The sequence below is a fragment of the Macrotis lagotis genome, chromosome 1 (genome assembly GCF_037893015.1).
Source record: "Macrotis lagotis isolate mMagLag1 chromosome 1, bilby.v1.9.chrom.fasta, whole genome shotgun sequence".
In the NCBI taxonomy this organism is placed as follows: Eukaryota; Metazoa; Chordata; class Mammalia; order Peramelemorphia; family Peramelidae; genus Macrotis; species Macrotis lagotis.
Window position 1 is genome coordinate 489,227,690 of NC_133658.1, and position 72,089 is coordinate 489,299,778.

The window sequence follows — 72,089 nt, forward strand, 5'->3', positions numbered from 1 at the left end:
ATAATATATATTAATTCATCTATATGTAGTATATATATATATATATATATATATATATATAATGGGTATTATATTTCTTGCTTTCTCTTTGGGTAGGGGAGGGGCTGGAGGGAGGAAGAAAACTTGGAATAGAAAATAAAAATAAAAATTTTGGATACATTTTTAAAAAGAAAAGAACATAGGTCTCTTGATTAATCTAGAGGACTTTCAAATAACCACTTTCATTATTTCTCCTTGTGTTTTTATGAATGGTGGAATAAGTTCTTGAATTTTATTTCCCTTGGGCATATTCACATTAAGAGGGCTTTGTAGTAGAATATTCAACTTCAGTGAGACTTAAAACAGGTAGTTGCTACACACCTGTTCATTGCTCAAGTGTACTTCTATCTAGCAAAAAATTTCTTTTCAGCAAATGTAAGTTTGGCACAGGTTTTTTGCAATGTTGATTCACTGATCTCCTCCCTCTTTACTCCAGTTGCAAATCTCTAAGGTCATTTCAAAGGTGACTGTCCCCAGGAGGCTAACTTTAAATTAGAGAAACTAGTCGTTTTCTGACAACTGGAACCAAAAATAAAATGGCAAGTTCTAAATGGCCTCAGAACAGATATGCAAAGAGACTCTTTCACTTTAACTTACCTATGAAGTGATATTCCAGACATGTGATTGTTAATTAATGCCTAAAATTGCACCCCAACATCTATAATATTATGCAGTCAAATTTCACTATATATATATATATATATATATATATATATATATACACATACATATTGATCAAGTCATCTTCTAGCCCTTCTTAGAAGGTCTAGTGCTTTCCACAGAAAATAAACAAGCCAATCAACAGTTTTTAAAGCCATGAACTTGGTATTACAGACACATTTTCTTTCACAAGAAAGCCATTTAACTAGTGTCAGTAAATGTGAAGACAAGGAAGGAGGCAGAGAGAGCCAAGGATACATCAGGATTAGTGTCACTGCTAAGACAAAACATGACCAGATCTCTTCACAAGCAGGAGGAAGTATTACCAGAATATATCTGGTCTTAGGCACTGAAGTCCAGGAGAAAGAAGGGTATTAGTGAGCTAGAGGAGTCATGTCCAGTTGCCTTGGGACCCAAATTAGGCCAATTTTCCCCATCATTCCTCCAGTTCTTCAGGGAAGGAACAAGGAAGTTGATTGCCATCACAGAATGGCATTTAAAAAGGCCAGATGTTTTTTGAAGGGAGAGGAAGGGTCTATCACTCTGATTGGTTTTCTACCTCTGATATCACAAACAGGTATCAAATTAGAAAGTTCGAAGATTCTGCCTTGCAAGTTTCCAGGCACAGAAAATTCTAGATCTGGGGAAAGAGAAAAAAGAAAAAATTCTAGTTACCAAGGCATGCCTAACTTTTCTGCTAGAAGCCTATCTCCACCCTAAGATATCCTCCTTACCTGAAACTTTTTCTGGAACTTCTATGTCTGGCTTCTTCTAAGAGCTAAATTTGAATCTTTACTTTCTAGTGAATTCCAACTCAGCCATGCCTGAGTTCAGCAGCATACTGACCATTGTGTCACAAAGTCTCTTATACATTACTAAACTCACCTGACAAAGCTTTTCCCCATCTGAACACTACTGCCAGTTAAATCTTCCTAAACTACCTACCATTTTAATCATTTCCATCCCTATTTAGAAAGGTAAAATTATTCCCCTATCTCTATAATTAAATCTGTCTTCAGTGTTCAAGGAGTTCATGATAATTGGCTGGTTGAGGAAAGACAGGTAGAATCATAAAATGTTTTAGGTGGAATGGATCTTAGAAGTCCCTTAGAGTTTTTCCCCTTCCTAAAATGAATTATCAAAATATATAAATTCTCTAACCTTGATGATGAAAATTATAATGGAATACAAAGTAGGGTAAGGTAATATGATTTTTAAAAATAATATGTGACTTGGAATGATATACCTTGGTTTTTTCTGACCTGTGTGAGAGAACTCTCAGTGTAAAAGCTCCCTCTAGATACAGATCCATACCTTGTCTGTATCTTAGGGTGTTGCCTAGGGGCACTGAATAGATAAGTAGCTCATTTAGCTTCTTTTCCTATGCCAACAAGGAACTCATAAAGCTATTATATGTCAGAAGCAAGACATTAATCCATGTCTTTCTCACACTTCAATCCACCATCTAGAACTATCAATCTCAATCTATGGTTGAAATTTAGGGCAAATAATCCTGAATGTAAGGAATCAGATTAGAATATATTTGGGAAATGTTTAACAAAATAAATAAAAATGTAATGCAACATAGACAATACTAATTTATGGTTCTGTAAGCCAATATATGGTCTGCAGGGATTCATTTCATATGAGTTTGATACCATTGCAACTATATTATGGAGCATTTCTAGTGTAATATAATGTGTTTTTTAAGGGTTTTGCAAGGCAATGGGGTTAAGTGGCTTGCCCAAGGCCACACAGCTAGGTAATCATTAAGTGTCTGAGGCAGGATTTGAACTCAGGTACTCCTGACTCCAAGGCCAATGCTCTATCCACTGTGCCACCTAGGCCCCAATATAATGTGTTTTTAACTTTCCTTCCTGTTTACTCTTCCCAAATCAGTATTCACAGGCTTGCAGGTTTCATCCCCAAGGGGCAAGACTACTATCTAGGGTTCATAGGGTATCCTATATTTCTTCACTATAGCTCAATAGCATTCACTGGTGTGCATAATTTAAAATTCAGCCAATAGATACCATTAGCTTAAGCAAGGGCATTTGCTTTCTTCTTGTTGTTGAGTTGTGTCCAACTCTTTGTGATATCATGAACTATAGCTCTCAAAGTTTGTCCAAGTTCATTTTTATTGTTTCCAAAGTACTATCTATCCAACTCATTTTCTGTTGTTTCCTTTTTTCCTTTTTCTTTCAATTTCCCCAACATCAGTTTTTTCCAGTGAATCCTATCTTTTCATTATATGGCCAAAATATTGAAGCTTCAACTTCAGGATTTGATCTTCTATAAATGGTTGGATTTTGTTCATGTTGACCTTGATATCCAAAAGTGCTCAAAAGTCTTCTCTAGCATTGTCTTGAGAACAGTGGCATGCGCCCCACTTAAATATGGGACACATTCTCCAATAATTATATGTAGTATTAATGGGAAGGGTTTTTGTTTGTTATTTACCTTCATTTTTGAAGCAGAACAGTGACTTGATTTCAAAAGGATGATGTCTTGACTTGCAAAGTGAATTGTATTTAAATGAGGCCGGATTGTGCAAAATCATCTCATCATAGTACAGTTCAAGGACTGATAAGAAAAGTAGGTGCAAACTCAGTACCCTTATAGTGAGGCAAACACATATGGAATGCATCTGGACAAAGAAACTCATGATTCCAGTACTAAAGGATCCCTAAATTTTAATTTCAAAGAGTCTTCATTCTGCTTCTCCATTCCCACCCTCACTGCACAGGTACAATGTCACTGATGGGCAGATTGCTTAACTGACATTCCTGGATCTGCTTTGTACCTCAGTTCTCTCAGTGTTGCCAAAGAACTCACTCCTTGAAGCTGTGCCCTGCCTGGAATGCTGCTCCTTTCTGTCTGTGTCTCTGTAAAATATGTGTCTGCTCCCTGAGTTATGCATCACATTTGTGTCTCAAAAACCTCAGACTCTCTACTTGTACTATACAATTTCCCAGGTCTTCTCAGATTTGGCTTTTTAATGGATGCCAATGGTGGGCACAATCTTCATCCATGATCAGTTAACCTTTTGGAAAAGGTTAACAGAATGGAAACATAGCTCCCTGTGTTTTCTGTTAGCATTAATAACTGTTACCTTTATATATTTTGTAATTATATCAACTAGCTGGGGGGTACAACCAAATTCTCCCTCTCTCTGTCTCTCTCTGTCTCTGTCTATCTCTCTCTGTATCTCTGTCTCTCTGTCTCTGACTCTCTTTCTATCTCTCTGTCTCTGTTTCTCTGTCTGTTTCTGTTTCTCTGTCTCTGTCTCTCTCTGGCTCTGTCTCTGTCTCTCTCTCTCTCTCTCTGTCTCTCTCTCTCTCTCTCTCTCTCTCTCTCTCTCTCTCTCTCTGTGTGTGTGTGTGTGTGTGTGTGTCTATTCTTCCCTTCTTTCCCCTCTCCCTATTTTTTTTTATTCTTGAGATTAACAGGATCTTTCTAATCCTTCAGATTCTCACTGTAGGTGTCATACTTAATTCCTCACTATTTCTAACTCCCCCTCTTAAATTTGTTACCAAGGCCTATTGATTTTACTTTTCCAGTAAGTCCTCAAATACATGCCCTTCTTTCCTCTTCTGCTGCCTCCATTTAAGTGCAGCTCTTGATCCCCTTCTACCTGGATTATTACAATTAATACAATCCTATCTAGATTATTACAGACATTGAACAATGGACAACTCATCATAGTTGCACTCTCTGCAGAAAGTTGAATGCTTAGCAGTTTAGCTAGAGAAAGGACATCAGTGTCTGCTATGTTATCCTGCTAGGTGATCTTCAAAATCTTCCTAAGACACTTTAAATGGAAGCAGTTCGGTTTTCTGACAAGTCACTGATAGACAGTCCAGGTTTCACAGGCATACAGCAATGATGTCAGCACAATGACTCTATAGAGTATAGACCTTCAGTTCGGTAGTCAGTCTAATACCTTTTCTCTTCCATACCTTCTTTCAGAGTTTTTCAAATACTGAACTAGCTCTGGCAATGCATGTGTCAACCACATTATCAATGTATACTTCCCTGGAAAGTACACTGACAGGGTAAGTGAATCTTTCCACAGTATTCAAAACTTCTTGATTTGCTATAACCAATGGTTTCATATGAATGGTGTGGTGCTAGCTGATGAACACCTGTGCTTTTTTAGTGTTAATTGTTAGATTAAAGTTAACACAAGCAGCAGATCCACTTTTTTGTTACATTTCAGTTTCAGAGGCAGCATTGAGTGCACAATCATCTGCAAACAGAAGATCATGCACAAACACTGCCTCCATTTTGGTCTTGACTTGTATACTTTTCAAGTTGAGGAATTTACCAACAATGTAATTGCTTACCTTAATGCTGTGTTCATCTTCAGTGAACACATTTGAAAACAGAACTAAAACATCATGCTAAAAAGCATGGATCAAGGACACAGCCTTGTTTCACTTCATTAGTGAATGGGAAATCATGAAAGCATCTTCCACTATCCAAAACCTGTGCAACCATGCCATAATTAAATTGATGTACTATACTGATATACTTTTATAGTGAACCAAAGTCTGACATAATTTTGCAAAATTCCTCATCATTGATGGTATCAAACACCTTGGTCAGATCTTAAAACATTGCATACATTCTTCTGTTTTGATCTTGGCATTTTTCCTGGAGTTGCTTGGCAACAAACACCAAATTGACTGTTTCTCAATCCTTTTTGAAACCACACTGGCTCCCAGGTAGGTGATTATCTTCCAGGTGAAGGACCAGTCTATTAAGGAGGACTCTGGAAAGGATAGTTCTTTTTTTTTTTAGTTTTTTTTTTGTAAGGCAATGCGGTTAAGTGGCTTGCCCAAGGCCACACAGCTAGGTAATTATTAGGTGTCTGAGGCTGGATTTGAACTCAGATATTCCGACTCCAGGGTGGGTGCTCTATTCACTGTGCCACCTAGCTGCCCCTTGGGCAAGAATCTTGCCAGCATTGACTGAGAGAACCACTACTGTGATTGTCACAGGATGATCTATCCTCTTTACCTTTATAGAGATGATCAATGGAGGCATCCTTGAATTTCTAGGGGATAACCTCCTCATGTCATATAAATTTTTCAGTCAGCTTTTATATGAACAATGGAACCCCCACTTTGTACATCTCAGTTGGAATAGAATCCCATACCAAGTGTTTCACCACATGAAAGGAGCCTAATGTTATTCAAAAACCTCTTCTTCAGTTAGAGCTTCCACTAGGACGAACTGGCTTCAGCTTAAGGTAAAGTCAATGAGTTTTGCATTGATGATGGTTTGTTAAGTACACTATAAAAGTGTTAAGCTCATCTCTCTAGTATCATGTTCCTTTTGCTAATCAATGTGGCTCTGTCAGCACTGAGTAGTTGAGATGCACTATATGTCTTTGACCCATAAAAAACTATAAGGGCACCATAAAAACATTTTGGATTTTTGATATTTGCATAAAACTAAATTTCATCTGGCTTATTACCAAGTCAAGAATCCTGAATCTCTCTAAGCTTTGCTTGTACTTTACTTTTGATGGAGTTAAATGATGCCTTCTTAGATACACACTATTGCTCCATCATTTTCATCAAACCAATCCTGATGTTTATGAGTGTTCTGATCCAGATGAGCAAATGAAGTGTTGTACACCAAATCTTTGAGAACTACCCTAAAAACTGATGAACTTTGCCCGCAACAAAACTTTGATATAATTTTCCATAAAGCCTCATAACTGATATTATCAAAGGCCTTGGTCAAATCTACAAATGTATATAGACCTTTGTTATACTCCTGGAATTTTTCCTGGAGTTGTTGTGTAGCAAACACCATATCAATTGTTGATCTACCCTTTCTGAAGTCACACTGGCTCTCAGGTAGATAACCATCTTCCAGGTTACCTTTTCTGCTTCACCATTGCTACTGTGTGTTGGCTCAACTTTCTCTACAGGTTAGCAACAAACTGTTTCCACTCGAAGAATTTATGAGAGAGCTTGCCAAGTTACAATTGATAGGACATGGTAATAGATTAGATATGGGTGATGAGAGAGAATGAGAAATTAAAGATGACATCTTGATTACTAACCTGAGTTATTAGAATAATTAGGTGCTGCCCTCCTAAACAGTAACAAGGAAGTTGTTCCATTGTTCATATAAAAGCTGACTGAAAAATTTATATGACATGAGGAGGTTATCCCCTAGAAATTCAAGGATGCCTCCATTGATCATCTCTATAAAGGTAAAGAGGATAGTTTGGAGGGGAAAATTAGTTCAGTTTTGGACATATTGAATTTAAAATGTCTGCAGGATATACACTTTGAGACATACAATAGCAATTGGAAACAGGATCCTGAAAGTCAAGAGAGAGGATAGGGATGGACTGGCTTTCTTTTAGGTGTCTTATTTTTTTTCCTATGCTGTGAAAGAGTGGGTAAAGAGGGAAGGCTAGACAACCAGTACCTCTGCCTTCTCAAGAATACAGGAAGTTCCCCCCCCCAAATTTCCCCCCTGCCCCGTTCCTGTCTTCCCTATCCATAGTATTAGCTTAACAAGAAAAAAGGAAAAGAACCTTGGCATACAGCATCCCTGCCAGACTGGGATTATTGAGTGTGTGTATGTGAATTATTTTATATTTTAGTATTTGTTTACAAATAGTTGAATATATATTATCATTAAGAATCTATGGGGCAGCTAGGTGGCACAGTGGATAGAGTACTGACCCTAGAGTCAGGAGTACCTGAGTTCAAATCCAGGCTCAGACACTTAATAATTACCTAGGTGTATGGCTTTGGGCAAGCCACTTAACCCCATTGCCTTGCAAAAAAGCAATCTATGAGGCAAGATGTGAGGAGCAATGGATAGAGTACTCACCCCGGAGTCAGGAGATCCTCAGTTCAAATACAGTTTTAGATACTTACTAGCTGTGTGACACTGGGAAATTCCCCCCACTCCCCCCCTGCCAAAAGGAATTTATTATGTTCTGGACTCTGGTGAATCAATGCTACACAGAATGAATACACAGAATGAAATACACAGAATGAAACAATTCCTACTTATAAGAAGTCTACATTCTAATAGGGAAAAATAGAGAAAAGAATCAGCAGAGTGATTTTTATTTTCTCTATTGCTCATTTTTTGTCCTTGGAAATAAGATGTACCTTCTAAATAGAGAGCAGGACCATATAGGAAACAATCTCTTTGCTTTGATTTTATTATTGTCCAAATGGTTTCTTGCTATAGCAGTTTTAAAAACAATTCAAAGTCTTCACAAGTGAATTTTTAACTAATAAACACTCTTTAAAACCCTCAGGCATTTCACTTCAGGAGATTTTCATTTTCCAAAAAATGGGTTTATTTTCTAATTCTGGATATGTTGTATTCAAACATCAAGAAAGCTTTCCCAGCTTTCTTTTATGCTTTCGTTGAACAAAGCATCTCCCCAAATGACATACTGCGGTCTTGGCAAAGTCTCCACTGATTCAGGCCAAACAATTAACCCAGTTTTTAGACAATCAGTTTCAAACCTCTGGACAAAACCTAACCTCTTCTTTTATTTAGGCAAACAATCAAGTCATGCTTCATCTTTATTGTTCCGCATAGGAGAAACTGAAGCATTTCACTCACTGCCATTTTTTAGAACAAAACTGAGCTATATTCCCCTTTATTTTTTCATTAATTTAAAAATCATTCTTATATTCAATTATACTTATTCTAACAAAAGGAATGAACTATATAAATTTTTAAAATTTATAGTACAATAATTAAAGTATCTGTGTTGCACAATGGATAGAGTATCAGGCTTGAAAGTCAGGAAGATCTGAGTACAAACTCAACCCCAGACACTTACTAGCTTTGTGAGCCTGAACAAGTCACTTAACTCTGGTTGCCTCCATTTCCTCAGCTGGAATAAAGAGCTAGAGAAGGAAATGGCAAACCACTTCAATATCTTTACCAAGAAAAACCACAAAAATGGGGTGATAAAGAGTCAGACACAGCTAAAATAACTGAATGATAAACTAGTCAGTGATCAACTGGAAACCTAGGAAAGAAAGACTAACTGATATTCATGCTCAGACATGAAAAGCAAGCCTTCTTAATTCAGGTGTCTGATCAAGGCAACCTCTCCCTTCCACCCTACCATAAGTAATTAATTGTCTTAAGGCATATTTATACTGGTTACATAGACTTTGGGTATAATTCATGTTTTCATCAAGAATTCTTTTTTAATTTGTGATGGAAAATGCCATCCACATCCAGAGAAAAAACTATGGAGTCTCAATGCAGAGCAAAGCATAATATTTTTACTTTTTCCAATCTTGTTTTTAGGTTTTTTTTCCTTTCTCAAGTTTTTTTCCCTTTAGTTCTGATTCTTTTTTTATAATATGACTAACATGAAATATGTTAAACATGATTGTACATGTATAATTTATATCATGGGTAGGGGGAAGGGAAGGGAAGAAAGTAGAAAAATGTGGAACTCAAAACTTATAAAAAGATGAATGTTTAAGTTATTTTTTCATATAACTGGAAAAAATAACAACAAATAACATGCAAAAAGAGAATTCTCTTTTAAAGTTGGTTTTAAGATTTAAACATTTAAAGATTAGCTAATGCCAATATAAAAATAAATTATTCAGTATAATAGTAAAGAAGGGAGTCTATCAAGTTCATTTAATCAAACAAATATGATATTAATACCTAAACCAGGAAAAGTAAAAACAGAAAAATTTCATTAGTGAATTTGAACATAAAATACTATTTAAAAACTAGCTAAAATATTGCAAGTAAAATGTTACCAAGATTATACTTTATGATCAAATGGGAATTATAACAGGAATGTAGAGATGGTTTAATGAAAGGAAAGCTATTAACATACTAGATTATATCTATAAAAAAGTAAAAAATGATTATTTCAATTCATGTGGAAAAAGCTTTTGATAAACTTCTATACTCTTTTCTATTAATGTCATATGAAAAAATGTTCTAAACCATTATTGATTGGAGAAATGCAGATTAAAACAACATTAGAAATAGCATTTTATATCTACTAGACTGGTTAAAATGTTAGAAGGGGAAAGTGACAAATGTTGAAGAGGAAGTGGAAAAACTGGGGCATTAATTCATTGTTGTTGGAATTGTAAAATGATCTATTTTAGAGAACAATCTGAAATCATGCTCCAAAGAGTTATTAAATTAACTATACCCTTTTCCCCAATAATACCTTATTTAGTCTATTTGCAAAGATGATTAAAGGAAAAAGGAAAAGAATATATATGTTTTAAAATGTTTAGAACAGCTCTCTTTGTGATATCAAAGAACAGAAAATTACAGAGATGACCATCAAACTGATGGTTGGGGAATGACTGAACAAGTTGTAGTATAAGATTGTAATGAAATACTGTTGTACTAAAGGAAAAGATGAGCTCAATGATTTTAGAAAAACATGGAAAGATGCACAAAATAAAAAAGTGAAATAAACAGAACCAAGAGAACATTGTATACACTAAATATATGTTTAAAATAATTTTTCATATACACATACATATGTGTGCATGTGTGAATATAAATACCTATTTGTGTCTAATGGTAGTGTTATAGCTCTAGAGAGGGGAAGAAAATTTTTTAAAAAGAAATCTACATGATAATTTTGTTGTATAATTGAAACACAAACTTACATACTAGATTTTCATTTTCAAGTATAATTAGCTTTTTATTGTACTATATTATGAAAATATTTGTTTTATTTCATAAATGAAAAATAATTTTTAAAAGACCTTAACTTTAATGACTTCTAAGAGCTATTCATTTTGAAGTCAAGAAGTAAACAGCACTGGACAGAGATAAGGTTTATGAGAGAGGAAATGCATACAAATAATGACAGAAAATATGACTAAGTTGACATTTATAGGAAAATTATTTCTAGAAAGAAAGAAAACAGTAAATATATCTTTCTCAAGGTTCTGTTTAGATTATTCTTTTTGGAGTATGTTGGAATTCTTGATTTGGTGACTCTGGAGGTAGGGAGTCAGAATAGGGATGGTGGGGAGGGCCAGACAAAGAGATGTAGAGAGACAGGAAACAACTGAGACAGCAACAGAAACTGAGTGTTCTGTTGAGTACATGTACTGTCTGCCAACCTTGCCTTGTTTCTTTCCTTCCAAGCTATTAGATAGAGAGATATTAACTGATTGTTGTTTAATATTATTCTGCCTGCCTGGATGCTGGATCTTAGAAATATTTTCCTCTGTCAATCATGATAGCCATCTTTGTGACATCATGGTTTTCTTCAAGAATGAAGGGCAAACTGCAAGCACATAACCATAATTTTTGTAATCCTCTTTATATTAACTGATAAATACAGGGACACCCCCTCTTTTTATCCTCTACTTACAGAACTTAGTTCAGCTAATTCTTCAATAGCTTGGTTCTAATGTGGAAAACTAAGGTAGAAATCTACAGAAATCTATTAGAACCTTTATAGTACAAATTCACCTGGTATAAATTGCTGACCCTCATCTAAATCCTTTTGAAGTAGACTTAGGTTCCCAGAATTGTCAATTTTTCCAAATGGCCCCTAGGTCTCAGGCTTATCTTAGAAAGGATGAATCTATCATCAGTCCAGAATCTTAGATTTGGAAGGGTCTTCAGGACTCTGTATAATCCAGTGTATACCCAAACAAGAATCTCCTCTACCATAAGCTACATAAAGCACCAGGCTTAGAGTCAGGAACACTTGATTTCTATCCTGTCTCAGACACCAACTAGCTATATGATGTTGAGCAAGTCACTCAACTTCTATCAACCTCAATTTTTTAGTCTGTAAAATGGAAATCATAATATACCTTGCCTCCCATGGTTGTTGAGAGAATAAAATGAGAGAACATTTACAAAAGTGCTTTGCAAACTTTAAAATACCACATAAATTCTACTTTTTGTTGCTGCTGCTGCTGTTGTTATTATTATTATTACAACATTCCCTGAGAAGGGGTCAACTATCTTTTCCTTGAACATCTTCATTGAGGAGAAATGGAGAAAAGGTATCCTACTTTAGCGTATAAGGAACTTCTTTCCTTTGTTAAATCTAAATTTGAAACTTGCTTCTTGGCAATTTCCATCTTTTGCTCTTAATTTTAATCCTTTCCTCTAGAGCCAAGAACAAATGTAAATCCTTTTACTTATGAACTTCCAAATTCTTGAAGCCAGCTATCATGTCTCTCCCAAATCTTCTCTACTTCAGTCTAAATATCCCTATTTATTTTACCATCTTGAATACCTTCCTCTATATATTCTCCAATTTATCAATGTCTTTCTTAAACTATGGCACTTAGAACTGAGTCTGCTTCAGATGTAAACTGACTCAGGTAGAGTACAGAAAGATTATCCATTTCCCAGTTCTGGGTACTATAGATTCATAATTAATTTTATTATTGTTGACTACCATATCATACTTTTGACTCATCTTGACCTTGCAGTACATTAAAAGCTCCAGCTATTTTTCAGATGAATTGCTTTCTTTTTATGCCTGTTTTGTATTACACCTTTGAAGTTGATGGATTTTTTGAACCAATATACTTTATTTTACCACTATTTCTAATTCAATATTTTATTTTTCCCAATTACATATAAAAACAATTTTTTTCAAATTTTGAGTTCCAAAATCTCTCCCTTCTTCCCTTCTCTTCTCATTGAGAACATAAGCAATTTGACATATATTATGTATATGTTATATATGTGTATCTGTGCAAAATACATTTCTAAGTAATTCATGTTGTGAAGGAAAATGGATAAAAAAAAGAAAAATAAGGAAAATAAAGAAATAGTTTTTTTGATCTACATTCAGGTTCCATCAGTTCTTTGGCTAGAGATGAACAGTACCTTTCAGCATAAGTCTTTCAGAATTGTCTTAGATCATGGCATTGCTGAGAATAGTCAAATTATTCACATTAGACCATCATAAAATATTGCTGTTACTGTGCACAGTGTTACCCTGGTTCTGTACATTTCACCTTTCATCCATTCATGTAAGCTTTTTCATATTTTTCTGAGAGCAACTTGCTTGTAGCACAATAGTATTCCATCACAATCATATACCATTCCCTTTATAGCACAATAGTATTCCATCCAATCAATAGTGATTAAGTCTATAACTATAGGGTTAAGTGATTTGTCCAACATCACACAGAAAGTTTGCATTCCATACTTGACATTTTTTGTGTGATATTGGACAAATCACTTAATACTGTTTATCCCACATCCAAAGTCATCACAAGTCATCCTGATTCATATCTGGCCACTGGATCCAGATGGCTCCAGAGGAGAAAGTAAGACTGGTGACTTAGCACACCAGCCTCTCATTCAATTCCAATTCAGGTTCTTATCATAGAATCACTTCCCTGATGTCATGATCTTCTTTGAGAATGAAGGATAAACATCATTATCATCTGACTGCCATAGTAATCATAACTTTATCTGAAATCTGCCTGTTAATATACCTTGACTATTCATCAATTGTGGAATGACTCTTATTTCTATAAATTTAATTCAGTTTTCTATGCATTTGAGAAGTGAAATCTTTATCAGAGAAACTTTCATAGTATTGTTTATCAACCATATTTTCCTCTGTCCTCCCCATTTATCCTGCTCTCTGCCTTTCTTTCACTCTTTCCATCTCAAAAGTTGTTTGTTTCTGACTTTTTCCTTCTCCAAGCTGCCCACCATTCTATCAGTAAAACCCCTCCCCCCTTTCACCCCTGCTTTCCTGTATAGTAAGATAGATTACTAAACCCAGTTGAGTAGGAATGGTATTCTGTCTCTGAGCTAATTCTGATGAGAGCAAGATTCACATACTTCCTTTTCCTGTTTTCCCCATCTTCCCCTGAACTGGAAAATCTTTTTAAGCTTTTTTTTATGCCCAATAATTTACCCCATTCCATGTCTCCTTTTTTCCTTATCCCAGTGCATTTTTCTTTCTCACTACTTAATTTTATATTTTTAGATAATCATCTCATCATAGTCATTTTAATCTGTACTGTCTATCTATACTCCTAATTACCCTAATAAAGAGAAGGTATCATTTTCTCATGCAGGAACATAAATAGTATAACATTATTGACTCCCTTATGATTTCTCTTTCCTGTTTACCTTTTTTTATGGTTCTCTTTGAGTCTTGCATTTAAAGTCAAATTTTCTATTCAACTCTGGTCTTTTTATCAAAAATGCTGAAAGTCCCCTATCTCACTGAATATTCATTTTTCCCCTGAAGGATTATACTCAGTTTTTTAGGTAGATTATTCTTGGTTGTTACCTTAGTTCTTTTCCCCCTCTGTTATATCACATTCCAAACCCTCTTATCCTTTAATTTTGAAACTGCTAAGTCTTTATTGTCCTGACTATGATTCCATGTTATTTGAATTGTTTCTTTTTGGCTATTTGTAATATTTTCTCCTTGAGCTCTGGAATTTATCTATAATATTCCTGGGGAGATTTCATTTTGGAATCTCTTTCAGGAGGTGATCAATTGATCGATGAATATTTTCGATTTTTTTTTACCTTCTGATTCTAGAATATCAGGGCAGTTTTCCTTGATAATTTCTCAAAAGGTAATGTCTAAGTACTTTTTTCTTATCATGGCTTTCAGGTAGTCCAATAATTCTTAAATTATCTTTTCTAGTTTTATTTTCCAGGTCAGTTTTTTTTTCCAATGAAGTATTTCATATCTTCTTTTATGTTTCTTTCTTGTTTTTGTTTTATTTTTTCTTTCTGGCTCATAAAGTCACTAACTTCCACTAGCCCAATTCTAATTTTTAAAGAATTGTTTTCTTCAGTGAGTTTTTGTGCCTCTTTTATTTGGACAATTCTAATTGAAAAAGTACATTTTAAAAGGAGTTCTTTTCTTCAGTAGATTTTTATGCTTTTTTTTCCATTTGGCCAATTCTGCTTTTTCAAGACATTTTTCTCTTCACTGAGTTTTTGTGCCTCTTTTACTATTGGATTATTTTATTATTTGGATTATTTTACTATAATTTTACTCTTACTTTGAACTATTCTATCTTTTTCAGATGTTGTTTACTACTTTTACCACCATTAAATGTCCTTTTTATTAGATTCAACCCAAAATCCTATTATGTTGGCTAACCTCCCAGATTTTTGCCATCTAAAAATATCATAAACATTCCATATATATCTTCATTCAAGTTATTGATAAAAAATGTCAGACAACAGAAATCCAAAAACAGAATCCAATGGTACTTTATTATAGACTTCCTTCTAACCATCTAACCTTATAGTTTTGTTATTAATTCTCTTAATGACACTTAATTCATCTGTTAAAATATAGGTACCTATGTTGACAGCATTCCAATAAATGAAAAACCCATTCAAAAAAAAAATAAGAAAAATGGGCATGGTCAGTTCCTGATAAAGCTATGTCAGCTTTTTGTGATTAATGCTTCCTTTTTGAAATATTCATTAACTATCACTTTAATATTATCTATCAGAATTTTACCTAGAACTAAATTTAAGATCATCAACTTAAAATATGTAGGCCCTGTTTTCTAGCTCTGTAGATCCTCTCCCATCATCTCTATAATTATTCAAAGATCACTGATAGCAAATCAGCAATCAAAAATGCCAATTTCTCTATACACCCTGCAATATTATGCTTCTGGTCTTGTTGCTATTGAATTATTTCAGCTGTTCAACTCCTGGCTCCATTTGGGGTTTTCTTAGCAAAGATACTAAAGTGGTTTGCCATTTCCTTCTCCAGCTTATTTTACAGATGAGGAAACTGAATCAAACAGGATTAAATGACTTGACCAGAGTCACATAGCTATTTAGTGTCTAAGACCAGATTTGAACTCAGGAAGATGAGTCTTCCTGATTCCAGGCCAGGCATTCTATCCACTATATCACTCAGCTGCCCCTTGGATACTTTCTTACAGCCTTATTTTATATCTTGAGTATCAGATCCCTATTAGTCATTTTTGTGTTGCCATTTCACTGTCTTTTTATAAATTTGCCACCAAGATATCAGAGACTTTTCTCTTTTCTAAACACCATTAGGATTCCAACTAAGTAAGTAGAGTGTCAATAGGTTGTCTCTTAGCACAATGCAAGCTCATGCATTTTCTTGGATGATATACTTTTGTTTCTCCTTTGTAATCCTTTATAGGTAATATGTTGCAGTCATGGAATTATTAGACAAAAAAGCCCAAACCTTTTGTTTACTTTCTCTTGACATCCTTAGCTTATTACATACCCCAAACAATGATTGAGCATTGTCTCAGTCAAACTGTGACCTGACTAAAGACCTTAGTTTAAAAAAGGTCACTACATCCAAGTCATCTCTAGTTGTCCTGATCCATATCTAGTCACTGAATCCAAATGATTCCAGAGAGAAAATGATCTTGGTGACTTTGCCCAGTCCCCCTATCTTAAATCCAAATCACTTACATATTATGGCATCACTTCCTTGATGTCATAGTCCTCTTTGAAAATTAAGGACAAACACATGTAACACTATTGTTCTATTAGAAACCAGGAGGGATGGGAATTCAGGGAAGCCTGGAGGAATTTGTATGAACTGATGCTGAGTGAGATGAGCAGAACTAGAAAAACACTGTACACCCTGACAGCAACATGGGGCTGATGTTCAACCCTGATGGACTTGCTCATTCCATCAGTGTAACAATCAGGGATAATTTGGGACTGTTTGCAATGGAGAATACCATCTGTATCCAGTGAAAGAACTGTGGAGTTTGTACAAAGACGAAGGACTTGTACCTTTAATTTTGAAAAAAACTGATATCTTATTGTCTGATCTTGCTATCTCTTATACTTTATGTTTCTTCCTTAAGGATTTCTCTCTCATCACATTCAGTTTGGATTAATGTGTACCATAGTAACAATGTAAAGACTGGCAAATTGCCTTCTATGGGGGTGGAGGGGAGGGAAGTAAGATTGGGGGAAAATTGTAAAACTCAAAATAAATAAAATCTTTATAATTCAAAAAGAAAAAAGAAAAAGAAAATTAAAGACAAATAACAAGAGCTATCCTGTCATTATTGTTGCAAAATCATTAGATGCTTTCATATTCACCTTTTGTTATTCAGTTTTGCTACTTCTATTCATGTCTTTTTAAAATTTAGGTTGTTTAATGAATTCCCTGTCTTTTTATATCTATCTTTTAAACAACTTCACTTTTTCCCACTCACTCAAATTATGATTCTCCTTAGAGTTTCTTTTAGAAATTCACTCTTGAGAGTGCCTATTCAAATTGAATTAACTAAGTTTCAACTAGAAAGTGTCTGAGACCAAGTTTGAACGCAGGTCTTCTTGACTCCAGGCCTTGCACTCTATCTACACTACCACCTAGATGCCCCTCAGGGTACCATAATGACTTCCTATAACACCACTCTTAATCCTTAATTTTATTGAATTGAATTAGATTCACTTAAAGTTAGAAAAAACAATAAGGACCTGGGATTGGCATCCCCAACCTTCAAGACAGTTTTGTTCTCCCTCATCCCACATATCCCAGGATATGTTGTTAAATCATAGAATCAATGGTCAAATCTTGCCAATTTTTTTCTACAACATTTCTCTAATATATGCTTGAAATTTTTATTTTCTCTTTCTGTGTCTTTGTCTTTGTCTCTGTCTCTCTCTCTCTCTCAGTCTCTCTCTTTCTGCCTCCACTTTTTCCCCCTAGAACTCCTGGTTTCCTTCAAAACTCAGATAAAACATAACCTAATACAAAAAGCCTCCCTCTTCCTGATCCCTTTCCCAGATACTAGTGCTTTCTCTTCTTTTACTTCACTAACATTTATTTGAGTACTACACAACAACATAACCACATGGAAGTTGAGACATGAATTGGGGTCCAACCCCATAACTCTGGGAAGAGATAAGAATACAGGGAGAAGCTAGAGAATCACAAGTGTAGAAAGTATGGGGCTATCATACAAAAACAATGTTTAGGAACCCAGATATCCTGCTCAAATGTAGCAGTAGTCTCTCACCCAAATCCTCCTTGTCTTGGCCCACAGGGGCTCTCCATCTCCTCCATCCCCAAGGTATAACAATACAGGGGAGTGATGCTGGGGGACTTGATCACAGGTTGGAAAGGGAATCATTCCCTCTGTTCTGCATAGCTATTTGGTTCATATAGGTAAAGTTTAGTACGGATGGAATGGACTGGACTTAGGAGTAATCAGGGTCCATAGCCTCAGTAGTCATGATTAGCATTGTGGAATAACTACCCAAATGCACCTACATTTTCTTCACCTCCTTCATTCTTGCCATGGGCAGCAAGACCATTTACCTTTTCCCCATTTGATGAACTACTTGTCCCTCAAGCCACACCAGATGCTTGGAGGGCATGCTCATAGGAGAAGGTCAATACCCAAGGTCAAGAGAGAGGACAATGCTTAATAGCATTGAGATTGAGAGAGGCCTCCTCCTCACTTTGCCCTCTAGACAAGAATTTCACACCTGGGAGAGCAGGAGGCACAGTTCCACACAGGACAGAGACAGTTGCCATGGCAATCTCCTCAGGGGTATACTTGAAGGGGCAAGCATGATCAGGGTGACCATGTTGGGCTTAAGTAGTGTCCCTTCAGGGTACACATAGTGGTCACTTAGGGCCTTGTAGACAGCAGCCAGGACCTTCTCATTAACATACTGGAATCATTTGAGATCATGGTCTCTATCTGCCAAGATCTAGACCCTACAATAGGCACAATGTCATTCTGCTGGCAGATGCTAGCATAGTAGGCAAGCACATTGTCATTTTCCATGATTGCCAGGGGAGAGGGCATATGATCACTGATCTTCAGCATGCAGTGCCATTTGGCAAAATCAGTGCCATCCTTCTTGTACTGAGCACAGCATTCAGAGAGTCCATTTAGCCCTTAATGTGGTGGTTTCTCCATCAGTTCCAGCCAGAGTCACCACACCTTTATCAACCTTGAAGCCTACAACAATGCCCTTGTATTGGATGGTGCAAATGAAGGACACCCCATCACTCTCCTTTTAGTAGAGGGTCTCATGGAAGAAGATGACACCCCCAAAGCATTTTTTGATCCTTCCATCAGAACTGAGAAAGACCTGATAATACTGCCTGCAATATTCTGTATTCTCCACCCCAATCTGGCTCAGTCGCATGGCCATGCTGTCTACTGACTCATCAGCTGCCAAGATGCCCTTGCCTGGAGCAACAATACTAAGAGCAATGTCTGACAGTTCTTTCTTTTGCTCAGCCAACAGGGCTGGGTATAACTGGGGCGTAATGGTGATCTCTCCTCCTGACTAAATGAAATTAAATGGTTTCTCTCTCTAGTGCATCTTTGTGCAGGGTGCAGGCATCTGAAGCAGATTGGGCTGGAGCTCCTGGTCTCTTCTAAGGTTGCCTAATATTTGGCAGGTAGGTGGCACAGTGGATAGAGTACCTGGTCCAACATCAGAAAGACCTGAGTTAAAATTTGACCAAATACACTAGTTGTGTGATCCTGGACAAGTCACTAAATCTTTTTTGTCTCAATTCCTTCATCTATAAAATGAGCTGGAGAAGGAAAAGGCAAACAACTCCAGTATCTTTGTCAAGAAAACTCCAAATGTGGTCACTGAGAATGGGACATGACTGAAAAGAGTGAATGGAAAATGGTTATTTTTGAGACAGTTAGGTGGCACAGTGGATAGCTGTGGAGAGCTTAGGATCAGGAAGAACTCATCTTCATGAATTAAAAGTCTTACTAGCTGTGTAACCCTGCACACTCAACTGTGGTTGCCTCAGTTTCCTTATCTGTAAAATGAGCTGGAGAAGGAAATGGTCAGCCATTCCAGTAATCTTTGCCAAGAAAACCCCAAGTGGGACACAATTGAAATGACTCAACTACAGCAAAATTTATCATTTTGTGTCCATGTTATCTCATTAGCAGTAAACTCCTTGAGTAAGGAGGGTCTATTTTGCTTTCTCTTTGTCCTCTAAATTTTGCCAATAACTAGAACAGAGTAAACTACATCCCTGCTGATTGGTTGATATGATATATGATAGACTGATATAATCTCCTTATGTTATCTGACATTTTGTGGCTCTTACTCAAGAAAACCCTCATTTCAGAAATCTCATGAGTCAGAGCCCAATGTAAAAAATGTGGAGTTATGGTTAAGGTTTAAGGTTCAAGTTAGAGTTAGGATTAAAGAGGTATCTCTAGTTTTAGCAACTTTTATCATCAGCATCTCTCAAAAGAGACTCTGACAAGAAAAGATCTCTTTATACAAACACCAATGAAAGGAAAAGCTTTAACAGAACAAAGTCAAAATTCTGTGAAGCCTTTCTGACAGTCTCATATTTTTTCCTCACTCTTAGTTAATTGCAAAAGGCAAAATCTTAATTGTGTAGGAGAATATACAAGTATAACATATGACTTTTATTACCAGGACCTAGTTTTTATGTACCATAAAATTCCATCTGTCCCATCATCTGTGGTTGGCTACTTTTCCCATAATATGAAGAAACAGGGAGTTGGAGTGGGAGGGTGGAGCATTAGGAAAAAACTGCTCCAGAGAAAGATCTCATCCAAAATCTGAATTTTGAACTTTCATTCTCAATTTTATTTTGAGAACCATTTAAATCCCAGACATTTTAATTCAGTTTGGGGCCAGCCTTTGAAGAGAGGATGATATCTATTAATTTAATTACCATAATTGCCACCAAAGTACGGAGATATTTTTATCTGCCCTGAAAAATCACACCTGAGTTCATCCCCTCATTCTAATGAATACACACCAATTAGAAATTCCTGAAAGGACATTTCCCCTCACTCTCAACATCTGGGAATTAAATATCCTGGATCAAAGAATCATAAATTTAGTACTCCACTGGATCAGGAAGATCAGGATCTCACTGCACATGATGATGATGATGATGATGATGATGATGATGATGATGATGATGATGATGATGATGATGATGATGATTTACTACTTATTAAATGCTAAGTCCCATTCTAACTATTTTCTACTTATCTCATTTGCTCCTCAAAATAACTCTGGGAAGTAGATGCCTATCTTATCTCCATTTTACAAGTGAGAAAACTGAGGCAAATAGAAGTTAAGGGCCTTGTCCGGAGTCTCACAACAAATAAGTGTCTGAAACTGTATCTGGATTTGGGCTTTTCTCACTCCAGGCCTCAGTCTATAACCACTTTTATCATCTGTCTCTAGATGTCCCAGGTCCTTAGTTTACAATGTGTTGCAACTGTTTTTGTTTCTTTTTATAGTCCCACTTTACGAATGAAGAAACTGAGGTTAAATAACTTGCATAAGGTCACCCTGAAATTTAGTGACAAGAGTGGGAATCTAACCCTGATTCCCTTACTTTAATCTACTTTTCTTCTGCTTCTGTGGAATCTTCTACTCTTGGAATCTTTTGCAACATCACAGAAAGTTTCTTTAGTCTAGAAGTGTCAAACTCACCATTTGCAAGCTATTTGCAACCCACAATACTTCTAAGTGAGACTGGAACCAGATTAAAAACTAATTGGGCAATAATTAGAAAAATAAATGAAAATGCAACAAGACAGATATTACATTTTTAAAATGGCTCAATCTATAACCTACAAGGATCCTTATGCATAAAGTGACCTTGTTTGCTTCTGCTCTTAACCCTTTAAATTAATTTCATTCCTACAGCTAAGAATAATTAATGCATTCAGATTTATCATCCAGTTTAGGGGGCTTCTGATGGAGATCAGCAACTCATTGGCATCTTAGTTTTAGAGAATTGCCTGCTACACTGAAAAGTTAAGTGACTCCTTCACTGTCAGATAACTATGTGTCAGAGACAGGTCTGGAACCTAGACCTTCCCAATTGCAAAAATGATTCTCTATACATAATGGCTCACCAAGTCTTCATACTTTCATACTTAGAACTGAGCATTTTTCTCTTTCCTCTCCATCCATATCTATACTTTATCCATTGACTTTCTCTCTTTACTTCCCTTTCAAAGATTTCTATTAAACCTGCTTCCCAGGTTTCATCTAGCTTAACATATTTTTGTGAAACACCAAAAAAAAAAAGTCGACAATTCAGTCATGTCATCTAGAAAACGGTTAATTCATTTAGTCAGTTAGAGAAGCTGCAGTGAAGTGAAGTGAAGTGAAGTGAAGTGAAGTGAAGTGAAGTGAAGTGAAGTGAAGTCAGAAAACCTAAGATCTATCCTGGCTGTATTTCTTACTAGCTGTGTGACCTTGAGGAAATTTTTTAAATCTCATAAGTCTCTGTTTCTTTGGTCATTAAATGATAATATAAAACAAAACAAAAGCAGATTAGATAATCTTATTAAGCATCAATTGTGAGAAGAGTTTGTTAATTTGGGGAAAATGGGTTTCCTGACCTCAAGGAGTTTATGATCCTGTAAGAGGGTAAGACACAAGATAATTGTAGCTCACACTATTTTATGTTAATAAAACCTAAGCACTTTATAAATGTTAATGTGATATATAAATATTAGCTATTACTATTATAATAGATTAACCAACTAGTTCTTTGAATTTTTCAATTTTCAACATTTTGTAGAGATGATTTCTAATTTCAAGGAGTTAAGCCTTGCACAGTTTGATGAACTTAGCAAATGCTATGCCTTTTTTGGAGTCTTGATGCTATCTTCCTATGGATAGGCTGACCATGATCATTCACTATAGAAGATTTCTGGACCTTATAAACATTGATACCAATACAATGATATTTTTTCAAAGCTGGGAATATTTTTCCCAAGTCTCTAAAGACCTAGATACAAACTATATGATCTCATGAGGGACAGAGCTTCAGAAAAACCTGGAAATACTTGCATGAACTGATGCTAAGTGAAATGAGTAGAACCAGAATAAAATGATACACACACCAGTAACAACATGGGTTGATGATCAACTATTTTGGGCTTGTTCATTTCAGCAGTACAATAATCAAACACAATTCTAAAAGACTTGTAATGGAAAATACTATCCACATCCAGAGAAGGAACTGTGGAGTTTAAATGAATTCCAAAGCTTATTATCTTCAATTTTTAAAAGTTGTCTTATGTATTATGTCAATTTTCTCTCTGTTTTTATTCTTCCACTTATATTTGATTCTTCTTTCACAGCATGATCAGTCTGGATTATTTAGCATGTTATATATGTAAAGCCTGTATTAGATTGCCTTTTGTTAGGGGGAGAGGGGAGGGAAGGGAGGGAGAAAAATGTAAAACTCAAACCTTGCAAAAAAACGATTGGTAGAAATAAATAAAATATCTGATTTAAAAAAATCATGATATATAGATGTAATCTTTCTGGATATTATAAAAACTTTCAATGCTCAAAAAAGATTATCTTTAATTTAAAAAAGCAAAAACTGCACTCTGAAGTTCACAGGAAAAAAAAACAAAGACCTCTGGAGAAAGAAAAAGACAAATCAGTTTTAAAAAGTTAGTCAATAAATATTTATTAAAAATATTTGCCAAATAGTTACAAGTAAAGCACACCTTCTGAATTACTTTTCCCAAACTTGTACTAAGGTTTACTTGCAGAAAAACTTAAATTTAAGAGTACTCTGTGGGTGTGCCAACCTGAATATATTACTCATCACCCCCCACTGATGTTTTTAAGTTTAATAATCAGTAAATGTGATTAACTAAAATATGAGAGAAATGTGAGAAGGCATTTTACAAAATATGGTAACAATTATTCCCCCTCATAAAAATGCATTACATTTAATAATAATACATATAACATCGGGGTAAGTGTGACCTCATACATAGGGTACTTTTGTACTGATACATACATATAGGTAACATCTGGCTAAGGAAGTCATATCTCTAATACTGCAGGGCCTCAATGTCCTTTCACTTCTTAATAGCCTCCTCATGCTGCTTCTTGCTGGGTAAATCTCAGGGTTTATTCCTCCTTATTGGCAAGGCTAATTCTCCCTTAATCTACATTTGATTTTCTTTTATATTTCCACAAGGTTCATTCTTGATGCAACAATTTTGGTGATCTGCTCTCTGCTAAATTTGGTGTCTCCTATTCAAAGAGTTACTTCTCTGGTAAAAATGCAAGAATAGTAAAGAATAAGCTTCATTGAAGAACTGAATTTTTCTTCTATAGTGCACTTTCTTCCCTGTTGCCAGAGGGGACAATCCTCAAAGTTGTATCCTTTGTTGGTGACAAGCTTGGATTTTTAGAATCCAACAAATGCTTGGCTATTAGTTGACATCGAATAATAAACTATTCTCTAATTCCATCATTTTAAAGGGTTAACAAGAATTTGAAATTCTTATTAATAACAGTAAAAACCTTTAAAATCACATAGATTCTGTTACCTTTCCTTATTTCTGAAAATATATCAACTGAACTGGGAGTAGGAAGAACCAATTGATAAAAAGTATCCTGATCAATTTACTTCTCCCCCTACCCACCCCCACTCAACAAATTTTTTGAGAGAGAGGCTTGGATCTGGGAAAAGCAGGAAAGGTTTCATGTAGATGGATGAACTTCATCAAACTATTGAAGAAAAATAAATGATTCAAAAAGATAGAGGTGAGAAGGGAGTACATTCCAGAGTTAGGTAAAGTCAGTGCAAAAACAAAGAAATGAGTGATGAGGTGTCACTCATGAATAATTGCAAAAAATACAGTTTCACTAGATTATAGATTGTGCAGATTAAGTACACAATAAGGTTGGAAACATAGGTTAAACTTCTAGAGTGTGCAGGAATTAAAGGTCAGTTGGAAGAATTTATACTTGGTCCTGGAGGCATTAGGGACTCATTGGAGTTTATTGAGTGGGAGTAGCAACATAGCACTTGTGGAACATTATTTTATAATTCGGAAGATTGAAGAAGGGAAAGATTTGAAAAGGGACAATTAAGAGGCTATTGTTATAGTCCAGACTAAAAGTGATATAGGTATAACCATACCCATAAACCATATGAATAATATTAAGTCATATGTGAGAAGTGTTAAAGAGACAGAAATGACAATTTTTTCAATTGACTGAATGTATAAGTTGAGAGAGAATGAGAAGTTGAGGATAACAATAGAAATAGGAAGGTTTGGTAGGTAAGTGAATTTTGGGGAAAAGACACATACATAATATATATAGATAGATGGATAAATATGAGCATCATCTACAAGACAAATTGAAGAGTAAGAGAATGTAAAAAGAGAAGAGGGTCTAGAACAGTTCAGACAGGTTCAAAAACCGGGAAATCATTATCACAATCGGTCAATGACTCAATCAATATTGATTAAGCACCTATTATGTACTGCACACTATGTGAAGCACTTAGGGATGCAATAAGAGGCAAAAGACAGTTGCTGCCCTCAAGATATTCAAAATGAAGAGTAGGTATTGAAGAAGAGGAAGTTATCAACAGCATCAAATGATGCAGGGAGGTAGAGAAGGGTGAAGACTGATACAAAAAACCCATCAGATTTGGTAATTCAGAAATTATTGTTATCTTTGGAAAAAGCAGTTTCAATTAAATGAAGACATCAGAAATCTGAATGGCAGAGAGTGACTAGAAAAAAAGGAGACACCAGTATAAATAGATTTTTTTTCAAGAAGTGCAGCCACGAAGAGCAGGAAACATAGAATGATATTTTGAAAAAAAAACAAGCCAAAGAAATGAACAGGAAACTCTGAGACTTGAATTATATAGCATTTCCCTTTCTTCTTTATTCCTCTGCTGCAAATACTGGTTGAAAATGTAATAAAAGTCAGGCCTTTCACTTACAATAAACTCCCAGAACTGGCACATGGGACACTCTTCTTTCTTCAGATCTCCTAAAGCTCCACAGCTTCCCCATGTCTCCTTTCAGGTTCATAAAAACTACATGTTCCAACTATTATTCATGCAATAATTGTTTATTTCCTCATTGTAATACTAAAAGATAGGCAAATGTATTAATTTTATTTTAAATATAAGAAGACTGAGGCACAGAAAATTAAATTGCATCTAAATAGAAATATCCAGCAAAAAGTGAATAAATTAGGGATTAGGAAAGAAGTAAGGACTGTAAATATAAAAAAAAAAAATAGAAGTCGCCTTCAAAATAGATGAAGCCATGAAAATCTATGGGCTAGCTGAGTGGTACAGTGTATAGAGCACTAGGTTTTAAGTCAGTAAGATTCATTTTTGTGAGTTCAAATCTGGCCTCAGACACTCATCAGTTGTGTGACCTTGAGCAAGTCATTTAACTATTTGCCTCAGTTTCTTCATCTATAAAATGAGCTAGAGAAGGAAATGAGCTAGAGGAGTGGTGAACTACTCTAGTATCTTGCCAAGAAAAACCCAAAGGACATCACAATGAATTGAATGTGATTGAGATACCTGAACAGCAACAAAATAATTTAAAATTTCTAAGAAGCAACTTCCAGAAAGGGAACCTCGGCTTCAAATGCTGAATTGTAACTGTTCTGCAATTTGTAGTTTTAGTGTTACTTCAAATACTGAGGGGTTGAGAGACATACTCATGGTCACATAGCCAGTAGAGGCAAGACTTTAACCGAGATCTTCCAGACCTTGAGGCCAATTCTCTTTCTAGTCCAAGATTCTAAGTATTATTCACTATCTACCACACCACATTTTCTTGTCTAGGATAAGGAAATATAAGAAATAAGGATAGCAGGTTATTCAATAGAAATTGAATAGTAGCTGAAAACACTGTAATACAACCTGACCACGTCATGTCAATGGTTAATACACAGAGCACACTCTCCATTTTAGTGTCCAAAACATCTTAATACAATACTTTTCTAAAGTTATCTGAGGGTCTTTGAGAATGCTACTCTCTTTATATTTTTCTCTTTCCATCCCCTGAGAAAATTTTTTATTGTGTAACACAATTCCAAAGACAGTCCTAGTGGACATAAAACTGAAGAAAACTGATACTGAATGAAGAAAAATGAATGAGAAGTCCTTGGAGGAGACAAGAGAACAGATATCCTGTTTTCCTTACAGTGACTTGTGTGGTGTCAGAAAATTATGAATGTAATTCCTCCTCAATTCCTTCTCAGGCACAGAACTTTGGATGTCACTGAACTAAACTCATCGGAGACTTCCAATCCAGTATCATAGCATTGTACCATCTGGGTGAAATCAGGGCAGCATCTGCTTCAGAATTATAGAATCACTGGAGTAAACCTTGATTCCTTTTCCCTACTCCCTCTCCCTCCCTGTGCTTTAATAAGCAAAATGATGCAGGTGCATGATCACTCGCTCATGCTTCGGCCTTTGTTTAGAGCATTGCCATTCATTGCTGAATCATTCATTGGAATGGAAAATAAACGAGGACATTTCAAGGGATTTTGCTTTTGCTTGTATGGTGGAGGGTTTTTTCCCTTCTCTTTTTTCCAATATTAGTCTCCTATAAACAATCTTGTCCTCTCAGTGCTTGCTTCATTCAAATAGATTTCCACATTCTGCTATTCTGTACTATAATATTTCTCAACTTTATGGAAAGGGGAATTATAGGTATATTGTTATCTTACAGAATCAGAATTGTTTGATTGATTTTTATAGTTGAAAGGAAATTAATTCAATTCCCTCTTACCTCTTCTCCCCCTCTTAAAAGAAAAAAATGAAGAAACTGAAATGCAGAGAAGCAACTTGCTCAAAGTCATATAACTAACTAGTGACACAGCCAAATCTTTCAACTCAGCCAAAAGTTTGTTCCACTGTCTTATGCTTTTTGATCTTGTCCAAACATGATTGTCTGCCCCTTTTTATGTTCTGACTCTTGCTTAAAGATTATAAAACTTTTGCTCATCTAACTGATTATATATATCTAGATAGCTATAGCTATCTAGATATATGAATATATAGATATAGAGCTAAGCTAATTTCCATTCCTAACCCTGACTTCTGATCTGCTCTTTTTGAACTACTGAATTCAAATCTGTTCCCATTCCAGAAATCAATTTTGAAGATGGAAAACACTCTAATGATTAAACAAGAAATACAAAGGTAAGAACATTCTCGTGTTTTCCTATCTCTATGTAGCATCAGTCTTGAATCAAGGAATTTTTATTTGGACCTTGATCCTTGGAAAAGGAAGTTGTTAATCTATAAAATCTGTTCAGTATATAATAACCTCTGGTTTAATAGTTCACTGGTTCCTAGGATCATAGATTTAGAACTGGAAGGAATCAGAGATCAACTAGTCTCTCCCTTTTCATTTGTTGGATGATGTTTAGAGAAGTTTAAGTGACTTGAAATCTAGTGACTGAGTATCCAGTGACCCTGACCTACTGTCTTTTCCTTAAATAAAACATTCCATCTATCTTTTGATGCCTTATGTTTTCTCTGACTGCTTGGAATGCTTTCTCTTATCTTCCCTTCCTGGGTTCCCTGGCTTCCTTCAAATCTCAGCTAAAAACCCCTTTTTTCCTAAAAACCTTTCTCAGTCCTCCTCAATATTAGTACCTTCCCTATAAGATCATCTCCAGTTTATACTTTAAATATCTTCTTTGTTCAAAGTTGTTTGCATGGTATATGTATGTGTGTGTGTGTGTGTGTGTGTGTGTGTGTGTGTGTGTGTGTGCATAGGGCTGATGCATAGGAGGTACTTAAGTGTTTTTTGGCTTGATTTGTCCTACAGTGTGTTGATAAATGTTTAACAACTGACTTTCAAAAGAAAAGTATCTTCAAGACACCTTTAAATTTAATCTGCATGATAAATATATTATTTCTCTATTTTCTGTCAAAGGCAATCAATAAAACAATAAATCTATTCCTGATTTTTATTATTTGCCTATTTCCAAGATATAACTAACTGCTCACAGTGAAAACTTAACAATTGACTCTCCCAATCTAAGCCAGTACAAGCTGATTCAAATTCACCCATGAGTAGGTTGAAGATTTGAACTCAGATCTTTTAACTCCAAATTCAAAAGTTATACAATGTATGTAGACATTCCTCACTTCGATCCCCTAGCAGCACAAATTTATTGCTCAGGTACCAGTTAAAATTCATAAGACCTTCAACATATATTGATAATACATTGAGGACCCTTCACTTTTCCATGTATGGGATTGTAATTGTGTATTCTGTGTTTCAAACAAAAATTCAGCAACATCTGACAATGTTCTTTAAAGAGTTCCATTTATTTCTTTGCATTTCCTTAACTTAATGAATCTCTGATTGTCCTTGCAGCTGTGGGATGAGGACACACTTCTAAGAATCTTTTTCGAAGAACTGGAGTTTATTTCTTTATTTATTTCATCAAATGCAGCAATGAGTATTTTCCCAACACTTTTCCAAGATGTATTACTGGGAGACTAATTTATTCGGCGTTAAATTGGGTGTCTCTAACCTGTGAAAGTCATTGTGAAATGAAGATATAGAAGTAATCATACAGGAAATAGAATTTGCTGCAATTGATTGAAATGATTAACGAAATCAAGGAATATAAACAGAAATAACTACAGGAGAGGGAATCTAAGACCTTAATGACATGGATTATTTTGCATTTTGAAAAGTAGGGAGGAGGGGTGTTGAAGTCATGGCCCTCAGTACACTTTGCATTACCTCTAATAAATATATTTAAAGTTAAAAGGTAGCAAGCATTTATTAAGCAATTACTTTGAGATTGGAACTATGTTAAGTCCTAAAGTAGAGTAACCTCATTCAAAAGGATTACAAATCATACTATGATCATAGAAGAAGGTGATAGTACCTACCTAAAACAGTTATCATGAGTTTCAATTAAAATAATATTTGTAAAGCACTGAAAATAGTACTTGGCAGGTAGTAGGTACTTAATAAATCCTTATTTTCATCTCTTTCCTTTCTCCAAGGTCACATAGAATAAGTACAATGCATAAAGAATTTAAGATCATAATGATCTCAAGTAGAGCTATTACCACTATTTATATTCAAGTCCAGGTGACATGCCATGATGTCACTGATCCTTTTCAAAAACAAAAGACGAACAACTCTTGTTCAGTCATTTCAGTCCAGCCTGACTCTTCCCATTTGGTGTTTTGTTGGCAAAGATACTGGACTGGGTTGTTATTTCTATCTCCAGATCATTTAACAGAAGAGGAAACTGAGACAAACAGGATTATGTAGCAAAGCTTCCATTCCCTTCAGCTCCAAACCTGATTCTTCCCAAAAGTGTCTTCAATGAAATTCTATGAGTAACTTGCTCAGGATCACATAGCTAGTAAGTGTCTGAGACCAGATTTAAACTTAAGTCTTCCTGACTCCAGGCCTAACACTCTATGCATTGTACCACCTAGCTCCCCAAAACAATCTTAATGAATAGGTAAGAAACCTTCTATTGTTTTTAGGCAAAAAAGATTCAATGAAAATTATTTTTAAAATGTGTTTGAAAGGTGTTTGTTTTATTAAAACACTTAAATGTTTATGCTATTAATTTGCTTAGCAATTTTTTTCTGTGGAAATTATAAAAATAAGCTTTTAAGATGGTCTTTTAAAATGATGGGAAATTCCAAATTAAGCATGGATTTAGAGAAGGAAGATGTATATGAATGAGAATGTCTAGTTTACTATTTTTCCCCTGATTTTCAGATGAAGAGGCTGAAGCAGAGGGGTGAAAAGGATATGTTCTAGAAGTTACCATCAAGTCCTAGAGATTAAAGCAGAATTTAGTATCCCTTCTGTTCAAAGAATCATAGAATTTCAGACCTGAAAGGGACCTCAGAAGTTCTGTACTTGCATTCCTGCTCTGTTCTCCAGAAGGAGGAAGAAGCATCTGGTATATTTAGGGATAGGATTTGGTTCAGTGCACTTTATTTAATAAAATACACACACACACACACACACACACACACACACACACACACACACACACACACACTTTTTTTATAAGTCTGCAGCTCTAAACCCGAGTCCTTAATAGCTTAACATATGGGTCAAGCTATTGATGCTCAGTAAAGCCTAAGAGTTCTGTAAGACTAATACCATAGTAATAATGATCTAGGGGTTTCATTCCTTTATTATGACACTCAAAATGTTATTACATTTGTTAGCTACATAGGAAAGTTGAATATTTTTTAATTGAAGGTATTAGAAAAATATTTGAAAAATAATGATAGAAAATATTTGTCAACTATTTGACAAATACAGATACTGGAAAAAGGACTTGAGATTATAAAATTATAAAACAGTATACCTTTACCTATAACAATCCAGGATTCTGGTATAGGTACAAAAGAACAAAACATAGAATAGATCTAATATTTTTAAAACATTTTTTAAAAACCCAATACTTCCATTTACAAATTTCCAACTAACTGTCCTGATTCAATGATGTACTGGAGTGGATTTGAATTGGATCTTGAGAAGATTGTTAAACTTTCAGAGTGAGCATTTATACTTCCTAGGCATAGGCTACAAATTAGGGCTTAATTTATCATTTTGTTGTTTGTTTACAATTAAGAAATAAATGGAGAAAATGATAATAAAACAACTTAAACTTTTCCAAAGCAGGTTGTTAAGCATTACCAGAACACATCAGCTGTCTTAAGCCATGAAAGTCAACTCCATTCTTGACCCCATTTGGGATTTTCTTGACATACTACAGTGTATGGCTATTTTCTTCTCCAGCCCTTGTTACAGATGAAGAAACTGAGGTAAACAGGGTGAAGTGATTTGCCCAGGATCACGCAGCTAGTAAGGGTTTGAGGCCAGATTTGAACTCATGAAGATGAGTCTTCCTGACTCCAGGCCCGGCACTCTATCCATTGCATCCCCAACTGCTCTTAAAATAAAGATTAGACAAATAGTGAACTTAAAAGATAGGCAACACATATGTCCTCTACTTTCTACTTCCTTTCAGATTGCTTTTTTTTCCTAAGACAAAAGTAACCTTATGAGTAAGTAAGCAGAATAGAGATTTCCTATACTGCTAAAATCTAAGGGGCACCAAAAAGGTTTGTAAAATTAAAGTATCACAGATCATTCAAGCTAGGAGGAACTCGAGATAATATTATGCAGTCACCTCATTTTGCAGATAGGAAACAATTCAGAAAGATTAAATGGCCTGTCTAGTATCAGAAGGTAGTATGTAGCAAAGCTTCCATTCCCTTCAGCTCCAAACCCGATTCTTCCCAAAAGTGTCTTCAATGAAATTCTATCATTAGATATTGATTCCTCTGAGATAGTGAAACTTTTTTTTAAAAAATTCAAATGGAGCGGCTAGGTGGCATAGTGGATAAAAGCACCAGCCTTGGAGTCAGGAGTACCTGGGTTCAAATCTGGTCTCAGGCACTTAATAATTACCTAGCTGTGTGGCCTTGGGCAAGCCACTTAACCCCATTTGCCTTGCAAAAACTAAAAAAAAAAATTCAAATAGCCCAGGAGGTGGAGGCAGAAAATCCTGGCAGCTCTCCCTTAGACCACCCAAAATGCTTCTAATTAATGGCTCTAACCAAATTCTAGAGTGGTGGAACCCACAGACAGACTGAATGAAATAATTTTCCAGTCCAAGACAACTTGAAAGATCTGTGGGAAAGGTCTGTTACCCCTGGCTTAGCAAAACAGTGCAACCTGGGCTGCACCAACCCCACCAGAGCAAATTGAATCCAGTCACCCAGGAACAGCCCACAGTGTACCTGGGTGTCTTGGGGCAACTGAGTCCATTGCAGTAGGGTGGTTTCCCAGACTTCTCAGTTCAGAAATTGCCAAGAACAACTTGGGAAGGTCAGCAGGAAGACTCCACCCATCAGAGTGAGAGCTGATCCCAGTACAGTGTAGACCTCAGCACAGACCAAGTCCCAGCAACCAGTAGCAGGCTTGCATATCTACCTGGCAGGGAACCACCCAGCAATTGCTTCCCAGAGCACTCAATCCAGGGATCTTAAGGGGGTCTGGGGAGATTGTAGAGGTTTCTTTGCTCTCCCAGAGGCAGGACTCTGTTGCTTTGCCCATATTCAGATCCAGGTCACAATCTGGACCAGTTTCAGGAAAAAAGGAGCTTTACTCAGCAAAGCATGGCACCTCCTTACAATTCCAGGGCAGAAAGGAGTGCTTGTGGTCATCCACAGACCAGAGCACAAATCAGGAGAGCAGTCAGAGCTTGTCATAAGACCTAGAAAGAGTTGAGGTCTCTGGAGGCGGGGGGGTGTCCCTGAAAACCACTGCAAAAACCATAAAAGCTTGGGAAAGTGTGTCCTTCCCCTGGAAGCAAAGTCCCACCTTAACAAAGAGTTTAAAATCAAGATATATGCTGGGGAAATTAGCAAACAGCAGAAGAAAAAAAATCCAACCATAGAGAATTACTTTGGTCCCATGGAGAATCAAATTACACACTCAGAAGATTATAAAGTCAAAGCTTCTTTATCCAAAGTCTCCAAGAAAAAATTGATCTCAGGCTATGGAAGAACTCAAAAATGATTTTGAAAATCAAGTAAGGGAAGTAGAAGAAAAATTGGGAAGAGAAATGAGAGTGGTGCAGGAAAATCAGGAAAACCAGCAACTTGGTGAGGGAATTACCAAAAAATATTGAATAAAATAACATTTTTATTTGAATCTTTTTGTTTATTTATTTATTTATTTTCACATTTCTACAGTAGTCTTCTTGTAAAAGAAAATATAATCCCCCTTCCCCCCACAAAGATAGGGAAACGTAAAGAAAAATAAAGTGGGAGGGGAAAAAATGTGTGCTTCAGTCTACATTCAGATTCCATTAGCTGTCTTTGGAATGAATCTCATTCTTTATCATAAGCCCATCAGAGAATTGCTTCAAAATTTTTTCCCCACAATCGCTATTACTAGCTATATTTCCCCTTCTTCCTATTCCTCTCCAACCCCATTTATTCTATTCTCTCTCTCCTTTCACCCTGTCTATCCTCAAAAGTGGGTTATATCTGATTACCCTCTCCTATGATCTCCCTTCTCTTTCATCAACTACACTCCTCCTCCCCGCCTCTGTCCCCTTTCTTCCATCCTTTCCTCTAGGGTAAGATAGATTTCTATAAACTGTTGAGTGTGTATGAAAGTGAAGGATCACACATTCCCCCTTACCACCCTCCCTTCCACTCCATTGCAAAAGTTTTTCTTGCCTCTTTTACATGAAATATATTATCCCATTCTCCCTATCCTTTCAATTCTTCCAAGTACTTTCCTTTATCACCCATTGATTCCATCTTTTTATTATACCATTATATTCCACTCCTTCCTGTGCCCTGTCTATATATGCTCCTTCTAACAGCTCTTATAAATGAGAAAGTTCATATGAATTATCAGTATCATCTTCCCATTCAAGAAAACAAACAATTCAATATCATTAAATCCTTCATAATTAGCTCTTCCCATCCACCCTCTTTATGCTACACCTGAGCCCTATACTTGAAGATCAAACTTTCTGTTCAGCTCTGGTCTGCTTCAACAAGAAAGTATGAAAGTTCCCTATTTCACTGAATGCCCATCTTTTCCCCTGAAAGAGGATGTTCAGTTTTGTTGAGTGATTGAATCTTGGTTGTGAGCCAAGCTCTTTTGACTTCTGGAATATCATATTCCAGGCCCTTAATGTAGATGCTGTGAAATCTTATGTAATCCTGAATGTAACTTCACACTATTTGAATTGTTTTTTTCTGGCTGCTTGTAATATTTTCTCCTTGGGAGTTCTGGAATTTGCCTATAATATTCCTGGGAGTTTTTATTTGGGGATCTCTTTTGGGAGGTGATTCATAATTTCTCTCAATTTCTATTTCACCCTCTGCTTCTAGGATATCAGGACAATTTTCCTGGAGAAAATAACATCTTAAAAACCAGTTTAGGTCAAATGGAAAAAAAGCAGTCTGAAAGGTCAATGAAGAGAAGAATGTCTTAAAAAGAAGAATTGATCAGATGGAAAAGGATATAGAAAAACTCTCTGAAGAAAATAATTCCTTCAAAAGTAGAATGGAGCTAAGGGAAACTGATGACTTTGTGAGAAATCAAGAAACAAGGGGGTGGCTAGGTGGCACAGTGAATAGAGCACCGACCCTGGAGTCAGGAATACCTGAGTTCAAATCCAGCCTCAGACACTTAATAATTACCTAGCCGTGTGGCCTTGGGCAAACCACTTAACTTCATTGCCTTGAAAAATATAAAAATAAAGAAAAAAGAAATCAAGAAACAATAAAACAAAAACCAAAAGAATGAAAAACTAGAAGAAAATGTGAAATATTTCACTGGAAAAACAACTGACCTGGAAAATAGATCCAGAAGAGAGAATTTTAAAATTATTGAGCTACCTGAAAGTCATGACAGGAAAAGAATCTAGACTTCATTTTTCAAGAAATAATTCAGGGGGCAGAGTCAAGATGATGGCAGGAGTACATTCTCTCCTAGGTGCTCTCCCCAAAATATTTCAAAAATCTTAAAATTATGACTCTAACTAAATTTTTTGAGAGACAGAACCCACAGAAAGATCCAGTGGAATAACTGTCCAGTCCAAGGTAACCTGGAAAATAGTAGGAAGACACTGCTCCACAGGGTTGGAGGGGAGGAAGTGCACCAGAGTGAAGAAACCCTCCCAGCAACAACCCCAAAGTGCCTGTGAGCTCTGACTCCTAGCTGCAGAAGCAGTTTCCTGACCTGCACCCCAGGGAGCACCAAGCACAACTTGGAAGATCAGCAGGGAGATCTCTCTGGCAGAGCAAGCATGAAACCCAGGCCAGCATGGCCCTCCATGATCCTCAGTGCTGCCCAGAGCCTAGGAAACAGAAGCAGGTCCACAGAGCCACCCAGCAGGAGCCTCCCAGCAGCTGCACCCTGAGTGGTCAGCCCACCAAAGATAAGGGAGTGGAGGTAAGGGAGTACTGAGGTCTGTCCTCTGTCCCTGGGACAGAACTCTGGGGCTTTGACCACATTCAGACCCTGGTCGAAGTCTGGGCCCCCCTATAGAGCAGGGACCCCCCACACAGCCCTGGAGCAGAGAGGTGTGCTAGTGGTCATTCAACAGATCAGGAGAACAGTCAGAGCCTCACATACTGAGGTCCTTGCAGGGTTGTCCTAATAACACTCAAAAGCTCAGGAAGCACCCCCAAACCAGGCACAAGCTGGGGAAATGAGTAAATAGAAAAAAGGAATCTGACCATGGACAATTACTTTGGTCCCATGGAGGATCAAAATACTCAATCTGAAGATGAGAAAGTTCAAGCCTCTGCAACTAAAGACTCCAAGAAATATAGAAGCTGGGATCAGGCTATGACAGAGCTCAAAAAAGATTTTGAAAATCAAGTAAGGGAGACAGAAGAAAATTTGGAAAAAGAAATGAGAGAGCTGCAAGAAAAACATGAAAATGAAGTCAGCAGCTTAGTCAAGGTTATCTAAAAAATTGCTGAAGAAAATAAAATGTTATAAACTAGCTTAGGTCAAATGAATAAAAACAGTTCAAAAAGTTATTAAAGAGAAGAAAAAGAAATAATTCAGGAATATTGTCCTGTTATCCTAGAAGCAGAAGGTAAAATAGAAATTAAAGGAGTCCACTGATCACCTCCTGAAAGAGATCCCAAAATAAAGACTCCCATGAATATGTAACCAAATTTCAGAACTCTCAAGTCAAGGAGAAAATATTACAAGCAGTTAGAAACATAGAATTCAAATATTGTGGAGCAGTCAGGATAACACAAGATTTAACAACTTCTACTTTAAGGGCTTGGAATATGATATTCCAGAATGCAAAAGAGCTGGGATTACAACTGAGAATCAACTACCCAACAAAATTGAACATCTTCTATCAGGGAAAAACATGAACATTCAGTGAAATAGGGGACTTTCAAACTGTTCTGATGAAATGACTAGAGTTGAACAGAAAGTTTGATCTTCAGTGACAGTACTCAAATGAAGCATAGAGTGGGTGGAAAGTAATGGCAAATTATGAAGGATTTAAACTGCTTATATTCCTGCATGGGATGATGATACTGATAATTCATATTAACCTTCTCATTTAGTAGGGCAATTAGAAGGTGCAGGAGGAAGCTGAATATGAAGGTATAATATATATTATAAAGATGGAGTTAATGGGCAATAAAGGAATGTACTGGGAGAAAGGGAAAGTAGAGGCAGAATGGGTTAAATTATTTTACATAAAAGAGATAAGAACAAGCTTTTGCAATGGAGTGGAAGGGGGGAAGGTGAGAGGGAATGAGTGAGCCTTCACTTTTATCAGAAGTGACTCAGAGAGGAAATAACATATATGCTCAATTGGGTATAGAAATCTACCTTATCCTAGAGAAAAATAGGAGAGGAATTGGGAGAAAGAAGACAGGGGAGGGAGAGAAAGAGGTGTTGGTGATAGAAGAGAGGGAAGATTATGGAAGAGGGTAGGTAGGCAGATACAACAGGATAGACAGGGAAAAAGGAGAGAGGGAATAGAATAATCAGGAGTGGGAAGGAAGAAGATGGAGGGAAATAAAGCTAGCTATAGCAACTGAGGGAAAAAATCTTGAAGTAATTTATCTGATGGCCTTATGAAAAGAATGCTATCCATCTCAAAGACAGAGCTGATGGCATCTGAATACAAACTGAAGCACACTTATTTTTCCACTTTATCTTTCCTGAGGATTCTCTTTCTTTGTGTGTTGGGGGGGAGTATGTTTATTTTTACTACAAGTAATGTGAAAAAAATAAAAGTAAAGTGCTTTTTAAAAAATTCAAATAGCCCTGAAGGAGTTAATATCATTTGTATCATGGTGTTAAAGTGTTTAATTAAAAGCTTTCAAAATTGGTATGATAATAGTTCAGAAATGTCAACTCAAGGCTTGACCAAGTCAGAATAAAATTTAATTGGAAAATACTTCATAACAACAAAAGAAATAAGCACAATATAACATGTTAGTTTGTGATTTTTCTAAGTCAATAAGATATTCAAAGGCATCCCATTTCTAATTGAGTTCGACTCAAAAGACTGGAGTTACCTGTATGGCAGGTGGGTGACAAGTCTGATTAACAAGAGCTAAAAATGTATTATTTAGCCCCCAGGCATGCTGGCCCTGGACAGTCTCATAAAATCATGTTCACATCTCTTCAGCAGATGACAGTTTCAGCAGATGGCATCAGCAGTTTAATGGGGAAGCAGTAAACAGCTGCTTCAGTATCTGAAAGGAAGGGCATCTATGGAGGGAGAGGAAACAAGACATTTTTAGGGGCTAGGATCAGAGACATGAGATCTCTTCCAGGTATGTTTTGATATAGCTAGAAGAATGAATTTTTTAGGAAGTGTTTTCACTGGGTTGGGTCTATAAAAAATGTACTACTTCTTGTAATGGGGTTGGGGGCAGGAGTTGCAAGGATAGGAGGAGGTGAACAGAATGATTCTGCCATTGCCCTTGAGGAGAGGAGAAGAAAGAAGAGGGGGAGGAAGATGAAAAGGAGGAAGAAAGAGACAGAGACAAACAGAAAGACAGAGAGAGAGAGAGAGAGAGAGAGAGAGACAGAGACAGAGACAGAGACAGAGACAGAGACAGAGACAGAGAGAGAGAGATGAATGGGAAGGTGCCAGAAATAAACTTTGCCTTATGACTTGCTTAGTGGGTTCCTCAAGGAGAATGCAACAATTAAGTATCCAACAATTCCAGAAAAGGACCTTTACCTTAAAGGTGAGTATAATGAGCATCATAGGTTACTGGAGATGTTGTATGTTTTCTTCAGGCACAGCTTTGAATCCTTTGTATCTTTTGCATTTTCCATGGAAGAAATATATGGTTGTACCATACTTGTTATCTACTCTCTCCAATGAGTACTTTTTCTAGGAGGGACAGTCTTACACATATTTTAGGAAAACCGTAAATATAAGCCATACTTAAACCTTGTTTTGGAGGTCTCCTCAGAGTTGCACATGGTTGGGACATAATAGCAAGAGAAAAAAGGAAATATGATAGTATCAATCAAAACTCTTAAGTCCAAAGTGAAGGAGGATAAAATGTTTGCCTTAGAGTCAGTAAGACTTGAGTTTCAATAACTCCTCAGAACTTAATATTTCTTGACCCAAAGCAAGTCATTTATTCTCTCTGAGCCTTAGTTCCTGTCACCTCATTTGTTCAATATAGTGGCCAGACTCAATAGCTCTAAAATCTCTCCCAGCTCTAAGTTTATGATCCCATGAATATATAGTCAGGAAAGGGTTGCAAACCTTTAATGTCTATGTCAAATATTTTATGCAGACACTTTCACTGTTGTAAGACTGGTTGCCATTATCTCGTTTTTTGCCCTGTCTTCTGCCAAAGAACAATGCAATTTTTCTTAATGGAAAGTGCACTGATTTTTTTAGAATCAAAGATCAGTATTCAAATCCTGCCTAAGCAACTTACTAGCTATTTGATCTTGCATAAATCACCTTTGTTTCTTAGTATTTCAGTTTCCTTGCCTGTAAAATGAGTAAGTTGGACTAGAGAAACTTTCATTCATTTCTAAAACTTATGATTCCACTTAGTAATTTTGCCCAGATCCAATTCTGAATTGGGGGAGGGGTGAATGGTAATACTTTGTTGGCTATGGTCAGAAAACAAACAGTGTAGCACAGTGAATGAGCACTGACCTTTGGAGTAAGGGACTTCATTTCAAATTCTGAGTCTATTAACTATGATTTGTGTGACCTTGGGAAAATTTCTTAACCTCTCTAGGACTATTTTTTCATCTTTAAAATGAGGGGATTGGCCTGCTTGGCCTCCCAGATCCCTTACATATAACCCTAAATCTATACTCTTATGAAAAGGTAATGGAATACTTGAGCAAGAATAAAGGACATTTATTTGAAGAAATGCTTATAATTTTGGCAAATCTAGTGACTTCAGAAAACTCCTTGAGGAGGTGCTGACACCTGTCACCCATGAACTCATATATTATATTTTAGAGATTTATTAGCTCACATTGACAAAAAGGTTGTGTATCACTGAAAGAATGGCATTAGCAGAATGTCTAATCTAAATGTTCAGGATCCCAGCGGTACTGTAAAATTCACTGAAGTCACCTTAGAGAAATTAATCAAAGTATTGCAAAAGCAGCTAAAGGAGGAATTTAAATATTTGAAGCTCTAATAGAGAATACTAGAAGTCAGAAACAAATTTCAAAATGGTATTATACATTCATTGTATGCAAGATGGCCAAAAGACTCAATTACCTCAGCTTTTATATTTAGAAAACTAGTAAGTAGAAGGAAGGGAAGACTAGAGTGAAGATAGGGATGGTATAAGTGATATTCCTAGTTGAATGTAATCATTTTAAACAATCACTTTTCATAGGGTTGTTGGAGAGAGTGCCTGGCAAACTGTAAAGTTCTGTGTGTGTGTGTTTGTGTGTGTGTGTGTGTGAATAATCATTGTAACTGTACAGTTATATATAAATGTAAGGCATTACTTTTTTGTTACTCTGGATCTATTCAACAAATTTATCTGTATATGGATACAACATAGGTCAGCAAATTATTATCTTAGGAGGGGTTCTCAACCTTGGTTCCATGAAATAAATATACTATATTAATATATTATGTTAAATATAATATATTTTGGGAGCAGCTAGGTGGAGCAATGGATAGAGCACCAGCCCCAGAGTCAGGAGGTCCTGAGTTCAAATCCAGCCTCAGAAATGTAATAATTGCCCAGCTGTGTGACCTTGGGCAAGTCATTTAACCCCATTGCCTAAAATAAAATTTAAAATACATGTAAATATAATATAGTTTATAATATAAACATATGAATATGTTATTTATTGTAATTATATACTCATAATATATCACTCTAAATGAGTATATGGTAATCTTTTATTATTATATTTCAATATAATGTTTCCTTTGTAATCCCAGTTATTTTATCTTATAAATTTAAAAATGTCTGTCAAAGGCATCTACTTCACAAGAATGGTTATAGATCCTACCTTAGACAATTGCTTAGAGCACTCAATTAATCAATAATCAGTATTTGTTAACTACATGTCAGGAACTAAGTAAGGCAATGGAAAAATTAAATGACTTGCATATGGAAACACAGTAAGAATCAGAGGCAGGGCTTGAAGTCAAATCTTCCTAACTCCTAAATTGGCCCTCTATCCTCTCTGCCATTGCCATTATTAATAAAGAACACAAAGGATCATTGGTCATATTCATATTTTGGAATTTTAATTTGAAAATATAACAACCAGTAAGGAGCTACATTTTAGTTCCAAATAAATCACAAATACAATAAAATTAAGTAGAAAGCTTATGTAAATTTCACCTCCCCAAAATGAAGTTTTGAGGTCTTGGAAATAAATATGTTGGCGTTCCCAGAGTTTGTCTTAATCAAGGACAGAGGTTTTGTCTTTAAGGATGAACTAAACAGAAATAGGTTAACTGACACATTTATTGATGTTTCTCTAAATCATGAGCTTGATCAATGTGCTGGGGAGGGTGGGGGAAGGGTAACTAGAGAGCCAGACCCATCAAAAAGAAGATTTACTGTTATACTTGTGCCCCCCCTCCCAGGAAAGATGGGGCAGTGAAAGGCTGGAGAAAGTAGAGAGAACTGATATCAGCTAAAAGACCTTTAAAGTAAAACCTGGATGAGGATCTTAATGGGATAACAAGGCAAGCCATCATTCTATTAACAATTAAAGGAGTTCTCTCTAAGCATGCTTTTCAATTGCTAAATTGACTTGAATAAAGGTATCTAAGTGAAATGGCACCTCTCCCACCTCTCTGTTCTCTCATTTAATCTCTAAAAAGGAGGCTTTGTGCAAGAGACGAATTTTCATTATTACAGTTTCAGTATTACAGTATTACAGAAATACAAGTTTAAAAATATTTTAGAGGCCAAAATTTATTGTTCACATTTAATTATATAATATTTTTGATCAAAGAAGACAGACAAGTTAGATTGCTATAAAATACCAATTGGTCATTGAAACCTGTTTTCCCTCCTAAGGACTGACCTCTGAATGTGCTTTCCCAGAAATAAATCACTTGGTAAAATTAGACATACTTAAGCTCCATGTGTGAAAAAGCTATTGTTTGTCCTTCATTCTCAGAGGACTGTGACATCAAGGAGATGATGCCATAACATGCAAGTGAATTGGGTTTAAGTGAGGGAACTTTGTGCTTACTCTTCAGTTTCACTTTCTCCTCCAGAGCTATATGGGTCCAGTGACAAGATGAAGACCAAGACTGGAGACAGCTCTGGATTCAGTGTGAGATTTTGACTTTAGGCTAAGGTCTTTTCTAGATCTCAATTTGACTGAGTCCATACCTATTCAGTGATTAAGATAAGAAAGAAAGAAATGAGGTAAAGAACAGCCTCTTGTCTATTCTTTGGGTGTATGTATAATAAGCTATTTCTGATGGTTTCATGGACAACATATTGCTCTTCTGGGTGTACAGTGATAAGTTTCTCCCTGCTACCAGCTTTCTTTAACTGGACCTATCAGTAAAGGTGCTACATCTTCCCCCTAAGAAGAAGAATGAGTTCTGTCATCTTTTTTTCTTTTAATTTAAAGCTTAGAGACTTTGGTTCTCCTAGTGAAAAAGAAAGATCTTTTTCCACACTCAATGCTCAAGCTAAAAGGAAATACCTTTTACTTTTTTCTCTCCATTAGTAGAAAATACTTCCCTCAAAGTATGAACCATATGCAACTTTTCTCCTCAAAAGGAAAATTTTGTTCTCCATTGGCTTATCTCTTTTGAATAAAAAGAATCTCTTTCAGTTAACTGGAGTCCAGTGATGTTTAATCTGTCTCTGGTACTGAATAACAAACTTTAATCATAAACAACTAGTTGACTTAGGTTAGAAATTCCCACTTAACCTCTCAAATCCCATTTGAGGATGTGCTCTGCCAAAGAAATCTCATGAGATTTAATTGTGTCATGGTTTTGCTGAAGTCCTCAAGTCCTTTAGGTCTCCTATGCAAATGAAGGGGGAAGAGAAAACAATAACTAAAAAAGTTAGTAGTAATCTGGGTTTATACTTCACCTCAGTCCCTTGTTCCAAATTCATCCTTTAATACAGCTACATGATTCAGTGAATAGAGCACTGGACCTGGAGTCAGAAAGACATTAGCTATGTTACTTTGAGCAAGCCACTAAATCTCATTGCCTTATTTCCATCTCTAAAGTGGCACATAGCTCTGAGTTGTGAGGATCAAATGAGATATTTATGAAGAACTCTGAAAACCATCAAACATTATATAAATTCTAGCTATCACATATGTGTGTCTGTGGTAGCTAGCAATCATTTTTAAGATTTTGATTCACCTTAAGTATTTATTCCTTAACTCCTAAACTAAACCATAAGTTCCTTGAAGAGGAATCGCATAATAGCATAATAGTAGCTTATATTTTTACAGTATTTTTGGTTACAAGGACTATAAACATATTATTTTGCTTGATCTGTAAAACAACTCAGGGAGCAAGTACCACCAGTATTATTATTCCCGTTTTATAGGTAAGAAAACTGAGCTCTAGAGAAGTTAAGTGATTTAGTTAAAAATATACAGTATGCAGTCTTCTTTCCATTGTTTCTTTGCATCTCCAGAAGAACCTAACACAATAGGTACTCAACAAATAAGATTATTGATTTAATTTGTTCAAACAAACTGGATAAATTTCAAATATCTTCTTTTCTCGGTACTGTCTAGACATAGAAAGGTCTTAATCTACAACGGAATAGCCAGAAGAAGAAATTAATTTGTGTGATTTCAAAGAGAATAGTCCACATTCTGACAAGGTATAGTAAGCACTAATCACTCCCACTTTGGTATCCAGGTGCATAATCTTAGAACAATGAGGCCACTTAGAAAAATTACAGAGAAACAAATTTATAATGAATGAAGGGAGAATAATAGCCTCTAGCATTCATTTTCCCTAGGTCTTGGAACAAATTCTATAGGTAAATTCTGAGGGAGTAGGATAGTTCTAGGACAAGATGAACAGTTATGCAACTCACAATAATTTTAAAATTCTATAAAACTAGTTCTTTAGGGTATAAAATGATTACTTCAAGGGGATTAGAAAATAATTTCTTATATAAACACATGGGCATCTTGGACCAAGTTCAAAGGCATCTTTTTCTCGGATTTCAGGTGACTTAGGTCAATTGTATTGCCCTAAATCATAGCAGAGCAAATGGCAAAAGATCAGTCAATTAGCCTATACAATCTACAGGTATTTATTGACTCTTTCATATGTTGAAGTCCTCCTCTGATGCCTCATCTTAATAAGGAGGTCACTACAAATCCTCTAGTGTACTGTAAAGTCTTTCTAAACAGTAAAGATTCAGAGTATTGGTCCTATAGTATGTTATGTTCTGATTTCTCCATGTCTTTAAGTCATAAAGATGAAATTTTTTAGCTCCCCCACAAAATCTTGAAAACCATCTGCCAACTCTGAGAGAGCTGAAGTTTGCTATAAATGAGGGAAGTTCCCACACTGGAGAAATCAAGGGATATTTTTCTGCTCTTTCATCTTCAAAGAAGACCATGACATCAGGGAGGTGATGCCATGACAAGCACATGAATTGGATTTGAGTGAGGGATGTTTTGCTAAGTCACCCAATCTTACTTTCTCCTCCAGAGTCGTCTGGGTCCAGTGGCAAGATATAATTCAGGATAGCTGGAGATGACCCTGGATACCAGATAATCAAGAAGAAATGAATTGCCCAAGGTCACACAGCTAGGAAGTGTCAAGTGTCTTAGGTTTCATTCAAGCTGCCATCCTCCTGACTCCAAGGTCAGTGTTGTATCCACTGTGCCACCATCATTCTATGGAAGTGACTTCAAAGGCCATCTGATCTAACTGTCTTATTTTACAGACAAGGCATTATTTACATATGAGTAACATATACATGCATATATTTACATATACATATATATATGTGGGTATGAGTATGGTCAACTCCTCTAATGACAGAATTGGTGTCCTCTTCTAACTGCAGAATTTCCACTCTATCATACATGCTTAAAGATTAAGGACCATGTATATTCTCAGCAGTATGCCAGGTATGGATCTGGGAAGGGAGATACTATCAAGAAATTTCTCAGAGTTTATGATCTAGTTGTTAAGCAAAGAAAACAAAAATGTAATGAAAATGAACATTATAAAACCATATATAACTGCATGGTGTGGAACAAATAAATATTATCAAATTTCAGGAGAGGGAAAGAGAATATCAATAAAGGTCATAGTAAACAGAAAAGGTTTCACAAAGAACACAGAACCTGAGTTGGGTCTTAAGGAACATTTGGAGGAATGATGATGATGATGATGTTTTAGGTGGCACAGTGGATAGAGCACTGGCCTTGGAGTCAGGAGGATGGCAGTTTGAATCCAAGCTAAGACACTTGACACTTATTAGCTGTTGGACCTTGGGCAAGTTACTTAACCCTGATTGCCTCACATCCAGGGTCATTTCCAACCATCCTGAATCCTATCTGGACCCAGATGGCTCTGGAGGAGAAAGTAAGACTGGTGACGTAGCATAGCACCCCCTTCACTAAAACTCAATTTATGTACTTGTCATGGCATCACCGTCCTGATGTCATGGTCTTCTTCAAGAACAAAGGACAGGAGCCCCTAGGTGGGACAATGGATAGAGCACCAGCCCTGGAGTTAGGAGTACCTAAATTCAAATCAGGCCTCAGACACTTAATAATTATCTGTGTGGCCTTGGGCAAGCCACTTAACTCCATTGCCTTGCAGAAACCAAAACCAAAACCAAAACAAACAAAAAAAGAACAAAGAACAAATATCATCAACAGGCAGAAGGGAAAAGGGAGAGGGCAGGAAAACATAGGTGATAGGAAAGACAAGCAACAGACAGGCATAGGCTAGCTGTGTGACCTTGGGCAAGTCTCTTAACCCCATTGCCTTGCCAAAAAAAAGAGCAATCCTGATTTGTTTATAAGATAGTGAGGAGACTAGGTTGATGGGAGAGTATGTACTTACAGAGTGTTCTCAGATATAAATATACAATTTAAAATATAATCTCCTTAGTGTGGGTATTCCTTCCAAAAATGTAGAATATAACCCATCTATATTCAGTTATCTTATGTAATTCCCATCTCCATCCTCCATAAATTCAGGATATCCCTGTAATGAGTTGAAGGACCTTCTTGATTTTCTTTTGACACACTTGTTTATGTGTATGTATTTGTAATATATGTTATCTAAAGTTATATCTATATATTTCATCTATGAAAGTAATCTATGATATACCATCTATGAAGTAATGATATATATTATAATGTAGAAGTATATTTATATAAAACAGAATTTAATTTATTTTTATATAAAGTACAAAATATATTATGTATAATTATGTTACCTCTAATGATAATCTTTGCTATTCTATATAAATATATAATCCCTGTTCACAAAGAGTTTACATTCTATTAGGCAAGACAAAAAATATATATCTATGAACACACACACTCACACACATATACATAATGTCCCAAAATGTCTCAGTGCAGTTTTATGCTTTAGTAGATTAGGATTGCACTAAGACTTTTGGGACATCATGTATGTTATACACATGTATATATACACACACATTATATATAGGTATATACATACATATATATATACACACACACATTTTATCTCATCTGCTAGGATATATGCTGCCTGTAAGCATGAATAGTTTTCATTTTTGTCTATGTATTATTTTCAAATTTTCCTCTTTATGTTTTATTTATACATAGTTGCTGCATGTTGTCTCCTCCATTAGACTACTAGCTCCTTGAGGGTAAGTATTATCTTTTACCTTTCTTTGTTTCTCCAACAATAAGCAAAGTGCTGATACATTGGCACTTAGTAAATGCTAGTTGACTGAATCTTTTCACAATGAAAGCAAAAGAATGAGGTCTCAAAGTGATCTAAAAGACTTTGGTCATTCATTAGTCTCATTCATTAGTCCTGAATCATATTGGGAGGGAAGAGTACTTTCACCTCTTCCCACATTTTATTAAAATCTCCAAATATCAGAGTAAATGCTTACTCATCAAATTTCTTCATCTCTTCATTCACTGAAGTAGATTCTGCTCCAACTTGTAACTCTTTTCATGGTAGCCTTTTTGAAAATACTTATGGTCAACATAACCTAAGATGACCAAATGCCCTGTGAAAAGGGGGTTTTTTTGGTTACCTTTGGATACTATTAAAAAAAAATTTACCAAATCTTTTATTTGCCTCTCTGAGGAGATCCTGTGATCATCCTTCCATTTATCCTCAACTTCCCTTTGTCTTCTGTTTTTGTTAGCAGTAAGACTGACAATATTGATAAGATTAGTTTCTTCAAAAGTATGTTCATTTGTTGGTTACTGGACAATGACCTTAAATATAGAGCACCAATAATCAAGTTAATATCTGTAAATTGTCTAAAAACAATTGCATTCTTTGTACCTACTTCCTGTTTTGTGCTACCACTATCACTGAGGAAACAGAAGGAGGGCATACAGTCTAAGGGGCATTCAGTATATTTCTTTGTTTCCTGGGCTGCCAACTAGATTTCTGGTGATAAAACTTTATATGCTTACCTGGGCTCATCTCAGCAAAGCTGACATTGACTATTATTGCCGGAGACATTCTCAAAGCCTTTCCAGCATGGCAGGACCTTCCAGCTCTTGCCCTCTGCTGACATAGCCTCTGAGAATAAGAGTTCACCTCTGTGCCATAATGAGAAATTGGAATAGAACTTTTCTGTGCCCTAGAGAGTACAAACACAACATAAACAAAATATACTTGAACTACTGATACCAGATGAGTGTCAAGTTAGAGTATATCACAAGAGTTTGATTTCTTAATGATAATTTCAAAGTCCATTTTTCTCTATGTTTTATTTAAAATACCTATATAAAGCAAATACTTGATTTTTTATAACTGGAAATTTTCCTCTCAAATGAGATTATTTTTTCTATGCAGCAAATGAGATTTCTAGTTTTTGTATCAATGTGGGGAAGAGTCTTATGAGGATAGGGAAGGTGGAATCTTTAAGTCTTTCTTCAGTCATAATTGCTTAAAGATTTTTGAAAACCAAGAAAAGAACAGGTAGGTGACACAGAGGATAGAGCACTGACCTTAGAGTCAGGAGGACCTGAGTTCAAATCCAGCTTCAGATACTTGATGGTTATGGACTATGTGACCTTAGGCAAGTCACTTAATCCCATTGCCTTGTAAAAACAAAAAAAAAAAACTAAAAGGGAGGAAGAAGGTAAGGGGAAGGGAAAAAAGAGAAGAGAAGATTTTCAAAGAGAAGGAGAGAGAGAAAGGGCAGGAGAGGGAAGGGAAAAATTAAAAGGAGTTTGGCTATCTATAAAGGAAAAACCAAGGGAATAAAAAATGTTTATTGATCAAATTAGAAGCAGTTGTAGTCATCGTTGTTGTTGTTGTAGTTGACATTGTCTTGGTGGTATTAGAAGAACAACCATGGGGGTGGCTAGGTGGCTCCATGGCTAGAGCACTGGCCCTGGAGTCAGGAGTACCTGAATTCAAATCAGGCACTTAATAATTACCTAGTTGTGTGGCCTTGGGCAAGCCACTTAATCCCATTGCCTTGCAAAAACCTAAAAAAAAAAAAAAACCAACCATAAGAGTTGGTTTATCAGTAGATAGACAATAAAGATGGATGGTGAACTGGGCAAAGTAATGATTAGACATGGGACAGTGAGCTGGAATACATTTAAGTTATCATACTTTTAATGGCTACAAGCTTCTCCCTAAAAAAAATAAACAAACCTATATTTTTAATGTCATCTTTCTTCTCATTATTCTGTATGTCTTTAAATCATGCAACACCAGTTTTTAATGAAATGATTAATATTACAGGCTACCGAAATGGCAAATGAGTGGTGCATGGTTGGAGTGGAAAGACCAAGCTGTATTACCAAAGCAGGATCACCCAAGAAGAATGATACAAGTGATATGAGCATGATGGAGAAGAGACAATTTTCATTTAGTAGTCTATAGATTCCATTGCTGTATATGCAATTTCAGGAGCTCTTAGAGAGAAACTCCCATCATGCTGCTTGGGCCCCTTGTGAAAAACTTAGGGAGGGATCTAGATGGCACTAGGCCTGAAATCAGGAAGATTCATCTTTCCTGAGTTTAAACCCACCCTCAGACACTTTGTAATTATCTGACACAGTTTCCTAATCTGTAAAATGAGTTGGAAAAGGAAATGGCAAACCACTTCTATATCTTTGCCAAGAAAATGCCAAATGAGGTTACAGAGTCAGATATGATTGAAAAATTACTGAACAAAAGAGTTCCATTTCAAAAAAGAAAAAGACTGGCACACAGATCCATCAAGAAACAAAGGTTATAAAAAATATCCACCACAGAAGAGAAGAGGGAAGGTTTATTTGATTAGCACAGACTCAGTACTAAGAAATAAACTATACCATGAAGTAAACTGTCTGATTTGGTCCTTAAGACATGAAAACAATAGACCCGACAACTAGTTCAGTCATTATAATGACATTTTAAGCTAACTAAATTGTTCCTAATGGTAGACTCGGTATGTCATAATATCTTGCTTTATATAATGTTTTACAGCTTACAAAGTGTTTTTCTATAGGTTTTTCCATTTGGTAATAATAACACATCAGTCAAGTATGGTTTACAAAGTGTTTTCTTCACAACAGCACTGTAAAATAAGATTAAACTATTTACTATCAATGAAGCTTGTCTGTCTGCTGATTGTAATTACTCTGCAATTCTTATTGCTTAGCATTCCCCCCTTTTATATGATATAAAGCCATCTATTCCTAACCTGATTCACATTCATATTCTGGATATATTTTTATATCTTTTCTCCATTCCCAATTTCTTTAGACTAAAGTAAAAAAAAACTGTTCTTCAGGAATCGAAGATGGGGAAGATTTGGAGTATTTGGAAATCTAGTTCCACTATTGAGATGTCAAGCAATTTCAGAGCAACAAAATGTGGGTGACTGGTTGTTGTTTAGTTTTTTCAAATATGCCAATTATTCTTGACCCCTTTAGGGGGTTTTCTTGGCAAAGTTACTGGAATAGTTTGTCATTGCCTACTCTAGCTCTCTTTACAGATGGGGAAACTGAAAGCACATTAAGTGACTTGCCTAAAATCATGTAGGTAATTAAAGGACACAGATTAGCAAAATTCATCAGGCCTTAGTCTAAAAATATGTGGTTAAGCTGCTATGCTGGAGAAGTAAGTAGAATCTGACTCAACAAGAGGTGTGTGTGTGTGTGTGTGTGTGTGTGTGTGTGTGTGTGTGTGTGTTTGTGTGTGGGGGGGTGTGAAATGGGGAGAAATGGGGAGACAAGGTATCAGGGGAAATGGAGGAGGCAGGGTATCAGAAAATCCTAGATCAACTAAGTTCCCCATCTGTCTCATGAAATTACAGAATATAAGGGTCAGGTAACAGAGACAATGAAATAGAAGAGTGAATACTTTTCAGATTAAGTAGCTCATTTGCACCACAGGAGTGTTATGCTTTTGAGTGACCCGTTTGTAAATGAAAGGGTCAAGACACTGGTCTTGTGAACTTGCCTAGGTTTAGATCTCTCTGGGTACCAACTTGAGCAAATCAAAGGGTTGAGAGCTAAGAAGTAGAGACTTGGATAGAAAATTATCCTACCAGATATCTTTTTGGTCTAGAAGATAGGCAATTATGAAGAAATAACTCAGTTCTAAAGAACCTGCTTTTCACCTTTCCCTTTTGGGGATGGGGAGTGAGAGGTGCATAGCAAGAAAATTTCTTTCTCCTCTTGTTACTTTTGAAACTGGTCCTCTGATCCAGCCCTATACTTTTGCTACTGTACTATTCTATCTCCCCTAAATTTAGGAAATCCTTCCAATCAGCATCCCCAGAGCCAAAACTCCTGCTGGGTACTAGGGGATGGCCTGAAGATCATTTCCAAAAATACATACCAATACTCTATTCTAGGGTATGAAATAGCATACATTCAACTACTTTGAATCTGGAACTGTTATCTTCCAGCATGTATAACATTTATATGCTAGTTGACAGGGTAACCAAGGCGCATAATATAATTAAGTAGGTTAGCTGGAATGTAAGCATTAATTTCTTAACTACAAATCCAGGAATCTTTCCAGTGTAATACTTGCACAGGATTGTAAACCTCCAAATGCTACATATACATTTTCAACTATTCTTTCTGTAACCTGGACTTCCAACCAGAGCAGGAGCATTTAGTCTGCTGCTACCACTATATGTGAGGAGATAGTACTCTTTCTTGGTACAGAAAATGCTAGGTATTTAAGAGGTGGGTTCAGGAGCAGATTTTCTTGGGAGGGAGTTACATATAGTACCAGATTCTATAAGAAGGGCACTCCGAGGAGAAGAGAAAAACTTTGAAAGTTACCAACATGTAGGGAAAACTAGCTCTTCAATATGTTCCTAGTTTCCTGCTTACCTCCCTAGACATTTTAAAAAGAGAGTTTCCCCTTGTGTAAGATGGGGGGTCTTTCTCGACTTGAGATGAGATCTCAACTTGCTCCCATATAAAGATCTCATTCATTCTTGTGTATTTTTTAAAATTTGTTTTTATTTTCAGTTCCAAATTCTCTCCCTCCTTCAATTTCTCTTTCACCCACAAGAAGACAAGAAATATAATAGCCATTGTATTTATGAAATCATGTCAATTATATGTTAGACATTCTAAAAAAATTTCAATAGAAAAAAATGTTTTACCAATCCTTTAGAATTACACTGGATTTTTTAAGTGGTTTTTTTTGGTTTGTTTGTTTTAGTTTTTGCAAGCCAATGGGGTTAAGTGACTTGCCCAAGGCCACACAGCTAGGTAATTATTAAGTGTCTGAGGCAGGATTTGAACTCAGGTACTCCTGACCCCAGAGCCAGTGCTCTATCCACTGTACCACCTAGCCACCCCTACAGTGGATTTTTTTTATTTGACCAGTGTTACTTAGTATTTCATAGTTGATTATCTCTACAATATTATTGTTGCTGTATAGATTGCTCTCCTGGTATTGCTCACTTCACAAAGCATTCATTCACATATGTCTACTAAGGTTTTTCTTGTTTCTTGCATATTTACTTTTTTTTTAGGTTTTTGCAAGGCAAATGGGGTTAAGTGGCTTGCCCAAGGCCACACAGCTAGGTAATTATTAAGTGTCTGAGACCAAACTTGAACCCAGGTACTCCTGACTCCAGGGCTGGTGCTTTATCCACTGCACCACCTAGCCACCCCTTGCATATTTACTTTTAAAAAAATTTAATCTGCAAAACTTATCTGATTTGTGCTTGCTGTTTTCTTAGATAAGTATTCAATAATTGTGAAGTCAGTTTGTGTAACCATTGTTGGAAGGAAAGGGAACAATCCAACAATGTGAACTTGGTTCCTCTTAACCACAAAAGTAACTTTTGTTCTGAATTTATTGTTTGCCTAAATAAGAAATATGAGGGGGAATGAGAAAGATATAAATCTATCCTAATACTCCTATTGGAGATAATTGAGAAAAGGATCAAACATACAATCATTGCTTTCAACCTACTCCTATCAAAGCAGATATCAAGGTCTCCTTTGGGGAAGGGTGGGCCAGATTACAGAGACATCTATTCATACCACCTTTGAAGTATTTATTTTTGTCTTTCATGGGCAACGTATCTTACATTATTAGTCCTGGTGCATAAAGCACATAGATACTAAACTAATTTATAATTGTTTAATTCAGGAACATGAATTAAGCAAACTAGACATAATCATTTTTCTCATCTTCTTGGTGTTAAGGGAAATAAAGGGAAGGAGAATCCCCTTCTTCAATATACTTCTCTTATCACCATCAAGGGCTTTCTAACTCTAGTTTTTCATTGCCTTTCAAGAATTCTGATCCTATGATTTCTCTCTCATTAGATCAATGTATACCATGGAAACAACATAAAGACTAACAGTGGGGGATTGGGGGGAGGGAAGCAAGATTAGGTGAAAACTTTTTAAATTAAAAATAAATAAATAAATTTTTGAAAAAAAGAATGCTGATCCTGATTCTTCTCCCAAATGATGTTCGAATTCCTGTGGGCTGTAGTCAAAATATTCCCCAGTCAATCTAACAGTCAAATCTAAAAAGCTGTAACTGATATCTGCCCTGTCGCCCGATTGTGAGAGAATTTTCTTTTTCAAATTTAGTGGAGAAAAGAACTACATTAGAGCTGTCTCAATATTTGGATTCCTGGATGATGATTTAAAGAAAAGTACATGAGCATCCAAGAATGAGAAGACCTGATTCCCACTCCTTGCTCTGCTACTTAGGAAAATCACTTAACTTCTCTGGAACTCAGTTCCTTAACTGGAAAGTGAAAAAATTGCACTAGATAATCTCTAAGATCTGAATATTATGGAATTTAAAATTTTCAGGGTTAGATGTACTTCTGCTAATTACTCTTGTGTGAGATATCACAATTCCAAGACCACCCTTCTCTTTTTTTCTGCTCTCTTTCTTTTCCTATTAAGAAAACATCCTTAGATCTGTTTTCCAGATCTAAGACCTCAAAAGCAAGTTGTGCTCTGAGTTTGACATAACAGCAATCTTTTGCATTCTCCCCCCTGAATGAATTCTGCAGCAAAAATCCCTGAATTGTTTTATGCCAACAACAGATAGTCTCTGAGCTTGGACAATAATCTGCCATACTTGTGTTCTAGTCATCAAACCCTGAAATGAATGAAATTTGTCTCATTGTTACTGTTACCTCTCGTTGTCAGGGCTACAATTCACTCTGTAGCCTCTAATTTATGTATTGAGATTTGCCAACACTAAAGAGAAGAGGGAGCCTCAACACATGTATCATTTCTCTCCTCTAATGGGACAAAGAAAATGTTTTGCTTTTGATCATCATCAGCTCCTTGATTTTATTTTATTTTGCTTTATTTTATTTTTCATTTTTAGAATTATTTGTAGTTGGGGCAACTAGGTGGTACACCAGCCCTGGAGTCAAAGAGGACCTGAGTTCAATTCCAGCCTCAGACATTTAATTACCTGGCTGTGTGACCCTGGGCAAGTCACTTAACCCCATGGCCTTGCAAAAACCAAAAAAAAAAAAGAATTATTTGTAGCTTTAATAACCTGTGTGAACTGGTGTTTGGTTTTTTCCTAAAGTTAACAGCAATTGAAAAGCTGCTGTGGTTCTTTGTTCATTTATTTTTATGCTTAACAAAGAAAACAATAGTGGCAGCTAGGTGGCACAGTGAATAGAGCACCAGCACTGCAGACAGGAAGACCTGAGTTCGAATTTGACCTCAAACATTTAATATTTACTTAGCTGTGTGACCTTGGGCAAGTCACCTAATCCATTAGCTTGTAAAAAAATCCAAAAACAAAACAAAGAAAATAATAATAGCTAGCATTTATTATGTGTCGGGCACCATTCAAGGCACATTACTAGCATTATCTAATTTGTTTCTCACAATAACCCCTATTTTCTATTTAATGAGGCAGACAGAAACTAAGTAATTTATTTACCCAGGGCTACATAGCTAGCAAATAATTTGATTTGAATTCAGGTCTTCCTGATTTTAGACATAGCATTCTATCCACTGAGTCACCTAGATGGTAAGAATCAATTCTTTTTCAATTTAGAGTTGGAAAAGACCTTAGAGATAATTTAATCTACTCCTCATTTGATGGATAATGAAATTGAAACTGAAAGAACTGAGGGATCTGATCAGGATCAGAGAGTTCTTAAATGATGGAGCTAGAATTCAAATCTCCATCTTCTGCTTTCAAATCCAGTGATCTTTTCGCTAATACTATGATCACAAGATAAATAGGAAAAGAAATAGAATTGACCAGTCCATCTCAATTGTGGACTATTTGGATGTGTTTAGTCTCTCTGAACATCAATTTCTTTTTTTTAAGGTTTTTTTTGCAAGGTAAATGGGGTTAAGTGGCTTGCCCAAGACCTCACAGCTAGGTAATTATTAAGTGTCTGAGACCGGATTTGAACCCAGGTCCTCCTGACTCCAAGGCCAGTGCTTTATCCACTGCACCACCTAGCCGCCCCTGAACATCAATTTCTTTATCAATCAATCAATATTTGTGAAGCACCTAATAAGATAACATGTCCTATACCAGGTGCTAGAAATAGAGATAAAAATGAGAGCAGATCCTGCCCTAAAGGAGCTTGTGTTCTATTGGTTGAACATATAAACAAAAAATATATGCAAAATATAAGTAAACCATAATTTCCAAGAAGATATTAAGAGCAATTGGCATTGGGGCAGCTAGGTGGCATGGCGGATAGAGCACTGGCCCTGGAGTCAGGAGGACCTGAGTTCAAATCTGGCTTCAGACACTTAATAATTACCTAGCTGTGTGACCTTGGTAAAGTCATTTAACCCTGTTGCCATAAATAAATTTTTTAAAAGAGCAATTGGGGTGATCAGGAAGTGTTTTCTATATAAAGGAACTGAAAATAATACTTTCTCTGCTTACCTCACAGGGTGATCATGAGGGCTAAATGAGATTATCAATGTACAAACACTTTGACAAAATAAAAGAAAAAATTATTTACATAGTCTTGTTATCATTATAATTATTAATATTCTCTGATGTCCAGGTGTCAGACTCTGAATTCCTATTACTTTGGGTCAGTACTAGGCTTCTCAGTTATTCTGGTCCAGATATTAACAGTGGCTTCCTAGCAAAAGTAGCTGTGTCGCCAGGCTTCCACTTTCAGTAGATGTGATTACACTGGCCTTCTTACCCTTTGCTAGTGCATCTGTACTCAATCACTTGTGAGACATCTCACTGTGATCTCTGAAGAGGGTGTCTCTTTTCATATTCCATCAAGGTATCACAATGCCTGAGAAGAGTTCTTGTGGAGTTAAAAATGGCAAAACTAGCACTAAGTACATTACTACTGGAAACTCCACTGTGAATCCTTGTTTGAAAGGGTGACTCATGCCTCCAAACACACACACACACACACACACACACACACACACACACACACACAAACACATCAAGGTTCAAATGGTGGCATAAACTAAGCTTGTTGGATTAATCAGAACTCATTCTGTCTGCTTCTGTTGAGGGGGCAAGGAGGAGATTGTTTACAAATTGGGTGCAGTTTTAAAATTGCTGGGACAAATTACTTTATAGCATGAACAGGTAAATGCTGTTTTTCTGCTTATTAAAGATAATCTAATGTCATCTAATGTCACTGCTGTCATTACAATATTGAAAAGGCTTCCCCTTGGGATCTTGGTTCCTTCATCCTTGTAGGAAACTGTTTAGCTGTAGAATTATTCCTCTAAGAAACCAAAAAAAATTGAGTTGATACTTTCCTGTGTTTGAATAGAAACCAGAAAAAAGGAGGAAGCATATTTTAAAAGAAGCAAATACAGGATTGTAATTTAATATTCCTCAAGCATGGTAAATATGATTCATTGCAAATACATGACATTCTGGAAAGCACATGACCAAAGGTATTTTTCTAAATAACCTCAAGCATTAACAAAGTTATCCTCCAAATTACATGCCAGCAACATCTTCTAACTGGTATTTCGCTTGGCATGAGCTAAGCTGCCACCACAGCCTCAATTTTCCTGCAGGCAAAAACTCTCCCTTGTTTTGACAGTCAGTCATTCCTGCTGCTTTCTGATTTTGCCTGAAAGAATTACACAAGAGGAGACTTGGCCCAGCTTGGAGGGGTGGGTAGAGAAGATTCTATTTGATACATTCTCATACTGATAAAGCTAACCATGTTTTGTTTTTTTTCTATCTTTAAGAAAAGAGTTGGAAAATCTAACCATTGCTCCACCTTCACCAAAGTTTGTGTTGGTTGTTGGGTCTTTTGGGGGGTTTTTAACCCCCAAATGATGGAATTGCTAGATTTTTCACTGCTTCCTGAAAGTTCCGGAACTCTCTTCTTATGTATCATCCTATCTAAACTCTTACAACTCTGACACATTGGAGAGTATCCTGGATTGGACCAGAAGAACTGGGCATGTCACTTAACTGTAATAGTCTCTCACTATATTTCTCTGACCTTATTTTCCTCACCTCATGATCATTTCTGTTTCTATAATTTTATAATTCTCATCTATGAAACAGATTATCATACTTGCACTATCTACTTTTTGTACTGTCATAAGATTCAAATTGGATAATATGAAGTATTTTGTAGTTCCTCAAAGACTTATGTAAATGTCAATTACCACTTTTATAATTTAAAAAAAACTTTTGATACACATATACTCAACCAACTTACAGTTATGTCCTACACTGGAAAAAAATGATGTTGAAACCCAGATTTGCAAAATATCTAAACAAGGGGGAGAGAGTTCACATTCCAAAAATTCTTTGCTTTTAAAAAGTTTCCCTGTAAAGTTCCATTAAATATTTACCTGATATGTGATCTTTCTGGGATACATATACAGAAGTAAATAAGATAAGACTATATCTAATTTAAGATTAAAGTATGAAGTCAGTATCTGTCTGTATTTTTATGGTCAATTTTAAAAGATAAGTTCCTAAAAGGTGCTGTGTGTGTGTGTGTGTGTGTGTGTGTGTGTGTGTGTGTGTGTCTAACTAGAACCATCTAGCATAAATGTTTTGCAGGGTAGTGATGGTGATGGTAGTGGTGACAATTGAGGATGAATGGAACCCGTTTTCCAGATATTGAAATATAACTTTCTTGTGTGTCATTAGGTTTGTTGAAGATATGGTTAGGGCATACATTAGGAGGTGGGAATTTCACAGCCTTTCAAATCTGGGGTGTGTGTGTGTGTGTGTGTGTGTGTGTGTGTGTGTGTGTGTGTGTAAATATGGGGGGAAAGTTATGAAATTTTAAAGGAAGACAGTAAAAAGGAGAGTGAATCAGAGACATGCCCCCCAGAGACACAAGGGGAGATGAACAAAAAGAGAAAGATAGAAATACTTGGAGAGATAGACTTTCATGAAATGTCCTCCTTCTATGGCACTTTTAAGATTTTGCCTTTAAACATATTTTAAAATCATGTATTTTTTAAATAATGGGCATGAAAGTCATTCACCTACTAGATAGATGAAACAGACCAAGGATGACAAGACTCTCTAGAATTTGTTGAGCACACTAATTCTTTTTATTATTTAATATTATACTTAAATCTTTATTGAATCATCTCATGTTGACTGGCTGCTCTGCCCAATTATCTGGATTGGAAGGTCTCCCTAGATATTGTAGAAATATAATAAATCTCTATTCATTTTTAAGTGTCTACTCTTTGTTAGACTTTTTTCTGAGTGCTTGATGTATAATCAACAAATTCTTATTCTCAAGGAGACAAGAGAGCATATAAAGATATAAGGAAATAAATATATGCAAAGCAAATACAAGATGATTAGGAAGAGAAGGCACTAGTTATTGGAGGTTAAGGAAAGACTTCATCTAGATGACGATGCTGATTGAGTTACATCTATAAGACAGAGGTGGAAGGGAGTACATTCTACATAAAAGAGAGCTGACTGATGTTATGATCGAGGAATTATGAGAAGGTCAATTTAGTTGGATTATAGAGTATAGGAAAGAGAGTAATGAGTCTGGAAAGATAGGTCTGGACCAGGTTGCATGTTGTTTTGAAAAACTAAATGGAGTTTATATTTTATCCTAAAGGGAAAATGAAGCCACTGAAATTTATTTAAAAGGACAAAACCAGAGTTAGATGTACATTTAAGGAAAGTCACTTAAGGAGCTATGTAAAGGATGGATTGGAGTTAGGAGATACTTGAGTCAGAGAGACAAACTGGGAGACCATTAACATTGACCAAATGAGAGAGAATAAGAGCCTGAACTAAGGTCATAGTTGTGTGGATAGAAAAATCTATTCCTTTTTTACTGATTAAGGCACACTGAAGGAGGCAGCTAGGTGGCACAGTGGATGTAGCACAGGCTCTGGAGTCAGGAGGATCTGAGTTCAAATCCATCCTCAAACACTTGACACTTACTAGCTGTGTGTCCTTAGGCAAGTCACTTAACTTGCAAGGCAAGTCACTTGCCTTGCAAAAAAAAAAAAGACACACAGCAATTCAAAAAAGTAACTTCAGCAAAGGTGTCCAGTTGGGATATTTACCCAATTTATGTGGAGTATCTAGGAAATTTTGGGAACCACAGAGTACTTTATTTTTTTAAGATTTCATTTATTTTGAGTTTTACAATTTTTCCCCTAATCTTACTTCCCTCCTCCCCCACCCCCACAGAAGGCAATTTGCCAGTCTTTACATTGTTTCCATGGTATACATTGATCCAAATTGAATGTGATGAGAGAGAAATCATATCCTTAAGGAAGAAACATAAAGTATAAGAGATAGCAAGATCAAACAATAAGATATCTGTTTTTTTTCTAAATTAAAGGATTATTATCCTTGGTCTTTGTTCAAACTCCACAGTTCTTTCTCTGGATACAGATGGCATTCTCCATTGCAGACAGCCCAAAATTGTCCCTGATTGTTGCACTGATGGAATGAACAAGTCCATCAGGATTGATCATCACCCCCATGTTGCTGTTAGGGTGTACAGTGTTTTTCTGATTCTGCTCATCTTGCTCAGGATCAATTCATGCAAATCCCTCCAGGCTTCCCTGAATTCCAATCCCTCCTTGTTTCTAATAGAACAATAGTGTTCCATCACATACAGTTTGCTAAGCCATCCCCAAACTGAAAGACATTTACTTGATTTCCAATTCTTTGCCTCCACAAACAGGGTTGCTATGAATATTTTTGTACAAGTGATGTCTTTACCCTTTTTCAACATCTCTTCAGGGTATAGACCCAGGAGTGGTATTATTGGATCAAAGGGTATGCACATTTTTGTTGCCCTTTGGGCATAATTCCAAATTTCTCTCCAGAAAGGGTGGATGAGTTCACAGCTCCACCAACAATGTAATAGTGTCCCAGATTTCCCACAACCCTTCCAAAAATGATCATTATCCTTTCTGGTCACATTGGCCAGTCTGAGAGGTGTGAGGAACCACAGAATACTTTAAAAGAAGACCCTAATATGGCACTACCCAAAGAGTGAATTCCATTCCTTTCAATAACAGGCAGTCATGGAAATGCTTGTTGTGATATAAGATTTTCTATTTTCTTATAAAGACCTTCCTAACAACTTTTCTCCAGGCTTCTGTCTTGAGCTCAGACAAAGAAAGACCCTAATCATTCTAACTGGCTGTGATTTATTCAGTGTGATCACTCTTTCAAGCCTCCAGCTGTTCAAAGTAAAATGGGGCAAATAACTTGAAAGTAGAAAATTCTTCACATTCCAACCTGAACAACTCTTCTCTACCAGAGAGTCCCATCCTTTCCTCCTGATTTCCTGAGAAAATTTCATTTAGAAAAACAATTATATATTTAGTTATATCTGTTTCATCACACACACACACACACACACACACAGACGTCTGACATACTCTTGATTCTATCCTTCCACCTGGTTATATCTCTTTTTAGGACATTTATTTAAGTCCATTGCTTCCTTCTCTTCTTTGTTCTAGCATAGGACATAGGAAGAAAACTGAACAATTTCTGGATTTTCTGAAGAAATCTATGAAACTAGTCTCAGAATATTGTTATATAATAGATATATATGTTTTTATATATAAAAATAAAATACAAAAAAGTACAAATGAAATTAGTTTTATTGGAATATTGCTAGACATATTGTTATTATTAGAAATATTATATATTGTTAATATATTAGAAATAAAGATATATAGCTAAATATATTTTTATTTATGAAATTAAAAAGATTTCTGTGACATAGTATAGCTTTAAAAGGTGATTGCATATGAAACTGAAAATCTATTATGTACAGCTTGTTATTTCTTTTAAATATACAATAAAGTTATCAGATAATTTTTCCCTTTTTTCTTCTCATCCCCTCCACTCTAGAGATGACTATCATTAGACACAAATATATACAGACATAAATTATATATCTATATATATGTATGTTAAACCATTTAATACATCTACTATCAGTTCATTCTCTGGATGCAGATAGCATCTTCCCTCACATATCCTTTTAAGTTAACAGGTATTCATAAGTCAAAGCATCATTTATTTCCGATAATATTTCAGGAAAACTGGTTTCCTTTGTACTTCTTCTTGTATATACATGTATGAACACACACACACACACACAAACACACCAAGTTCATAGACCCTAAATTAGAAAATTCTAGAAAATTCCTTGTTAAAGAAGCAAATAGCTTAGAAAGTAATAGACTGTGTACAGATATTAGGAAAGGAATTTCTAGTCATCAGATCCTCCAGAAAGAAAAAAGATGTCAAGGGATGAGGCTAGTTGGGAGTTAAATAGTTCCTGTGTTCTGGATCAAGCCACTAAATCAAACCTGAAGGTCTAATTCAATAGGACTAAAAGTACCAAAACGTTTAAGGTACAATTCTTTTGGGTTGTTGTTGTTAAAATATGCTGAATTATGTGCCATCTCCACACATTTTCTATTGTACTCTCCAGTCCCTTCCCAACCAAATGCTTAAAGAGGAACAGTGATAAATGGTTAACAACCAGCTCTCAGAAAATGCAACAGACTCTTCGTTTTTTAACATTTTATTTATCCCTTTAGGTTTAAGAAAGCAGTAGATAATGAAGATAAGCTAAGGTGATCAAAAAAACAATACACCAAGTCCTGATTTATAGTATTGCTGATTTCCAAGAAATACATGTTCCTCACTAAAATTTTAATAATCATTTCTTGCAGAGTTGATTTGAGGTGGATTCAACACTCATCCCTGACATCTTTTAATCTTCACTACTATTCTTAATTCCCTTACCCACCAGTTTCAATCCAACTGGTTGATCCATTACCAACTTCAGATCCAATAAACTTTTAGATCCCCTCCTCTTTTGTCAGAAAATTGTCTGATAGTAATACATTATCAAGCTTTTTTATTCCTTCGTCCCACTTTGCATTAACCAAAGTTTATCATTTCCTCAAGAAACCAATATATGTTGCAACTCTCTGTTCTTTCCCAAAGTCACAGGGTCAGGAGGAGGTGTGATTTTATTCCTCACTCTTCATTACTGCTTCAAGACTATTCCTCTTCTGTTATCCCTAAATGTCTTTTTCTCTTTCAAGATCTATAGAATTCGGGACTTCTGGCCAAGATGGCAGAGAGAAGACAGGCACAGTTCTAAAGTCTCCTGCTCTTTCCCCATCTATCATATGAAACAAACCTCTTAATAGAAATCTGACCCACAAAACCCAGAAAGAAAAGCCAGGAGAAAGATCTATATAATTCACTTGTACCACCTTAGCCCTGACCTAGAGTTCCTGACAATGATGGATTTCCAGGTCATTGTCCCAACATTTTTAATGAATACTTGTTAATGATCTTCTTCTCATCAAATCAAGACCTCACATTTAAATGCAAAATGGAAATCCTGAAAATTAAAGGAGAGATCAATAAAGCTGAAAGTAAAAAAGTCAAACACAAATAAAATGAGGACCTGATTTTAAAAAAACAACAAAATAGAAAAATCTTTGACTAGTCAATTCAATTTTTTTTAAAAAGGAAGAAGAAAGCCAAACTAACAGTATCAAAAATAAAAGGGATAAATTTGCAACCAATGAAGATGAAACAAAAGTAATTATTTGAAGCTATTTTGCCTAATCATAAACCATTAAAACTACAATCTAAATGAAATGAATGAATATCTTTGTTCTTGTTTGTCCTTTGTCTTCAGAGTGCTAATGATATTAGGAATTAATGTCTTAACTGTAAGTGAACTGGATTTAACTGTGTACAGTTAAATCTCTCCTCCAGAGTTCTGGGAATCCAGTGGTAACACCTAGGTCAAGATGACTGGTGATGGCCCCAGATACAGTGGGAGACCCTGATTTTTTTAAGTTTGAGTCTTTCCTGGGTCTAAATTTGCCTATTTATTTATCTATTCAATGATTAAAGGCTAGGTAAAAATTGAGGCAAAATATGCCCTAGTTTGATTTCCCAAAACAATCATTCTAGGAAGGAAAGCCCCAAAATATAAAATGTGCATATTGATAGTAGAAGAAATAGAATAACAAAATAATTCTATCCTAAAAAAGAAATTGAACAAGCCACAAATGAGCTCCTTAAGAAAGAAAACCCCAGCACCAAACACTTAAAGGATAATTAATTTCATTACTATATAAACTATTTTTTAAAAATAGGTAAAGAAAGAATTCTACCAAATTCCTTTGCTGACAAAAATATGACCTTGATACTAAAAACAGAAAGAGGCAAAACAGAGAAAGAAAACTATAGACCAATTTCCCTAATAAATATTGATGAAAAAATTTAAATAAAATAATACTAAGCAGATTATAATATATCACAAAACCTGCATATTATGACCAGGCTAAAGTTGTACCAGAAGCAAATGATTGATTTAACTGTAAGAAAAATATAATTGACCATATCAATAACAAAAACAACAATAATCATATATTATGATCAATGAATAAATTTTTTTTGACAAAATATAACATCCTTTCCTCTTAAGAAATACTAGAAAGCAGAGAAATTAATACAGATTTTCTTTTTTTTTTAAGGATTTTTTTTTTGCAAGGCAAATGGGGTCAAGTGGTTTGCCCAAGGCCACACAGCTAGGTAATTATTAAGTGTCTGAGACCGGATTTGAACCCAGGTACTCCTGACTCCAGGGCCGGTGCTTTATCCACTACGCCCGCCACCTAGCCTCCCCCATGCTATTGATTTTAGAAGATACTATATATCATTTTAAGAAAGCCTCAGGGAGGCTAGGTGGCGTAGTGGATAAAGCACCGGCCCTGAAGTCAGGAGTACCTGGGTTCAAATCCGGTCTCAGACACTTAATAATTACCTAGCTGTGTGGCCTTGGGCAAACCACTTGACCCCATTTGCCTTGCAAAAACATAAATAAATAAATAAACAAACAAACAAATAAATCAATAAAATCAATAGCAAGCATTATTTGTAATGAGGACAAACTAGTCTTCCCCATATGATCAAGGGTAAATCAAAGATGTCCACTATCACTACTATTATTCAGTATTATACTAGAAATGCTAACAATAGCATTCAGACATGAAAAAAAATCAAAGAATAAAAAGTCAATGAGTAAATAAAGCTATCACTTTTTGCTGATGCATTAGTTTACTCAGAGAAGCCTAGAGTCAACTAAAAAACTAGTGAAAAAAAATAAATAACTTCAGCAAAAATGCAAGATAAAAAATAAACTCACACAAATTATTAACATTTTGACATAATTCCAACAACCTAGCAAGGACAGAAAGAACAATTCTATTTAAAATAATTATAGACAGTATAAAACATTTGGAAATCTACCTGCTAAGACACACACAGAGGAACTATAAGAAACACAATTACAAATTATTCTTCCCACAAATACAGATCTAAATAATTGGTTAAATACTTGTTGCTCAAGGATAGGTTGAGCCAATATAATAAAAATGTCAAATCTGCCTCTAGCACTTAAAGTCTGTAATCACTTAATCCCCCAGTACCTCCTGACTATTCTTGAAGACTACAGTGAAGAAGTGTCAATATGCTTTGATGGAGTAAGTTCCCCACTCACATACATAAAAGCACGCATCCAGTTTAAAAAAAAAATCTCTACCACATGGTACAGTGCCAAACATGCTGAACACTTTGCAATTTTTTTTCATTCACTCATGAATAAATATTTGCCTTTGATACCTTCCCATCTTCATACATTTATTTTCTATTCCACTCTCCTTCCATGGGGACAGCTAGGTGGTGAAGTGAATAGTGACAGCTCTGAAATAAATAAGACCTGAGTTCAAATTAAATCTCATCACTTACTAGTTATGTGACCTTGAATAAGTAGCTTAACCCTATTTGCCTATAAGATGAGCTAGAGAAGGAAATGGCAAACCACTCCAGTATCTTTGCCAAGAAAACTCCAAATGGGGTCACAAAGAGTCAGACATGACTGAAATGACTCAAAAACAACTTCTTCCATAGTTCCTTTTCTTTCCATATTAGGCATCCTCATGCTTCCTACCAACTGTCTACTTCTTAATCTAATTATGTCTTCTTAAGCTTGCATTGCATGCATTCATTCAACAAGTATTTATTGAACATCTATGAGCATGGTTATATGCTTGAGCCAAACACGATCCCTGACCTCTAGGAACTTATAATCTAGTTAGGGAGATGTAATACAGATATAAAAGTTCAAAAAAATCATAGGATTGTTGACTTAGAATGGAAAGGAATCTTAGGGTTGGTCTGATCCAATCCCCTAATTTTTAATTAAGAAAACTGAGGTTAATTGACATCAAGGTGGGACTAAGTTCTACTAGGGAAAAGGAAATAAATACAACCAGAGTTCCTTAAAGTATGATTAATATGAATATCTTTATTCTTTTTCAAGCAAAATTAGTATCTTCCAAGAGTCTAAGTTTCTAAAATCTTCCATATTTTTATTTGCTGTTTTAACCTGGAGGCACAATTTAGTGTTCATACCTTCTGAAAGTGTTTTGGAACATTCAGGCTACCTTTTCACCTTTTTTCTACCCCTTCTTATTTTCTTAATTTCGTCTTACCCACTTTTCACTTTCTTCTACATAAAGTCCTTCTCTTTAATTCATTTTAGTAGATATTTTCTAAGACTTTACCATGAATCACTGATAGGATCTTTAAGGGATAGAAGAAAAATATGATAGATGTGATAGTTATAAGAGCTGGAACTCTTTATCCCACTCCTCAGGACACAGATATAGAAGTCTTCCTGGAGAAGATTAACTACATCTCTCCCTCGAGGTAGAGGCTTTTAGGTTTCTTCTCAAATATTACTGATGTAAGTCTAATATATTCACCTCAATTTCAGTTGCTAGTGAAGGTGAGATTTTAACCAATTAAAATCAATTATCATTTACAGGGGTGAGTGGGAAGAAACAAGTATTTATTAAATTCCTACTACTACGTACTATGTGCCAGGCTCATCTGAATTAAGTGCTGAACAAGTATCATTTAATTTGATATTTACTTAGAAGGTAAAATAAGAATAAATCTAAAAATCATTACTCAAAGGAACACTCTCCCCTATACCACCTCTAGAGAGAATAGGCTCAAATTTAAAACAATGGCTACAAAATATTCATCACACTAAATTTAGTTCATAATGTATCATGACCAATTGATAAACCAATTTGCTTAAGGGACCCAGCATCTTGGGTTGGAATGGCTACTATTGGGCTGAGTTCTATTTACTCATTGGAGATGTGCTAACAGATTGGACTCAGCTAGAGGAAAATGTTGACATAGAGTGTAGCTTTCAGACTTCTGATTGTTCTCCTATCCTTTGAAAGTTCTGTGGAGTAGGGGGCAGAGCCAAGATGGTGGAGTAAAGACAGAAATTTCCTCAAGTTCTCCTCCAGATCACTCCAAATACCTTTAAATAATAATTCTAAACCAGTTCTAGAATGGCAGAACCCACAAAACAATTGAGTGGAACAAATTTCCAGTCCAAGACAACTTGGAATATCCACAGGAAGGGTCTGTTACACCAGAGAAAGAAAGGGCCTGCAGGGAAGCCCTGGTTGCTCCAGAGTAAACCGACTCCAACCATCCAAGAACAGCCTATGGGGCCCCTGAAACCTTGGCAACCAGAGCAGTTTCCAGTTCTCTCAGCCCAAGGACAGCCAAGGACAACTTGGAAGGTCAACAGGAAAACTATACTCCACCAAAATGAAAGTGGAGCCCAGACCAGCACAGCCCTCAGCACAGACCCAGTCCCAGGAGACTGGGAGCAAGTCTGGGGAGCCATGTGGCAGGGAGCCACTTGGCAGTGGCTTCCAGAGCACTCAGTCCATGGTTGGTAAAGGGGACAGGAGCAATTGCAGAGTTCTCTCTGTGGTCTCTGATACAAGACTGTTACTTTGCTCATACTCAGATACAGGTCCCATTACTCAGAACCAAGTCCCATACTCAGATTCAGATCACACCTGGGGATTCAGACTCAGGAAAAATAGCTTTACTGCAAAGCAGAGCAGACTCCTCTCACAATGGCAGGGCAGAAGGGAGTGCTTGTGGTCATCCACAGACTGGAGTACAGGGTGAAAGAGTAGTCAGAACCTCTCACAAGACCTTGGAGGAATTGAAATCCTTGTGTGTGGGGGGGGGTGTTCCTGAAAACAGCTGCAAAATCCCTCAAAAGCTTGGGACAGTGTGTTCTCCACCCTGGAGTCATTACCCCCACTTTAGCAAATAAAAATCAAGTTATAGACTGGAAAAATGAGCAAAGAACAGAAGAAAAAAAAATCTAATCATAGACAAATACTTTGATACTGTGGAGCATCAAAATACATATCAGAAAATAATAAAGTCTGTATCCAAAGCCTCTAAGAAAAAATATTAATTGATCTCAGGCTATGGAAGAACTCAGAAAAGATTTTGAAAATAAAGTAAGGGATGTAGAGGGGGAAACTGGAAAGAGAAATGAGATTGATGGAGGAAAATCATAAAAATCAAGTCAACACCTTGGTGAAGGAATAACAAAAAATACTGAAGAAAATAACATCTTAAAAACCAGTTTGGGTCAAATGGAAAAGGCAGTCCAAAAGTTCAATGAAGATAAGACTATCTTAAAAAGCAGAATTGGTCAGATGGAAAAGGAGATACAAATGCTCTCTGAAGAAAATAATTCCTTCAAATGTAGAATGGAGCTAAGAGAAGCCGATGACTTTGTGAGAAATCAAGAAACAATAAAACAAAAACAAAAGAATGAAAAAACTTGAAGAAAATGTGAAATATCTCATTGGAAATATAACTGATCTGAAAACATATGCAGAAAAGATAATTTTAAAATTATTGAACTACCTGAAAGTCATGACAAAAAAGGCTAGACTTCATTTTTCAAGAAATAATACAGGAAAAGTACCCTAATGTGCCAGAAGCAAAAGATAAAATAGAAATTGAAAGAATTCACTGATCACCTCCTGAAAGAGATCCCAAAATGAAAACTGCCAGAAATATTATAGCCAAATTTTAGAACTTCCCAAGGAGAAAATATTACAGACAACCAGAAAGACACAATTCAAATATTGTGGAACTACAATCATGATAACACAAGATTTAGCAGCTTCTAAATTAAGGGGTTATAAGTTTCCAATATGATATTCTAGAGGACAAAAATGCTTGGATTACAACCAAGAAAAAAATATCCGTAAAATTGAGCACCTTCTTTCAGGGGAAAAGATGGACATTCAATGAAATAGGGAACTTTCAAATTTTCCTGATGAAATGACCAGAACTGAAGAGAAAGTTTTATTTTCAAATATAGGACTCGGGTGAAGCAGTTGAATTTGAAGGTATAATTTATTAAAAAGATGTATTTAATGGATGAGAAAGGAATGTACTAGGAGAAGAGGAAAGGAGAGGTAGATTGGGATAAGTTATTTCACATTAGAAAGGCAAGAAAAAGCTTTTGCAATGAAGTGCTCAAAGAATTGGATATAGAAATCTATCTTACCATAGAGGAAAACCAAAGGGATGGGAGAACAGGGACAGAGGGAGGGAAGGGGGGTAGGTGATAGGAAAAAAAGGAAGAAGGTGGGAGAGGGTACTCAGAAACAACACACTTTTGAAGAGGGACAGGGTATAAAGAATGAGAGAATAGAATAAATGAAGGTGTGGGGAATACGATGGAGGGAAATGCAGCTAGCAATAGCAAATGTGGGGGAAAAATTGAAGTAATTTCTCTGATGGACTTATAGGATAAAGAATGCTATCTATTCCAGAGAAAAAGCTGATGGTGTCTGAATACAAATTGAAACACACTTTTTTTTGTTACTTTATTTTTCTTGAGATTTCTCATTTTTGGGGGGGAGGGGATTATGTTTACTTTTATATGACTATTGTGGTAATGTTTTGTATGCCTATATATTTTGTAAAAGATTCGTTTCTCAATGGGGGAGTAGGGTAAGAGGAAAGGCAAGAATTTGAAACTCAAGGTTTTGGAAATATAGGTTGTAACTTGCTTTTGCATGTAGCTGAGGAGAAAAAAATTATTTGATTTTTATTTATTTATCTATTTTGTATAAAAGATGTTATTTGAGTTTTACAATTTTTCTCCAATCTTACTTCCCTCCCCCCCCCCCCATGGAAAGCAATCTGTCAGTCTTTACTTTGTTTCCATGTTGTACATTGATCTAAATTGAGTGTGATACGAGAGAAATCAAATCCTTAAGGAAGAAACAAAAAGTATATGAGATAACAAGATCAAGCAATAAGATATCTGTTTTTTCCCCTAAATTAAATGGAATAGTCCTTGAACTTTGTTCAAACTTCACAATTCTTTCTCTGGATACAGATGGTATTCTCCACTGCAGACAGCCCAAAATTGTCCCTGATTGTTGCACTGATGGAACAAGCAAGTCCATCAAGGTTGAACATCACCCCCACGTTGCTGTTAGGGTGTACAGTGTTTTTCTGGTTCTGCTCATCTCACTCAGCATCAGTTCATGAAAATCTCTCCAGGATTCCCTGAATTCTAACCCCTCCTGTTTCTAAAAGAACAATAGGGTTCTATGACATACATATACCACAGTTTGCTAATCCATTCCCCAATTGAAGGACATTTACTCGATTTCCAATTCTTTGCCACCACAAACAGGGCTGCTATGAATATTCTTTGTACAGGTGATGTTTTTAGCCTTTTTCTTCATCTCTTCAGGGTATAGACCCAGTAGTTATATTGCTGGATCAAAGGGTATGCTCATTTTTGTTGCCCTTTGTGCATAATTCCAAATGAGAAAAAAAATTTAAAAAGAAAGTTCTGTGGGATATGGACTAGTCCATTCTGTGTTCTAGGAGGTGACTGGAGGAGTTCTTCTATTTTTTATGATCATTTGTTTAATATATCTAGACAGTTTTCATTTATGATTTCTTGAAATATTGTATTGGAGCATTTTAAAAATTATTTTCAGTTAGTCCAATGATTCTTAGATTCTCTCCCTGATCTGTTTTCAGGTCAATTTAAATAATGTATTATTTTATATTTTCTTGGTTTTTTAATAATATTTTGATATTTCTTGTTTTATCGAATATCTATTTTCTATTTGTATCATTTTAATTCATAAGTAGTTCAGTTATTAATTATGTTTTCCATTCTTTCACTGCCCCTTCCTCCTCTTAGCTATTCTGAGCTTTTGTTTCACTTCTTCCAGGTGAAGGCCTTGTGGCCTCCATCTCACCTTGCCCCTCTTCCACTCCATTGCAAAAGTTTTTTTTCTTGATTCTTTAATATGAAATAACTACCCTTTCTGCCTCTCCTTTCCCCTTCTCCCAATACATTCCTTCCTCACCAATGGTTTCTTCAGTTTACTCATATCTCTAATATCAGTTTGGGGAGAGTGGTTTGTGCTTGGATCAAACTCCATTCCCATGAAAGGCATGGGCAAATCCTATTTAGTCCTAGGTTACATCTTCTGAAGTAATGATCCCTTCTTTTCTCTTAGTATGATTCTTTTGCTATGTTGGGGTTGGATAAAGGTTACCAGATTGGACAAGAACTACCAGGTCAGGTATGGAATGCCTGCTTGGGGACTGTATCCTATTGGATCTTGGGGCTCTAGATCCATCTGAGTAGCTTGAGGCTTTCTACTGACTTTGGATGAGGGAAGGTCTGAGGTCTTCCCCCTACCCATAAACCCAAAGTAGTTCATCCCTTTCAAAAGTCAAAATGAAGGGGGGGAAAGACCAAATTGACCCCAAAGCAATATTTGTATTCACTCCCAGGTTCCATTTATAGAAAATCAAAAGTCTAGCCTCTCATCATTCTTCCAACAGACTGGAAATAATCTTAGTGTATTCTCTGCAGTATTTCTTATGACATGTCATATCATACTTCCCATACATGTAAGATCCCTAAGCCTCTTCCAGTGGTTTGACTGCAGGATGAGTATATTGCACTTGCTCTAGAACTGGGCTCCCATTAGCCAGTCTACCATTACTTATGCTCCTCCTTGGAAGAGAAAGCACAGTCCCTGAACCAATTAGTTTACAATACAGGACAGGAGATGACTATGTATCAAAACAGGTGATTTAGAAAGAAGAAGAAAGCTCTGGTCCTATCTCAAATAGGAGGCCTTTACTGATTCCCCAGTATTTGCCTTCCCCTTATTTGTTGCTATTGTTCAGTCATGTTAGTCATGTTTGATTCTTCCTAACCCCTTTTGGAGTTTTTCTGGGAGAGATATTGGAGTGGTTTGCCATTTCCTTCTCCAGATCATCTTATGCATGAGGAACTGAGGTAAGCAAGGTTAGGTGTCTTTCTTAGGGTCACAGAGAAAATAAATGTATGAAGCCAGATGTGAATTCAGCAGGATGAATTTTCCTGATTCCAGACCCAATACTCTATCCACTGACACCTAACTGCTCTCCTCCCCTATTACTTAGTATTTATTTTCCATTTATTTATCTATAACTATCTCTCTAAATATATGTATTTTATGTCCGTATAAATGTATATGTGGTTTTCCTTACTTGGAATATAAGATTCTTGAGAACAGGGATTATTTCTTTTTTTTTTTAGGTTTTTGCAAGGCAAACAGTGTTAAGTGGATTGCCCAAGGCCACACAGCTAGGTAATTATTAAGTGTCTGAGACCGGATTTGAACCCAGGTACTCCTGACTCCAGGGCCAGTGTTTTATCCACTATGCCACCTAGCTGCCCCTGAACAGGGATTATTTCAATTTAGTCTTTCTATCCCTAATATCTAGCCCAGTGCCTTCAGGAACTGACACATGGTATCAGAATTGTTCTGGAAAATGTTTAATAAATGACTTTCAGAGCTGGAAAAATATATGTGTGTTTCACATTTAAAATTAATTTGCATTACTTATGATTTTCTCTATCACTTTCTTATGTCTACAAAATCAAGAAAATAAGAAATCAAGCACCGGTTTATGAATTTAATATTAGCTCTCCAAATAAGTCCAAGCTGGCTCCAACTCACCACCTCACTGATATCACTTAATAAATAATTAAAATAAATTGAAGTCAATGAGAAAAATAGAGGGAATAAGCATTTGTATTACACCTACTATGACCAAGGCATTATGTCAATCACTTTACAATAAATATTTAATTCACACAACAATCCTGTATTATAATAAATATAACAAAATTCCCATTTTGAGGAAACTGAGGCAAATAAAGTTCACATAGCTAGTGTCTGAGGATGGATTTGAACTCAGATCTTCCTGACTATAAACCAGTAAGCTATCATGGTGCTGCCTAAATGCCTCCATCAAAAGAAACTGTGTCCCCACTATACAACACTCTACAAATGTTATACAACTTGCAAGAAGTTCTGTTATTCTTTTTAAAAATACAAAATTCTGTCTACACTAGCTTACATAGATACACATGCATATATAGCTCCAAATACTACATAGTTCTCTCCCAATAT

The 72,089-nt window shown here is 36.0% G+C and overlaps 1 pseudogene; it reads right to left on the reverse strand.

Annotated features, from left to right (window-relative positions):
• Nucleotides 1-18,043: 18,043 nt before the first annotated feature.
• On the reverse strand, nucleotides 18,044-56,548 carry LOC141504844 (fructose-bisphosphate aldolase C-like; annotated as a pseudogene).
• Between the last annotated feature and the right edge of the window lie 15,541 nt (nucleotides 56,549-72,089).